Source organism: Rhopalosiphum padi, chromosome 2 (genome assembly GCF_020882245.1).
Source record: "Rhopalosiphum padi isolate XX-2018 chromosome 2, ASM2088224v1, whole genome shotgun sequence".
NCBI lineage: Eukaryota > Metazoa > Arthropoda > Insecta > Hemiptera > Aphididae > Rhopalosiphum > Rhopalosiphum padi.
Genome location: NC_083598.1, coordinates 77,091,813 through 77,163,901, shown reverse-complemented (window position 1 = coordinate 77,163,901; position 72,089 = coordinate 77,091,813). Strand labels below are relative to the sequence as shown.

At 30.2% G+C, this 72,089-nt stretch overlaps 1 long non-coding RNA gene across 1 annotated transcript; it reads right to left on the bottom strand.

The window, feature by feature from the left end:
* Window positions 1-35,939: 35,939 nt before the first annotated feature.
* On the bottom strand, window positions 35,940-71,292 carry LOC132923085 (uncharacterized). Its single transcript, XR_009661097.1, has 3 exons — window positions 71,122-71,292; window positions 39,857-40,162; window positions 35,940-38,875 (listed from the first exon to the last, which is right to left on the bottom strand). It is a non-coding gene; the product is annotated as an uncharacterized LOC132923085 (long non-coding RNA).
* Between the last annotated feature and the right edge of the window lie 797 nt (window positions 71,293-72,089).

Here is a 72,089-nt window from a genome sequence, read left to right as displayed (position 1 = left end):
AAAGCCAATTTTAATCCATTGAGAGCTACCCCTAAAAAGTAAAAAATATTTTTTCAAATTTCTATTATGAAAATCAACATTCTTGAATATAATATGTACTTATAATGACAAAATACAACAAAAAACGTTTTTATACAAAAGTTTAAATTTATCTACATCATATTAGACTATAATAATATATAACCTAACCTTATATATAAATGTATATCTATAATATATATTACATGACAGAACAAACAATATATTTTATTTAATTAATAATATATTACTGTTCACAATTTTTATGATTCTTTATATTTTGGGTCAATTATTACAATAAAAAATATTAAATAAAAGCTTTTAAAATCGTGTATAGTCTGAAGAAAAAAAAATTAATTATATAGTTAATGTATTCTACTATAATATATTGTAGTTATATATTTTGTTAATAATTTTAATTTACTGTGTTTGGCATCTCAACAAAAACATTAATAATGTACAAAAGAGCTAACCGTTACGGCCGCACGAATCTTCTAATTTATTTCGTAATAAATAATAACCGTATTAAATAGGCGTTTTTTACGATGCGAAACTCCTTCGAAAAAGTGACCAAGTGCAAAAAAAAATTTGTGTTTGTCACTTTGTAGTGGCATTGAACATTTTGCTGCAGGGCGGATGGACGCATACGCGTGTGTGATGTGCGTATACTTTGATTTATGATAATTTTCTAAATTTACTTGAAAGATATCATTCAAGTCTATCTTGCAGAGAAGTAATTAAAATGGAATCGTACATGCGTATAATATAGTATAATATTATATAGTAGAAAAAATGGTATGAAATCATAGCATTATTTTGTTTTCATATTGTACATAAATTATTTTTAAAGTTGAAAAAATTATCTGTAAAAATTACAGCAAAGGTTATTAAATATTTTAATATGTATTTTTGCTTACGTGTATACCTATAAATATATACTTGCATAATACAAATAATTTTTAGAAAAATAATGATTCTCATTAATACTAAATGTGTTATTTAATACTATTGTCTTCACATTAAAATTATATGTTGAATTTGACTACATGTGTGTGTGTGTGTGTGTGCGTGTAAGATGCGCCTACTTTATAAATTCTGCAAGATTTATGTTCGCACATTATAATAACTGTATTGTTATTACTAAACTATTTACATTAAACTTGTTGTCATGATATTAAATAATTTTAACAAAACTAAATTTCATAATAATCTAAGAATATTCACCATTTATCTGCACATTATAACCATAGAAAATATAAAGAAATTAAAATACATTTTTATATTAAACAGAGTGTAAATAATAAAAATCTAAGCGTTATCGTAATATCTTGCGCTGTTTTAACGTACCTTTATTTAATGTTATATAATAATAATTAACCAAAAGAAATGTGCTTATAATGTTCTAACTTTTCTAAGTCATAACGCGTTTTTAATAATGATCAAGACATCGTGTAATTATTATGTAAAAATAACAATATGTGTTTAAAAAACTGTCATCGTTGTATTGGTGCAAGTCCTGTTGTCATTGAATATAATAATATTATATTGATAACGAAAATTAAAAAAAAAACCTTATAAAAATTGTAACGTCTTTTTTCTTTCTCGAATATCTTAAAATCTAAAACGCCTTTATATTCATAAACACAATTTATATAATATTTATTACTGAATGTAGATATTCATATTATTTATATTTTCATGAATATATAATTATACTGGACTACAATATATTCGCGTAGGAAAATTTTACATGTGAATATGATGATGTTATATACATCCAATCTGAACCGTAAACCGAAGGGTAAATCATAATAATTGTACATCTATGTAATTCATCATCTATATAATATATGTATTTATTATATACAGTATCGTTATAATATCGATTGTCTTAAATATTTGAATTAGAAATGTTATTGAAATCACTGTAACTGGTGATAATATTAATTATAAATTATACCTAATATAGGAACTTATCGATAGGTACGTATAGGTACATCAGGGCATAGGCGTGCCACTGTACACAATAAATAATAATATATTACTTTTTGTATAATATATATTATACATTACAATTATAGCGATTCAATACGACATTCTATTTTTTCTCTTTTATTATTTTAACGACTTGTATGCGCTACATATATGTTACGTCTGACATAAAAATCCGGAAACGTAAAGGAAAAATATCGGAAAACGCCGTCAAAAGAATATGTATTTGTACTGTCGGAAACCATGATATATATATATATATACATATAAAACCTAAGACTTTAGCCCTCTTCTGTACACACGACACGGACGTTAGCTTTTGTCGGTCCGGAACTCGCATATGTGACGATCTCACACAAACGCGTGTCTGTCCTATATAAGTAGCCGTCCACGCACACACAAACACACACACACACACACACACACAGACACTACGGTCGGCGATCGTTCTTGGCTCCAGTCGGTCGGCATCTTATAATCGTCTCCGTCGCCACACACCACCACCTCATCTATTCGGCACACACACACACACTGCATCCACACCGGATTTCTAGTACACAATACACGTGCACACACACTCACACACACACACACACATAATATATTATATGGAATGCCGCTGCCGCCATGATGGCCGACGACTACGACGGGGATGGCGGCGACCGTATATAACACAATAATAATAATAACATGTGTATATATATACATATATATATATAAATGCGCATCGCAACAACGTGGTGAGCGACAGGACGAGAGGGAGTGGTGTGTGTGCGAGAGAGAGAGAGAGAGAGAGAGACAAAAAAACACACCCCGTTTCTGTACAATTATTATTATTATTATTATTATTATCCCTTGACGCGCGCACCATGATATCCTGTATAGTGTATATAACACAATAATATAATATGATGTCGGGAACGAATTTCTTATAGTGTCCGAAATTTGGTTGACCGCCGCGATTTCAGCTATATAATATAATAGCTTATCACATATAATAATAATAATATGTATACATTTATAACTACAATGTAAGTAAAATTCTTTACGCATATATCGCTGTTTAAAGTGTGAGCTTTTACTAATCCTTCATATATTTATTATTTAACATAATGTTTACGACGTCCTAGCTGCACCTATCTAATACCTATACTGCATACTATAATAACACATATATGCGTTAACACTGCATTTTTACACATATATTGGTAAATTTAAATATTTTTTAAGAATTTGAGAATAGGAATTTGTTTTTGATGGTTTCAATGTGTACACGATTATAATCAATGTTTAGTTATCTATAATCTATATAATATAATAGCCTATTCGTATGAGATTGACATGTCAAAACTTTATTGTAACAATGTGAAAATTATACTATTATAACTCGCGTATTTATAGGAAACTACCTATATTATTCAGATGAAACTAACTTACATAATATACTAACTGAGTAATATTTTTGTAATTCTGAGATGAATTTATATAGACATTTTATTTTGATGGTTTTAGTTAATCGTTTTTCGATTTAACGAAAAAAAATAAAATATATTAATTATTGTGATGTACTCGTATATCCTATACAATAGTTCCTTGTATACCGTTTGCTATTATTCATTATAGTTATTAAACTTGGCAGAACATTTATCGACGTTAATAGTTATATTCCCTGCAGTGCATTAATAAGATATATTTATATTAACATACAAAATATATTGTACGACCTATATATACATGCACGTAGTAATAATATATTATTTTAAATTTTTAAATAATTACTATGTATATTTACATATAGGTAGCTATTATGTGTAATATATAGATAGTATTTATAGATGCTTATTAACATAGATTGTTCATACTCGACAATAAAAAAGTCGTACTTGTACCTAAAAATATTTAAAAAAAAAAGTCGTATTTTTATCTATAAGAATAATATACGTCATACACTTTCGTGCTGGAGAACGTGTTTTCTAACGATTATAATTTAAAACCGTATAATACGATAGTAGCATGCATATATATACTGCAACTAATACATGCATATTAATATTATATTATGCGACAACAATTTTCACTCTGTCCGTACCGATTTTAATATATTTTTCCACGCCCGCAATACTGTCGTGCGTACCTATATCTACCTATATATTATAATATGATGGCGCGAAAGGTTACGCGACCATACACGTGCGATATTTTGAAGATCTTCCAGACACCTCGAGAAATATTGATATTTTATTATATTACGCATCTTCTGATAAAAATCATTTTCATTACGCAGACTTATTTATCGCACATAACGTAAATGCGTTCCCAGTGGCTTTATCGTATATAATCATTTGCATAACAGCGAAAAACTTCAGAATTTTAAATGAGCGAGAAGTTGTTTACGCCATCGATACCGGTATACGTTCAATATTTTATATATAGTCCGAAATCAATAAAAAAAAACAATTTGGCATATAATTATTATTATATTAAAATATACGTATATACAGGGAACAAAATTCAGTTGCACTCCACAAAAAACGGTTGCACAATAAATTAACATCATTTTTCATTTTCGAAGGAGATTCAGATGTACCGTTATTTCGTATACATAATACATATTGCATACTTATATATAGATACCTACTATACATATATTGTCATCACGGGCGGTCGGGTTGTCATTTAGAATTCGTTCGGACATTGGTATTTTATCATTTACGTCCTACGATTTCGAGTCTTGACGATTATCAAGATGTAGCGCTTAAGCACAGAAAACTTAATATAATACATTAAAGATATAAAACAAGCAATGTGTATGATATGGATTTAGTTATGTATTAAATGTAGAGTATATAGTATTGTACAATGTACCTATACATAATTTTGTCGTTAGAATTGATCGTTTAGAGGATATAGAAACGTTATTGTTCTATAAAATATTTTTACCCACAAATATTACAACGTACAAAGTACACGAAACAATCTTGAGCGTTTCCATAATATTATGTATACCTTAAATGGCTATACGAATCGAAAAGAGATTATATCGTCGGTGCAGGTAATCCGTGTGTATAATATATTATTATTTTATATACTCGTCCAATCGCGCATCGGGAAAACCGTGGCGATCGGGAATTTAAATTAAAAATTAAACTCCACCCAAACTGCACCGTGTTCGGAAATAATCAGTTTCGTGTCGTTCAGCATCACGATGGCTATTATTTTACAGATTAAGTGTATATAATTTTCGTCATTGACGTTTACAACTGAAGCGTCGCGTTGCTATCTGTCTGTCCATCGGATTACTCTATAATATATACACAGCGACAGCTATAGGTACGCGTTATGTTCGGGCTTTTGTTGTTTAATTTTTTTTTTTTTTTAATACGCGGGCTCGTATATATGCACTACACGTTTTTTTTTTAAACGTAGGAAGCACACGCTTAATTTATGATATATATATATATATATATATATACTATATATAGTCAGTATCGTTATTGATATAATTTATTGAACGAGATTTACACGCGAAACGTCCTGACAACTTTTTATCATTAATAATAGGTACATAATTCCAAATTCGGAATTTAATTCCTCAGTCGATTCGTGCATATTTTTATTCTCTTTTAATAATATATTATAATCGTTATAACATAATTACGCTAAACGCTTCTATGTTTTACGGATCGAGTGTATTATACATTATTATACGCCGACAATGTTTCATGTGAAGTTTTAATCAAAAAAAAAAAAAATCGTGAAACCACTCATAAATGATTGTAATATATATATATGACATATGTATATAGATATATATAGTTATAATCGTTAACTAAACATATATTATATTATACTATATATTAGTTAAAGACTACATTTTATTTACACGCAAATATAACCATTAAACACATTTTAAGTGTATTTATTTTTTATCGATGAAAATAAATAAATATATGTATTAATACATTTTAAATATCATATTTTATTATTTGAATTACACGCGTATATATTAATGCATTCAAAAATAAAAGAATGGGATAAAATATTATAATACAAATACAGTTAGCAACTTAACATAAGACTTTGAAATATAGGTATTTGTATATATTATATATAAATAAGTTCATATGACTAATAATAAAAAATAAATACAGACTTAACAATGTACCTATAAAAATGGATTTCAAGACACGTTTAAGATATTAAGACAATTTTAAATTCTGTTAAAATATTATTATTTATTATTCTATTAAATTAAACAAATAACTAAATCACCACTACTACGCTTGTGGTATACCGTCATAGGTATTCAATATTCAAATAATAATTATTATCATGATGAATATTTATTATTTTCCTTGACCCATTAGTTTATTTTATTGAAATGTCGAACATATTTTACAGTTTTTTTTTTCTTTTTTTGACAACTACGATTTTCTGTGTGTCCATCATTTGTAATTTATTTTTTAGTACTTTGTTCTTTCACCGTGTCCGTTTACAGTGTGAAACATTTTGTGATATGCACGATTATAATTTATATAATATGACGTGCCCACAATGGCCACAGTACGTCTTGCATATTGCATATATAGCCTTACAAGTTATATTATTTCTGCCGATAATTTAGCCGATGCGCGTTGCCAAGGCCGTGTTTCAAGGGAAGTCTAAAATAATGACAGTGATGAAAACCACGCAGAGTTAATAATTATTAAATTTGTTCTGTTGTTTTTTATTTTAATAAATATTTGATTGATTCTGCATGTTTTATTATATAAGTGTTGAAAATTATATTTGAGATGGATAGCTTCCTATCATCTACCACATTTAAAAAAAATAAAAACAGCATGACGTTACTTTTATAACATAATTATAAGTTAATAAGATTATAAATATATTAAATACATATCATACAAAGCATACTAACCCACGACCCGATGCTTTAATAATAAATCTAACTATATCCTTTAATAATGAATTTATTCAAATTTGTATTTTGTAATTTTTAATTAAATACCTAGTTATATAAGGGCTATATTTTCAAATTATTTTGTATAGGTATCATTTGTGATACAACGGTGATACACTAACTTCTTTTTTCAAATAAGAACTAACATTTTTACTGTAAATTGTTAATTAAATGATATTTTTAAAATTTGTTATGTATCTAAATCAAAATTTGAACGAGTAGTTAAAAAAAAATTATAGATATAAACTAAAGGCAATAGTCTTTATAAGTCATTAAAGCCGTTTTAATTTTAATTTTATTGTTTGATTTTTAAGTTCTGGTATCTTTAAACAAAATTATATTACCTACTTTAAATCTAATCAATCAGAAAACGATTTAGATACATAAAAATTGTTCAATATTCTTCTGATAAAAATATACTGAAAAAGATGCATGTTTGGGTGAAAAAAGAATAAATAGGTATCGCAATGACATGACATTCCTTCGATGATATTAATGTCTTAGTATTTAAAAATATGGTCCTTAAATATACTTGAAAATACCTAAGATCATTACTAAAAAGAAAAATTGATTGAACATGCTTGAGTAAATCATGTTATATAGCTGGTAGATAACAGAATTTTTTTGTTAATCAACAAGTATTAAGGACTAAGTAGTACGCATATAGGTTCCTCTAGCTATTTACTTATATGTACGAGTATACTTTCACTACAAATCACAGTGCACACTGTATTGCTACAATTTATAAGGCACTAATCGATAATTGTATACTGTATACTGTACCTACATACCATTGACGTTACATCGCATGGTATATACTTTATTTATATATAATATTATTAATATAACATAATATAAGCTTAAATTTTGAGTCGTTTATACACATATAAAACATACGATATATACGTATACTATATAGATATACTTGTAAGGAGCTTTAAAGACAAGGCATATGTGTCCTGGAAAAATCGGGTTTCCCAAAAATGCGATTAATATATACTTAAGGTTAGCTAAAATCCGGTAAACGTAAATGGTTCACATACATATATTATATATGTTATATACTCTTAAGTCATTGCAGTATTCAAAATCGTAATTTATTTTCTTCAAAAAACCAGCGGCACATTAGGCGTGTCTCCTTGTGACTTACAGCCGAATGGCCACATTTATATTATATCGCTGTGCACACGGTTGAATCGCTGCCGACGAATATTTGTACGCATACGCGTATAAACCTCGTGTTATATATCCACCACGAACCAGTTGTTGTAAACCACACACAATTGGTTTCCATGAACTATTATACATAATATAGTATATATATATTATTATTATTATTATTATATGTTATACATGCATGTATTATATATATATACATAACATTTAACATTATTTATATATGTATAATACGTATATATATATAATAGCCATCACGGCCCGACGGGCTTCCGACCGTATCGCCGCCGCAATTTTTCTTCTGATATTTTTTCATTTGAAATCGCGTCGAAAATCTCGTATATTGCAGCGGCGTATAGTATATCATTTTCTCTATAACATATTTATATATTACTAAATTATATAATAATATATTTTTTGTGTATGCTTATATTGTATATACACATAATATAACTATTTGCGTACAGTATGTTCAACGGAAACTATATAGGTACATAATGAGCGTAATTATATACGCGAGCTCATATATGTATAACAAATAAATATATTTATATAATACATGTGACTGACGTGCGTGGGCGGCTAGGCGATCATTATCGTCGTCGAGACATCCGTTATTTTTCTTAATTTTATTTATTATATGTATAAATGTAAAACTACAAAATCCTATAGATCTAATTAACGTTGTTTTTTCTACTTTTTTCTCATATATACGAATTCACTCGTATATGTCAAATATATTATACACATACACACATATATATATATTAAAACAATGTATATTTGAGAAAAGGTCGTATAATAATGAACGAACGCCGTCGCGCATGTGTATACTTAAAATACTATATAACCCGTAAATTTTGAACCCTTCATATATATTTATAAATATATATAATGTATATATATATATAGTTTCATGTTTTAAAACCCTTCTAATTGGGATATATAACCGTCGGCTTTCGTATATCGAAATTCTCACACTCGTCGCGGTGATTATATATATATATAGGTACTATAATATTATACGCATTTCATATCCTTCTAGAGACATTTTTTTTTCACTCGGAACGATATAGTATATGTATATATAGGTACGCCCCCTACGCAGCCGTCTACAATACACAATATACTATATAATTCGAATTCGAAACCACCATCATTACGCCGTAGTTCCCTTTTTTAATATTATTAATATACTATTTTTTTTGTTCTCTCTAAAACACAACCGTCGTTGTAAAAACCTACTCCCAAAATATTATATCTGTAGTAGTGTATAGCTTTAAATAATATACGGATCGTGTTTATAAATACCGCCGCTCCGCATCTCACGAATGACGAAGACGCGGGTTCGTTGTACACACACAAACAATATAACGCGATAAAATGTTGCGGCCTTCGAACTTTTATAATAAATAAATGACAAAAATCGATATAAAATACACGATATTATATATATATACATATAAAATGTGTATAGCGAATGAATGCATAATAACACACGAGCAAATAACTTGGCAAACATAAACATATATATATATATGTTATGACTACGACCGTGTATACACGGAGTGAAGACTTAAAATGTCGCGAGGACGGAACGTGTATATATAAATAATACGACAATATTTATGTCCAAAGTTGTCCCGGAGAATATTGTATACATCTCCGGAATTGATCGAATAAAAAATATAAGATGCCCGAACGCGTGCGAGCAGCGCATATAAAGTTGGAAACTATTCGACAAGATAATGAGCGTCCATATAAAATGGCGGAGGGCATGTGTGTGTGTGTGTGACAAATTATATAGCGGAGCGTCGTCGCTGCGTGTGGAAGTCGTTTGATTTGCTCGGAGCAAATATTATATGAACACTGTAGCATCATGTATATACGTATATACACATACATATCGGGTTAACGGACCAAAGTTTCTCGTTGGTATTTATTTATTTTTTTATTTTTTTGCTCTTTACCGCCATATACATTGTATGTACATAAAAACCATATATATACATATACATATATACGACCGAGTTTTGGAGAGTGGTTTTCATTAGCTATACTTCCGAAATTATATTATTCTATGGGTTTTTACAACGCATTGCGCTAGTGCAATAAATTCGGAATGTATCTGTCACTCCCCTCACGCACACACACACACACACACACACACACACACACACACACACATTTAACTGATACTACAAACATATACATCCTCGAATATTATACTATATAATATTATATTCACCTACCCCGTCATCAGTTATCTATCATCCTATCCAATACTGTCAGAGCTATGGGTATGAGTTACATTTAAAATCATAGAATATTTATCAATACAAGCATTTTATGTTACAGTATATACAGTATATATAAAGAATGTTCAATATATATAGGTATATGATAGATATCATATGTAACGTATTATGTACTTTCTGTATCTACAGTGTACATAAATAAAATATTTTACCGTCAACATAACTATTCCATTCGAAACTTCTACAGCTTATCGAAAAACTAGTAGGTACAGAGCAGTAACATTTTTTTATTTAAAAATATTAAAGTACGACAGTTGCATTAAGATAAATAAGTTAATATTTATTTATTAATAATTTTAATCAAGAATAATATTTGTTTATATAAGACATAAAATTGAGACTTGGAAATGTTCACGTCTTTGCCAAATTGTAATTAATAAATAATAAGTATTAGTTATTTATTTAACCTTTAACAGTTCCATAGACAATTTTAGCCTATAAATTGACAATTTGAAATCATTTTTTGACAATTTGAAATCATTTTTTGAAAAAATTAGTACCTGTATAATTCGTTTAATTTTGCACAAAATAAATTATTTTTTTCGTTTTATATTTATTATAACATTGTTATAATAATTTTTTGCTCAATTGTTTTATTTATTTATTTTTTTAAATTGTCAAAGATTTTGAATAAGTATATTTAAGTTAGATTTTGTACTCGGATATACCACATCTATTTCTATAACTTTTAGCCTATAAAAAAAACATCGTAAATTTTACTGTAATCGCGAGTTCAAAAGAGCTAATATAAAACCAAAAATATGACAATAACAATGGTATCGAAACAAAAAGGAAAACGTGCATTCACGTCGTAAAAATATTTTCCAATTACAAAAATGATTGCAACCGCGCGATATAAATTCTAAAAAAATAAAATAATAATAATATATTAAATATAATGATACGCATTTCCATCATCTAGTATATACGAAAATATATATCGTAGTGTATTGTAACTTGTTTTCGCGTAAAAAACTACACTCCACGCGAGATTGGAATAAATTATTGTTTTCGTATAAAATATTATTTGCTACATAATATGAATATATAAAATTTACTATAATATTTATATACTACTGTCATTGGTTTTATGCATCGAATCCTATACTATATGATGTGTGACCCAAATAATAGTAGGTACTCGTATTTTAAAAACCATATATTTTCCGTGCAATATAGTAAGATATAATATACTTACAGGTATTATTATAACTTATAAGTTTATTCAAAATTCAAACAATATTATATAATAAAAACCCCGTGAAATATAATAATATTTTTCGTCGAAATAAGACTCAAATAAATATATCAAAAATATTTTATATTTATATATTATATAGTGCTTGCAAGGTCGTTCTGTGTGACTTTCTGAAAGTTTGAAATGATTTAAAAAATTCTCAAAACAATTTTACTTTATTAAAACTTTATTTCTAATCTATAAATATTTTCTCGAACTAAGTAAAACAAATTTGAATCAGTTATGTTCTAGGTATGCTCTCCAACTTGGACAGGTAAATTACAAACATTTTAAACATTAAATTGAATAATTGCCTAATACGGAAGCTGATATACTGTGTGTTTCTTTTTAAAGGTAACACGAAATATTTCAGTCTATAGTCACCACAGATTGATATGGAATTTTCGAGAGGAGATAGAGAATATCTAAATACACATTTTTTTATGATTTTAAAATTATGTCTTTCAGTCCTCATATTCGCAATACAATTTGCATTTCTTGATAGCGACAGGTATTTTTGGTACCAAATTCGAATAGACCGAATTTTTTTTAAGTAATTTTGATGTCTTAATCACGACTTTAAAACCAAAATTGACAAAATGATAACGAGTAAATGTTTTAATTTAAATCATTGAATTTGTCGATGATTTTCCTGTGATTTTAAAAATTTCCGTACGAATCCGCGTATTTTTTTCACTCATAATAACATCGTATTATTATATTTTAATTAAATATCGTTAAAAATAAAAAATAAACTATTGAAATAATAACTAAATTACTTGCAATCTCTAAAAATTATTTTATTTTAGTTTTATTAAATTAAGAAAATTTTACTTATCAACTACCGTATGCTAAAAATAATATTTATGTGTTTATATGAATTACATCATTAATAAGTTATTTCAGAATAATTTAATTATAACAAGATATAAAATTCGATTAAATGATGTGGTTATTAAAGTTCATAACAAGTTATTAACTCGTATGTGATACATATGTCATTATAATTTCAATCAATTAAACAATTTTAAAATGCTGAGTAACAATGAAAATATTGACATGATTGTAGTTTATGGGTTGATTTAAATTAAGTGTGTGTACCGTGAATATAATAAGCTATTGTTAAGAAGTAAAGCATATACCGTCTGTATACTATGCAGCGAACGATCCATCTGAATTTTTTTTCGAGGGCCACATAAAATACATTAGAAAGTATACGTCATATTCGTAAATAGAACAAATTTATAAACATTATAATAACACAGAAAACGAAATAGTATTCTATTTTAGGTACTTATATCAATATTTATTATTTTTTATGACTGTACTTTTTTATTTGTTTTAACGACAGACATAAAATACTATTTTGTCTGATAAAAGAAATAAAATTCTTATTTTATAAGATGTCAGAATTAATTTTCAAAAGCTATCAATAATTGGATTGTTCTGCAAGACCCTACATTTAAAATTCTTAGTAAAATCGGCCTTGAGCTGGATTAATAATATTATAGGACCATAATCATGTATACACTAGAAAAACCTATATCTGTGGAGCTCATTCATACTTTTGAAAATACATTACATATTCACTCAAAATATCTTATAATATTATGGAATTATATAGTCTATAACTTTTATGTATTACATAATAATAATTATAAGTTATAACCAATAAAATGTATAACTTATTATTGGTAACAAATACATTTCAATATTTATTCTATACTTTACGTTATTATTTTTAAATGGTACATATATATTTGTCTTTGATAATGTAATTTAGTTAATTTATTTTATTTGACGTCTTCCTAACTTTTTTTTTTTTATGAACACTGCAATATTAAATAATAAAATTATAAAATTATCTGTGTAACCATAATAAAATGAAATAACTAAAAAAATATCTGCATAATAGTGACAACAATATATATATTAATTTATTTACTTTAAAAATGCGTTATCATATGAATTTTATTAAATTTTTGATAAATTGTTCTTGGACCATTGACAATCGCCTATATTATGTAGCCACCCCCTTTAATCCGGCCGTTTTGAAGTGAACGTTGGTGGTTCTGAAGTGGTTTTAATTTTTTTGTTTTTTTTTTTAAGGAAAAAAATGAGAGAAACGGGCCGAATGATCTTATATGATACACCTGACACCATACAGTCGGTCCATAGCCTATGTATATAAGTTTATGAATGTATGTATAAAAGTATAAAATATCTATATGTCATATAGTAACACGTTTGTATGACCGTACGACTGCCATATTCTCGTGTCGGTCTCACGATCTCTGTCGGGGCGGAAAAAAAGATAAAATTATACTTAATACATATTATACCGGTGTACGATGGTAATATAATATACGTAGTGTTGCATAAATATTAAACATCGTTTTTCGCGGGTATTCGCGGGGCGGGTAGATACATTTGTTGTTTGTCATCTCTTCGGATATTTACCTATACACACAATGTATATTCTGCGCAGAAGTCGCGTGGGTTTGTACAATGTAATATAATATAATATTATGCGCATTATATACGCGCGCGACAATGTACGAGAGTTATTTCACACATGTTTCGCGGTAATTCGATTGCGCTTTTCTGGTCGTTTGTGTATGCCGTTTTATTATCATTTTATTGTCGCGATGTATTCAATGTAATAAGCGACGATTTTATTCATTATAACTTATAGTATAATAATGTGTTCGCGACTCAGTAGCCCGTGCCGCGGGCGTATATGACACGCATTATATTATATCATATATACCTTAATCTTGCGCAAGTCGTACAAAACGTTGTATAGGCATGTGTATTATATATTTGTCATTTTTTTTTCTTCTCGTCCAGCAAAACCGACTATATATATATATACACGCGGCTTACACGACGCGCAAACCGTATTTGATACGTCTTCTATGCCTATGTATAATATTTTATTATCGTACGAAGTGTGATATTATTATTGTAGAACATGAGTGAATGAGCGTGCACTGTACGGGTACGCCTGCTCGTTTACGCGGCGGACAGACGCGAAAAACCGAACTACGGGCAAATCATTTTCGGCGACCGATTTCAAACAATTGTCCCCGTTATATAATATATATATATTGTTAAAATACCGACCGAGGTATTATATATTGTATGCCGTGCACGTTTTATTATAACGGTGTGTCAACGTATGGATGATGAATATATAGGTAAATTTTTATAATATGCACGTCGACCGATTAGTTCTGACAGAATAAACTCCGCAAAGGTTACAATATAATATTATACGCTATTATTAAAAAAAAAAAAAATTGCTTGTGGTTTAAAAATTTCCGAAGAGTCTACATAGTTTATATTCCTATGTATACCATTGAAATCTAAATTATTATTGGGGAGGGGAAGCGTAACAATTGTTACACTACACACTGATCGATATAATATGATGTAGCTATATCCATGTATATGTACGTTATAAATCCGTCGGAATTTGTGAGATTCGTTTCATCTTTATTCGTTATTGCTTTTTATTCCGTGTGCGAGCGAACGACAAAAATAATATTATCGTATATAATATATTAATGTAGGTATAATATGTTATCGATAAATCGGTGCTACCCGATGACGTTAATTTTTGCGAAAACAAATTGAGCGAGGCACCGGTTTTACGGCGAGAATAAGTTAAGTACGACGGTATATATAATAATTATTGTGGGTATGATGGGCATGTAGTATACATAAAATAATAACACGAATACGATCGGCGGCGGAGGTCGCACGATATTTTGACATTAAAATATTTGTTTTCACCGTATATTATATGGCCTGAAATAGGTAGCCGGTTGGTATATGTACAGTGTACACATGCCTCCTATTTGTATATTTTATATACACATAGGTACGCGCACTGCATGCGATAAACTAATATGTGGACAGCAGTGTAACGGTAAAAAGAAAAATAAATAATAATAACAAATATAAATTACTACCCGCGTTTGACTTTTGGCTTAGTTTATGAAACATGTAATTGATTTTCATTTTTCTGTTTAAAAAAAACTCTGAGTATATACATATATATATATATATATATATATATGGATTTTAAATTATATAGTATCGCGAATGGACTGGTACAGCTGCACATTCCCGTACTCGAAAAAATATAGAATAAAATATATTACATGGAAACGTAAATATATTTGCATCTAATAATACTTAATAATAGCTTTTTGGATTTTTATTCAACAGAATCTATTGCCAATAAACCATTATTGTTAGTCTTTGTGAAGTTATGATTCAAATGAGTAACTAAATTGTTTTAGCTTATTATACTAATATTGCATACAAATAGAGACGCTTATAGGTTGGGCCTAATAATTAGCACAATAAAAACATTATTGATTTATTTCAGAAAATAAAATAATTGTTACTTAATAATTTTTTTAGTGTTGTACTGTTAATATAATGTATTTAATATTTATATTTATATGCACATACATGTGTGTATAGCAGTCTCCATATTTTAAATACATTTCTTTTTTGTTTAATGTTTTCAAAATGCAAATTAATTACAGAAATTAATGGTAATTATTTTTATAATTTTTACTTCATTTATATGTACCTATTTAGTTTCGGAGTTACATGCAAAGTTCCAAATCACATAAATAGAAAACAGGAACACGACACGCTCTATAGATGATAGTGTTTTTTCTTTTACCTACTCGTTTTATATTTTAATAAAAAATAACCCCGAAAATACAAAACAGATATTAATGTTTTTATTTTTTACTGCAAATATGCATGTTTGTTTGTAATAATTCGTTTTGTGAATTTATGATCGAATAAGAACGTAACTAAAAATCGTATAATATTTTAATTGTTACCGGAAAGTTTAAAACATGCGGTGTGAATGAAAAATGGCGTTTTTTCGGGAACGCCATTGCACTTTACCTAAGTATATTATTATATCGTACAAAGTATAGCAGCTATTGGACAGAAAAAAAAATAATAATATAATATGAATACTACAGCTGTACAGTATATTATAATACATAGTATATATTCCTATTGCTTCGCAGAGTCGTGGAAACGACTGAAAAAAAAAAACAATAAATAACGCAATCGCATTAAAAGCGGGTGCGCCCTTTTTTATATTCCTATTTTTGTATTCAAATCCCTTGCGAGAAATCTTTTTTCCCTCGCTCGGAATTTACATAAAGCAGCAGTTTTTGGTATTCACCACAAACCTTCAATGATGCACACGTCAGTGCGCAGTACACACCGTAAATATATATATATGTGCGTACACCCCGGTTGCAGTGCTGAATACAGAATACTATAAGTATACGACCTCCCACGCAAAACTTTTGCCGCGCACGCATTATTTCCAGAGTTCCTTCCGGCAATTTCCCTCGGAGTTTCTCGTGTATTCCGGTCTTTCCATCCCGCCTCTTCTCATTTATATTATACTATCGCCGCAGTTTTATATATTTTAGTCGTTTCCAACCCCATTTCTATGCTAATCGCTCCGACAGAATACGCGACGGTGGATTTTCTGGTTTCCCCTTCCTCTACAACGACTACGACCAATACGACTAATGCTATTGGAGCTGCGGCGTTCATATATATATATAGAGATGTACCTGCCACAGCGTTACTCGGAGTCGATAAATTAGGAAATTCTTCGACCCGCCCTTCGCGTCCCGTCGTGTGGCCCCGTAGTTCGACGATTATTCTCATCCGTCCGGGATTAAAATCGGATATATTTTTATAAATCGTTTTAATATGTATATTATGTGCACGCCGCTCACATAATAATTTGAATATAAATGAGCGAATTATATACGGACCGCAGTAAATATACGCGCTAGAATTACAAATTATATTATATCATTGATTATAGTATATTTATAAATATACTAAAATAGTAAAATGACTGAAATACGACTGTATACACTATGCGTGGCAGTCCCGAGTACCGATGATCTCTTTCCAGCCGGCTAACGTAATTATTAAAAAAATAAACGAAACCAGAGTACACTAAAAATAATATGTAATACCCGTTGTTATATTATCGCGGTATGTGTATGCAATGGCTTATTTATTCTTTAGTATCTGTTTGTACGCTTCCGATTTGTTCGACTCGCGGCCAATATTTACCTAAGGCGGCATGAAAAACGCGGGCAAACAGAGCGTGTGCAAACACGAATAAATCATATGGTTTATGGTAACGTAATTCTTATAATAATAACTAATATTATATATACACTATGTCGTACCTGTGTGTGTCTACTACCGTGCTGGACGTCGGTCGTCTACATTATAATACACCGCACGTATATATTATACAAACACGCGTACCTACCTATACGGTAGTAACAGTCTCCCGATGCATTGATGCATATTATGTGTGTGTGTAACAAGTCTCTGCGTGTGCGTTAAAAGACATTATCACCTACGCCCGCTGCTACTTTACAGGATGAATCACCAAACATACTCATCCCGTTTTTTCTTTAATATCACTGTTGTTTAAATTAATTTTTGGAATTTTTGAATATACTGTAAGACCATATTTTCGAATTCTTGATATTGTTTGTACTACTAAGGATTTTTATGTAGAAATCAAACATTTATTTTTCTTTTGTAAATTATTTATCATATAATTTTTTTTAAGACTTTGACATATTAAAATCAGAAGTTTGATGAATAGTTTTGGTGTTATTCAACTTAAAAATAAAATGATAATTGGTTGGTTTGGAAGATATGAAAGCTGTAATGATGTGAACATTTTAGAAATTTATATTAATTTAACAACTTTTGCAATTTATCAAAATAGTTCAAATAAAATAAATCTAACATCATTGTATCTGTTTTATATTTTTTTTAAAAACTTCTATCCTTATTATATAAAAAAATATTTTCGAATTTTGACATTTTTAAAAAAATTTGATTTCTTATTTAAAAAACATAATTTTTTGTCACCACCAGATTTTTCTTAAATAGTACAAAAAGTCTCAAGAATTAAATATGGTATTTATTAACATTTTATTAAATTAAACATAAGGGTGAGCATGTTTGGAGAATATCCATGTATAATCACGGACTCCAATTCAAGTTCGAAATTAATTTGTTTTAAATATCTTTTTATATAATTGAATTAAAATGAAACGCGTTTGCTGACGGGACCGCGGAGTACGATAGTGATATACTACGAAGTTTAATATACCTGTTAGACTTATACGACGGAACATAAAATACATTTCCGCGAGTACCTATCACGCGATATAGACATACGTAAAGTTGACGAAACGACGAAAAAATATAATAATATTTTACTTACTCGCAGATCGCACTTGGTCCGTGTACTACCTATGTTGAGCGGCCGTGGACTGAAGACTGTCCATTTCAGACTCATATTCGGGATGACGACATTACAGTACATTTATACATGTGTATATTACCAAATATTCATATTTTTTGCTCATCCGATCGTCTTCAGATACCGTTATTGTATATATCCAGAAACGAGACACAGGAAAAAAAATTTTTTTTTCTTCTCCTGTCGGTTCTGTTGTCGAAAACAATTCAGTTTTTTTTCTCCCGAAAATGTATACATACCTAACGGGACCGTTCGGCGTGTTTGTGTATGGTTCATTTTATAGACTTGTTTTGAGCATAACATAGTTTTTTTTTTCATTTTTTTTTTTTGTTTTTCGTTTTCTGTCGATTTGTTTTGTACGATGTCCAGAAAAAACTCACGCACCCTTTTCGGCTGTGTATATGTTTTATTCGTTCGTTTATTATATAATAGGTACCGCTTAACCGCACTGAAATGGTAACACAACAACACCGTGGCTGAGTTTGTATTATGTGGAATGAAAATTATTGAAAAAATATAAATTGAATATGGGTCTTATTCTTTCTCGCTCTCTCTCTCTCTCTCTTGATTACTCTCGGTTAAAGTTATACAATATTTTTATACTATTTGGTTAGTGCGAGGGCGTTGTTCATGATGGGTGTCAAATCGTAGATTTAACTTTTACGACGTGTTCCTAAATAATAAGTTTCTCAAAATACTTACTGCATGTGTGACATTTATACATAATATTATTTAAGGAGACGGAGAAACGAGGAAGTTTGACTATGGTTTCTGTAAAAAAATATTATCGAAAATTCGTAAAGATTATATTTATATCCTTTATTATTCTTTTTTCTCCGGGTTGTAGTATAGGCAAGTATTTAATTTTTAAAAAATATTTTTTAAAAGGATTATTAATTTTTAATAAATATTAATTGAATTTATTTTTAACGTTTTTTTTTTTATTATTATACAGCTGATTCTAGGCGAAATTATATTGATTTGTATATTAATAATTGTAGTTGGAATGCCATAAAATATTTAGTGAATTTAATTTGTCTAAAAATTGTCTTATCTATAATTTTTATTAAAAATTAAGAACTGAAATTGATATTTACTCGAATAAAGATTTAATAAATTAATGTTTAAATCATAACATAGATGATATTAGTATTAGTATAATTTTAATCTGTAATTTTAGTATTTTTTAGTTTTTACTAGAAAATATTATTATTTGTACCTAGTAATATTCCAGTTCTCCGATGTGGCAACTAATTCGCGGGTATGTCATTGCAGTAGAAGGTTTGACTGCAGTTTTAATAACCTATTTGGCTGTTATATAATCAATAATCTATTTTTATAAAATATTTTATTTATTTCACGTGGTTGAGAGTTGAGAAGGACAACAAAACACACTGTGGCTACAAATAATACTTTATAAGTATACGAATAAAAATACGTGGGCCCCGCACTTATACGCATAAAATATGGGTCTTGTAAAGCCGGTGATTATTTTGGTCTCTGAGAGCATGCTTGAGTATATATATATATATATAGATTATAGATACATACCGTATATACATATTATATTATATAGCTGAAGTGTCCCTATACAATAAAAAAAGGATAGGTGTTGATTTCTAGGATTACGGCGTGGCGATGAAAAAAGCATATTCAAACGAGATCGATGGATCGATTGTGGCGATACATATTCCTCTTATTATTATTATTATTATTATACGATCAGATGATTCGTCCGGAGTCTGAGCTGAACGTTATTTATGGTAATACCTAACGCCCGTTTCAAACGTTTTCGTCGTCGTCATATTTCAACCGGCCGAGACACGCACACATGTATAACACTCACACGCCGTACATAAATCGTACACGCGTTCCCCTTGGCCAGAGTTTTGCGGTGGGGAGGTGGTTCGGTACGAAGACCGAAATTCCGTTCGGGCGGACGAGGGGAGGGTAGCGCGGCACTAAAAACACGTGTATCGTATTATATATGTTCAATATATTATAATATTATATAATATGTATAAATAATCGATTAGTTCTTCTAGGCGGCACGCGGAAACCTTGCCTTATGTCGTGTGCTTATGCATCGTCTATATTATACTATAATAAAAATATAATATTGATATGTGTACCTATAATATACAATGTACGTATGGTAATCTCACGCGAAGGCGTCCGGTGACGTACGTGCATATCATAATAAGCGTCCATATTATTCATTTAATAATAATAATAATAATATACACTCTCGAGTCTCGACGACCGCCGGCGGTGTGGATAATATGTGATTATACGAATACATATAGGTACGCAATAGGTACATTGTACAGACGAACAAAAAAATGCAATAAACACTCTATAGTGGGGGGGGGGGGGAGAGATTCAGGAAATCCTTTAACGAGAATGAAATCCATACGATCTTTTACAATAAATAAGTACTTATTATTGACTATTACAGTTTATATTTCACCAATAATTTTGAATTCTGCGTGTTATTAATGGTGTCTTTGCATAAAAAAGTCAAATGATTGATTTTTGATTAACTTACTATGATTGCACTAAAAGGTATCGTATGTGGCTTATGATATCTGAGTAATGTAGTTTTGACAATATAGGTACGAGTATTCGTGTGAGAAATATGCTGATTTTTCTTTCTACTGATCTATCTGTCTCGTGTTTATAAAAATGTTTTTCAAATAGTATTAGTCATCGGTTTAAGTTCTTTACTATTATTGCCTTTTAGATAAATAGCTCAGGGTTTATAATAGCCATAATACCACTGAGTGACTTTCCCTATCACACCTCTTGATTTTCCTCTCAAATTTGCTTATTGAACGCATTGTATATTGTACAGATTGTGAATTTTCATATTTTAAATAACAAAAAATAAACCAGTATTTAATTACTTATTGTTACCTCAATTTTTTTCACGTTTTGACTATAACCTCGTTTTTTAATTAAATTTATTATGTGTAATTTATTTGGTTGCGCCTTAAAATAGAGACATTTTCGATAAATGTGAGTGGGAAAATAATAATAATAAATATATATAAATAATTTGATGCGCGAGATTGCTATATTTTATTTTAAGTAAAGTCACGTTTTCAGGACTAATATTATAAAGATTTCATTCTACTTAAACTGTATTCTGTTAGTAAGATGAGTTTGAAGTGTTAGACATTGTTTGGGTTCTGTCGATATCTTTAACTGCCGTTTCTACGGTTATAATATTGTAACTATTTTTTTTTTTAAGTATACGCGATATCACTATAATATTATAAATATACTACACGTGTAGATATGTACCTACCTAAATATCTAAAATACATTTCTCGAATGTCTCGGACCTATCTCCGCGGCGTTGTTAGTTTCTCCGGTGACACAAATACGTCATAAAATCTTCCATATACAGACCTATATAATATCTACAGCTATCGCGCGTGCGACACAATACTATTATTATTATAATGCGGACGTGCTGGCGTGTGCGGCTGCATCATATTATTTTATCGTCGTATGTGCAGTTTGAGAGATTGGCACACTAACCACACGCATCGACACATACTGCTTATATACTATACAGTAGACTATAAGCTCCTATGCTCACGCCGATAATTATTACCTATACTGATTACTTTTGTGCGGTCACCACGAACCAAAGTTTCATAACCGCGCCCGGCGACCGCTACGACCTGCGTTCAACGCGATATAATATAGTCATTTCGCTGACACTGCAGCTGCAACAGCGATTACACACGAGTAGATAACCCGCGACAATACTTTTGCAAGCCACGGTGTAACGCAATATGTGTAAACCGTTATGTTATTATACATCATTATTATATTATGCTGCGTTTTAAATATAATTCAATTAATTTACACATAATATTTAATGTATATTTATGTAAAACTGTAAAAAAAAAGATTTTATTTTAACTAAGCAAACGTTTTATATGTAAATTTAGGTTTTAAAAAAAAAAAAACATTTTATTTTTTTACTTACCTAATCTAAATAAATCAATTCAAGAGTTAATAATTAAAACAATTATTATTGTGTTTCTTATCATTTGTTTCGCTATTATTTCTTGAGGGTTTATTTTGTAATTTCATAACCCTATACCAAACTACTTTGTTGAGAATTTCATACAAAAATTATTTTAATTTTTAAGTAAAAGAAACTCAAAATTATTACAAAAATTGTTTTCTTTCGAAATATCCATAGGTTATATTTCATTTGGAAATATTATGCTCTATGTAGTTACTACAAATTCATCGTGGACCATGTTTATACAACACGTATTTTAAATTTATATACAAATTAAATCGTTTTTATAACGACCCATATAATACTGACATACGCATACTATTTATTGCATTATTATTTATTACAAAAATTAAATATATAATATCTCCTCTTTCCTCTATATACATTTAAGAATGAATATACTTTGTGTGGGGCACGTGGAGATATAAGGAAAGTAGTTTGGACTACGTTTGAAAATAAATCATTTGATTGCATAGTAAGATAAATTAGTTCATAAAGCGAAATACACTGATGTACCTCTGTATTTTATAATTGTTCATTTTTTCTCAGCCAAAGTCGGGATGTACAGTTAATTGTAATATTTCAAAATAAAAATTTAATATAATTCAATGTTTTATAATATTGTGATAATAAAGATATAAAAGTTATAAACATTTGAATATATAAATATAATTTTACATTATATACACCAGAGGTGGTTAGTGAAATGTAAAGTGTAAAATATAATATATAATATATTGTATAGAAACATTTTTTTGAAAGGTATTAATAGATGATATAAATGTTTATGTTACAAGATGTTTTCTAATTTTTAATGTAATAATGTAAAATTAATTTGTTAATTTTTCATATTTTAGTATTGAATTTACTATAACTCAAAATATATAAAGTGCCTTTTTATTTTATACATTTTTGTTTCAAATAAATTATAATCAAAATAATGAATTGTACTGTAAAGTTTTAGCGTCTATTATTATTATTATTATTATTACTTCCAAGTTAAACCGTTATTTTAAAGGCTTATTAAAAATTTGAATTGATGCAGCAGTTGGCGCAGAATCAGCTTTCTAACTATATTAACTTCAAGTGCTATGCGTACATAATAATATATATAGTATAATATTTAGTAATAAAGAACCTCAAGCTGAGATCAATTTACCATCAAAGACGTGATTGTGGATAGATAGGTAGAAAGTATTATAATATTAATAACGTGCATTTTTTTTCTCTTCGACGTGCGCTTTACAATAAAATACAACCCGATGTTTAAAGACCTTCGAGGAGATGATTGCCCAACCATCATTAGACCTATGTAATCGACCTTAAATTATGAGTTGGCGATTTTCATTATTTCTAAACGGCGTTCCCAAACTCCCCTTTAGTCAAGAATCTAATAACTATTAACACATAACATTATATAAAATATAATAAATATTATACCTCCATGTATAAAAATAGGTCGGGTTTTTATATACGTATGAAACGATTGTGTTTTTTTCATAGATAATTATATACATGATGCGTTTATGTGTCTGTGTACCTCCAATAATATATAGGTAATACGATTGTGTGTAATAGCATAATATATAATATATGGTCGCAACAATATATCTATACTGCAACATAGACACTTTATATAATACATAATGTATACATGAAGTAAACATAAATATATGCATATGAAGTATACATATACGTTTATTAATAATTATAAATGTCAATATTGTGGCTTTTATTTTGTGATAAAGGGTTGACTTACGTATAACCTCAACAAATGGATTAAGTGAATTGGAATAGGAAATTTAAAAATCAGAAACGTGGGTTCCTGTAAACATTTTCAGATTAATTAATGAAGTTGATCATCGTTAGCGGAACAAATTATATTGAAAATCATTGCATCGTCTCGAAGAATATAATTTGTTGTTATTATTTTTTTTTTTCATTAAAAACCTATCCTTAGTATTTACATACAAAGATCAAATTATTTAAATATATACTTAGATTTTATTATATTTGATTTATGAGGTTTGTTTTTGATATGACGTCAAATTTATTCAAAGTAAAAAATATATCTATAAAGTACATCGTATATTTACGTTCATAAAATGATTTTGTACCTACATGATTAATCTCGTTTTCATAACTAAATTTTAAAATATCAGTACCTAATTAAGTAAATTTATTTTTTCTCGAGAAATGTTCAATGTTTTCTATTATGCATAGGACTTGTGCGCTTGTATACATATTATATATATATATATATATATATATATTTATAATAAAAAAAAAGTTTATACTTGATATCCCTACGAAAATGTTTTACGAGTTGGCTAGTATATAATATGCAATAAGGTTTTTATATTTTACGAGACGCGCGCATTACATATATATTCGATTGCGAATCAACTTCTTCAATGTTCTAAAGACCTTGTAACTGGTCTCACAATATATAAATAATAAATAAAAGATATTATTTATAGAACAAGTATTATAACACAATATTCTTTCTATTTACAAAACAAATTAAAAAAAATCAACTTACAATTTTTAAACCGGACACTAAATCATATTTCACAAGGTGCGTGAAATAATATTATAGCTGTTTAACACAATGTATTATATGCGTAACGGTTATACCCATCAAATGATAATAATCGATAATAATAATTAATAGGTATATCAATTATTACAATTGAAAATGCAATTTTTTTTTCTATTATTTTTACCGTATTGTCTATACCTATTATATACTCGATTTCGTCAAACTAAAAATCTATACGATAATTTATACATGTTTATAATTGGCTGTTTTTATAATATATACAAATAATATTGATATATATATTCATATATAGCATATTATTTATTATATAGGACATAATAAATGCATTCTATAATGATCGTAGTCTCAATCTTTTAAACGCACATTCATTTCTACTTTCTAGTACCTGCATTTTACCAGATAGTATTTATATTAATTATATTAATTATAATTATGCAACAATAGAATAGAAATAAAATGATGTTTGTCACTACAGATGTTCTTTGGTTGGCATTTTTTTATTCGTATCATTTAATTTACGTATTATGTTACTTAAAATAAAGGTTGTAAATATTCTACTAAATAAAAAACAAGATAAAATAAAAAATAAAGTATTTTAACCAACATAATTACTTTATTCCTAAATTATATTTGCAAGATATGCACTCTTCGACAAAAAGAAATTGAAATTCCTACTATATCTATACATGTATAATGCGTATATTATATAGCCTACAGGCTACAGAGTAGAACGATGCAGAAGGTGACTTATTATTAATTATGAATAGATACATATACGTTTATTCAATTTTCAAAAACAAGTATATTTACATATTATAAATATATAATATATATAGATATATATATCTAAAAAATAATATATAATATAGTCGTAAACACAGTCCGTTTATACACGTTATTAAATAACGCTAAAAGTTTAACGTGTTTTCGTTTTATTGGTTGTTAAATAGTCTAATAAATTAAAAATGACGGATGTAGGTACGCGCATTAATTTCAGTGAATTTTTTTGTTCTACCAAAATCGTAATTATTATTAAACACATAATTATTATTGTATGGTCACTTTTTACAAATGGTAGTCGATAAACCTTTTCTAGAAAGTTTATGCGTTCATAAACGTTCTGATTGTTTTTCACATTTCGTAATATACCATCCAGGCAATATAATGTGTAATTGACAACAGAGGCAAAAATAATTTTAAAACTTAAACAATATGCATTAATAACAGTTAATCACAATAAATAGCTCATATAGTTAAAGTGAAAAAAACACAATTTCCAACATTCGTATTGATGAACTCAATACACAGCCAGAATCCAACTAAGAACATTTTAGACCAGATGAGAATAATTTTATTAAACTCGTCAAATATATTATATATATATTCAACTAAAATTTTTCTTTCACATCATACTATTTTAATTTTTAATTTAGAATATAAATTTTTTTAATCTGTTATACCTAAAATTATTCTCATCATCAAATTTGTTATTCTTTTAACTTTTTTCCTTAATTTATGATAGGTATATATGTGCAATATATATAATATTTTAATCTCAATCTTCCTACTTTGAGCAAGTCTGTTTTATTAAGTGAATTTATACTTATTGATTAATAGGTTTTTCAATATTTAAATAGTATGACTATATATAATTAGTAATACGATTATAAACAAGTCGTTATGTTTTAAAATCGTCCCACGTATTCAATTTTGAATATATCTAAACATATTCACTTTTTACATAAACATTCCAGTTATTAATTTTGTATCATTTAAATGTTGTGTAAATATAAACTAAATTTATAATTTATTTCTATCAAAAAAATCTAGTGTACACTGTACAAGATTTTAACTGTATTATAAACGTTTTGATTTTGTTTTATTATATTTTTTCGGTAAAAATTAAAAATATGAAAAACGCCTTTGTCGCGTAGTTACAGGCAACTCAACGTACAGCTAAAATACTATTTCTTGTTCGATAGCCGCCGCCAAGTTCTCGTTGTCGTGCGCATCTTTTGACAGTTAATACTATTCGTTGAGAAATCATTTATTAAACTAAAAATAGGTAACCAATCGATCTAATAATATAATATTTTACTGTCAGAGGCACATTTTACGTCAAACGTTTTAACGAATAAAACAAAATATTAAAATTAATTTTACATTACAATGGGATGAGCCTTCGAATTCCCACGTTATAATATACCAGACGCCATCTAGTACAAACTTGTTAATGCGCGCCACTGGTGGTGATGGCCGTAACGAATTTCCAAGAACGATGCTGAAATATAATATTAATATTCTCCATACGACTGCGTACATATTTGAAACGAGATGGGTGATGCTGGCTGAGTGAGGATTTTTTTGCATAGTATTTCAACAGTTTTTATTTTTTTTATTTTTTTGTGTGTTCTCTTAAATAGTTGGCACACATTTGATATTTCGGTAATGACCAGTGTAGTAATCATGTTAACATACACGAGGAAGATCCCTGCAGGAAACATTATAAGCCTCCCAAGTATTGAACTTCCCAATCACACTTTTGTCAAGCAATGTGATTATTTTTAGTCAAGTTTATACTGATAGATAGTACTTCCAATAAGAGACTAATTTGAAAATCGAAGTATATATGAACCGCAACCTGTTTTCTCCAAAAATCAAGTCTATCAAATACATCACTAAGTAATATGCGTTCTCTAACAATGTATTTGTTAAAATAGCATTTAAGTTTTTTTGCGTCGTTATAGGTAGTCACAATGTCGACTACAGAACAAATAAATTTATACCCGAGTATCGGGGTCTCAAAATAATTAATTACAGTTTATAAACTATAGTTAAGGTAGCTATATGGTCTATACTCTACATTTTTGATACAAAAATATATTTAATATAAATTAAACAATCGATTTAAAGAAGGTTGAGTGAACGGTCGTAAAGTCCCTCGCGATCCATGCTTCAGGAATTGCATTCTCTCGAAAATTCTTCCGTATATTTATGTCACGTTGTTACGATATTGGTATAATTATAAGCTTTCTAATAAAAATATTTTATAAAAATAAACGCTTAAAATATTTTAACGCTAAACTATTCAAAAAACGTGAAAACAACATTTTGTTATTATCGGTACAATAATAATATCTGCAGGTTGTATTACGTCGATTTTTTTTAAGACTTTAATTACATTATTACTGCGATCGGTTGGCGTAGCTACATGTTTTTACACGCCTTCGATCGTTTATCGAATCTATACACATCGGAAACGAGTAGGTACATAATATACCATATTTGTTGTACCATAGCTACACTATAATCCATATGACGGATAAAAAAAAATAATAACAAAATATTTATGGATATAACATTGAACAATTTATGTGTAGGCAGTTTCGTTAAAAAAAAAATCATTTCTGTCCATACTTATGGTCGCTTATTTTAACCTCTGGCATCGCACCTATACATTTTCACCGACGTAAATAAATTATCCGGTCGCTACCCGCTACTTACCGGTTGCGCGATAATTTTGCATAAAACAATATTATGTTCGTCTTATGTGTCATATTATGTGTATGTTATTATCGATATATTAGTAATGTTATTCTAATAATATGTGGAAAAAATGAGCACCGTCAGCGACGCGCAAACCCGCGGTGCACGGGGCATGCATACGTGTAATAATTATTATGGTAATTCGGTTAAACGAATGATTTTCCTCCGAGAATTTAAATATAATAAATAAATGAGAGAAAAAAAAATAGACAGAAAGAAACTGGTTTTTATGCAAAACCGTTGGCCTGCGTGCCTCGCCAGTTGGGTGGCCATTACACGTAGCGCGTTGTTCGGACTATTATATACACGTACACTATATATTATCTCATTAAAGGTATAGACAGGTACGTATAGGTATATGGGCTGCACGCACACGGCGGTAAGAACACAATCGGTGCGTCGAATGGGCGGGACGGGAGCGGCGGTGAGGTGCAACGATGAGTGGTATGGCGGGGGGACAGTGGATAGGGACATTATTAAAATACGTAGGATTATGGAGAAAAAAAACTTTTGAAAATTCAGATATATCTCGATCAAAGATTTTGTGTTTAGATAATATGCGAGCTAGTCAAACGGTAGCCATTATAAGTGTGTACCAATCCAGTGTTTTTTTTTTTTTTTATATATTTAAATTCATTTATTATTTCGATTTTATTTTTTCTGTGAGCAACTTGACTATAGTAATATTGTATATCTCGTGCATGCATATGTGTATAATGTATATCAAGTCGTCGTGGCTAAACCCATAAATGTAGATATAGTCGACTTTCGGAATTGTACTACGTACTTATATAATATATATATATATATACACATTTAAATTAACAACGGGCACGAGTTCTAATATATATGTTTTTCTTAATTAAGTTGAAATACAAACCGGACAGAAAGCGTTCATTCGTCGGCGATGTTAATACGTTCTCACAAGAATTATTCGTTTTTGTCAATCACGCAGTAATAGAGGTCTAAAACGGTTCACACTTCACTGGAGAAATGTGATATATATAGTATACGCTTGTGTGTCTTTATTTAATATTATATTATATTGTTAGAAAGTGTAAACAGCTTAATGCAACGCAGCTCTATATAGGTACATGATATAATGTCAATCGCCGAGTTCCTATTGAATTCTCGATATCGACCCTATAGCGCGACGTATGTGTTATATAAAAGCACATACTAATTATAATATTATATTATTATACTCTTTTTTAAAAAAAGATTTAACATTTTTTATAAATAAATAAATACAACTATACGAATCGTTTATCACTATTTTAGAAAATTACAAGAGGTCAATGTACTAATACTCTACAGTCTATACACTATATATATAATTATAGTATTGTCCCGTATGATTTCAATAGTATATAGGTATAGAAGTACTTTTGTTTATGTTGTCGTTTAGTTATCACTTGTCAGTACGTGACACACATATAGGTACAGTTCAAACGTGTTGACGTCAAACAAATTATAAAATAAAATATAATATGAACTAAAAAAAATAAGGTTGTAGATACCTTACAAAATATTAATATCATATTTTTACAAAATTGTATCTAGTAATATTAATGCCGATGTGTTAGATGTGATGTATTAGAAATTATAATACCTCACACTCACACTATAGCAAAAATAATAATAACGACTTTATTATTATTATAAAATTGAAATAGGTAAAGATGCATGTAAATGATAACTAGAACTTACTACATTTTTATTAGCAATAACAAGATGTAAAATTACAAAATCAAATATAATATACTAATACATTCTAATTATAAAACTGAAAGTTAAAAACATGTTTTATGTACAACATGATATAATATGACCATTCTTACCATTCTCGTGTTTTGCTTTCAGCTTACAATATTTTAGAAATAGTAATTTTAAAACCAAAATGTTTTTAATCCTTTTTTGATTATGTTTATATAGTCGGTCATTAATCATTAATCATGCTCAATATACAGTACACCCACTACAAGTCAATAACGTTAAAATCGCACTTGTCACTGTTATTACCTAAAATCTAAAACTTTCAGCAGGTGTACCATAGTAATGAGCTTTATCATCTTAAAGTACCAATGTAAAGTATTAAGTTACTATAAAACGTGTAGCTTATCAATAGGTAACATACGCAATATTATATACTCCGCTTTTTAAAACTAAAATAACCATTGTATTTATAGTGTAGGTACTTTGCCACTCGTATAGGTAGGTAAATAAATACATATTTTTCTAGTTCCATTGTATTTTTTAACTAGACTTAAAACAACATTTTATACTATATTCTTATTTTCTATCATTTAATAATATACAATATAATAATATTTGCCCGCAAAACCAAATGCCTGAATTTTTTATAACATAATCACACGCAGATATACGTAACCATCTCGGTCCTCGTCAAAGAATTAGTCGTCACGAAGAATACATTACATTATAGTTTATGTAAAATCCAAAAATTATTATCACTGAAACTATATTTTGACTGATAAATTAATAAAAATTACAAATGATATTATAACGGTGTATAGCAGCGTATAGTCTAGATTTGGGGCGGATAACAGTTTTACGCGCATTTTATTATATCTACTGCAAACTAAAAACTACTGTGTATACCTATTATACTGGCTATTAGGCTATTATGACCTATATATACAAATTTATTACACCCATAATAGTATAATCCTATAATAATATGTTTTCTTGTCCGGTAAAAATGAAAATGTCGTTTTATAACTATTATCATGATCGACTATATATTATAAGATCGAATCGTTATTTATTAAAATATGAATAAAATATGAATGTTTCGATTAAGTATCGCTGTGAGTTGTACAATATGTACGGTACGGTATATAATATTGAAGATAATCGACGCTACTTTACATTTTAAACTTAAATAGAGGATAAACAAACAGACATTTCATTTTATTTTATTTTAAATGCATCACATATTTATGTGTCTTATTATAATGCGTTACGTGTTTTCTTTTAATTAACGGAGGAGAATACTGTCATCTACCCGAGGCTGCTCATTAAAAAAAATACGAAATACAAAAAGAAGTAACAAAAAATACCTTTAATTGTCATTTATAGGTTTTATTTTGATTTTCTATATGCAACGTACGACGGTGTAACTCGAGGCCATCGCCGCAGTGTATGTAATATATACACTACACAACACACACTATCGTATATATATATATATATATATATATATATATACTCATATACACATAATACTACATAGGTATAAATATATACACGACGCGTTGTTATATTGGGACACAGTTAACGATAAACGAGTAAGATTATATGAGAATTTATTCGGTGAGTCCGAAAATAGTGTTCGTTGGTAGTTTGGATTTAAGCTAGGTGGATTATTATTTTTTTTTTTTCATTTGGTGCGTATATATAATTACCATACATCAGTGTAAAGAGTCTTTGTCTGGTTAGACGTTGTATGTAACGAAAATTATAATTATATATCCGTTCAATTATCGCTAGTCGAGTCAAGAAAAATTATGATCCTTATTTAAATAGATGTACATTATTATGAATAAATGTGATTATTCAGTACATCAGTATTCAGTCATATAAATTATATATACATTTTTTTTTAAAATACCAAAAGATAATTAATAATTAAATTTAAACAAATAAAAAATGAGTGTTTGCTATCAATCGGTTTTAGAACCATAATGACTGCATTGCACAACGATTAAAAAAATCGAAAAAGTTAATATGAAATTATAGTTATTAGTTGTACGCCTATAATAAATTAGTAATAATTAAATGTAATAAGCAGAAAAAAATATGATCTCTGCAGCTAGGTATAACGGTAACCATAATATAATAATATGGCTATATTATATAAGTAATATTAGCATGAATAATATTCACACATTTCTTACTCGGGACCATTGTATATAATAATATATAATTACATAAGAATTGATATTTGAGTAAAATATGTATTAAATATATATATATATACATATATTGTAATTATTATATGTGCCCAACCGTATTAATATGAAAACTACATAGTACTATAAAAATCGATTATTTAGATAAATTCAATTTATTCTCCCATAGTCCATAATCTTAAGATATCTAAGCTGCAAATTTAAATAACTGATTATTTAATTTATGCATACCTGATTAATAATTAAATCAATATACTATAATATAATAAATAAAATATAATGATAAATGATAATAGAAATTATCTTTAAAAATATTTAAAATCAAACGAAAAATAAAAACTGATTTTTTTTTTTAGTTGTATAGTGACTAGTGAGATGTACTTCAACTAAGTTTAAAATGTTTAAATTATTAAGAAAAAAAAACCAATGTAACTGTTATGATTATAATATAAAACTAATTAATATAATAAATTATTAACGGTATATTCTATATAATAAAATGAAGACTAAAGAGAATATTTATTATTGTTATGAGTCTACAATTATAATAATCCGTATTATTATAATTTTTTTTTTTAATGATCTAAATAACATTGACATCCAAGGCCATTTAAACTAATTATATTTACATTTAATTACAATATATGAGTACGTTTAGCTAAATGAAGTTGTATAATTTAGTTTTTTTAGGAAGTTAAAAGGTATAATATTTAAATTTGATCGGAAGTCCGATTGTAATACTTCGCTCCTATATTATGTTGTAGTAATGTGATGTATTTCTTGTATCTTCTTATTTTTGACATTCCAATCTAGTATTTAATATGACGTATTACACAGCATTTTAATAAAATAAATGTTTGATTTCGTATTACTTGACGCAAAAATAAAGTAATTAAAATACAAAACGCATCTGAATATTGTTTTATAGGGTTTAAAGATATCTTTATATCTTTTCAAGATACAATATTAATCTGCAAATTACCTTTTGGCTACCGGATGTCGCACAATAATTTTGACATTATTCCACCATCGGATAACGTAATAAATACTAATAATTTTAGGTAGGTACTACAGTTTTTCTATACATGTTTTATAGTTCCGACGATCATTATATATTCTTATTATTCATCCTATACCTATGTGCGCGATAAAATGTGTATAACTAACGACTCGGATATACGTGAATCGTAGCGATGGCTAAGTATACACCACACATAGTCCGCTGTACTATTATGATAGGTACATATATCATCTGCAGTTATTAATATTTGCAGTGCCAATTCTGATGGCCACAGATAATTTTCGACGAGAAACTACGACGATGTTGTACTTCCATTTAAGCGGCCTTTGTACGACATTGTCGTCGCAGTTTCACGAAACGAATAAGACGACGCCATGCGATAGGTCAGACGCTACGCGCCGCCGCCTACGGAGAGTACCCGATCGCGCGAGCGGTATATCGCCGCCGGGTCGTATTGATTTTTCATCCCTCAGCGTGTGGGCGGAATATAATGATAATAACAATAATAATAATAATAACAATATTATACGTTTCCAAGTTGCGCGCATGCGCCGCTTTCAACTAAGCGCCCCCTTCGAGTATTTGGGTCAAGAATCCACACCTCGACGGATGTTTGCTGTCATACAGCTTCCGAGCCCCGCGAGATCTTCATATTCTATATGGTAGTTTCGTACATCTATGGCCTTTCGTTATATCGTTCCACGTATTGCCAATGTAGAATTGTATACGTGTACCTATGGGTACTATATATATTATGTACGCTGCAATGTCATTTTGATTTAGGCAAAAAGCAACAAAAAAGTTGTGTTAAGGAGTGTCGCGTGTCTGACGACATCGTCGAGGTCAAACAGCATTGATTAGATGTATAAAATACGCAACAAACGGGTGCGGAGTATAAGTTTCCTCGAATTTCAAACGCCGAACGTGATACGAGTATGATTTCATGACTGCGATCCGTCTACGCTCGTGTGTGCATATATTCCCCATCTAAGCTTTATACTCGTAACTTTTCAAATAGTTTACAAAAATCAATATTTCAACCCTGGAAAATTGATTCAACGCAAAAACTAAAATTTAATTTAAACAAATAATTTCTGTAGATTATATAATAATATATTATATTTCATTATAGGTATCTCTGCATACCTACTATATAACTGTATAATAAAGTAACATATTTTCAAACATATTAATCAGAAGAAAAAAGTTAATGACAATAGGAAAAACTACACTGTGCCCTCCCCCTCTACAACATATACGTTTAAATAATTATATATTATACAAATTATTATTTGTCTGCAGAGCATTATTGTAGAGCCTGCAAAGATAATTATATTATCATACGTAAGTAGGCCGGCCAAACCGAAGACAGCGTATATTAAATATACATCAAGTGTAGCAATAATATACACACTTTATCGAAAACGCCTTTCTGGTTTTCCGTGAACGTTACGCACTGCTGAAGGTTTCACGTATTATAATGTTTATTTCATATATTATTTGAATAAGCCTGCAGTCTCAGAAGTATTATTCTATCAGGAATTTTTTTTACAACACTGTTTGTTTTTCTAAAAAAAAAAAAAAAAAACAAATCTAGAGAATTTTCCACCATTGACCAAAACAACCATTATAATAACATTTAGCATTAATTTTTCATAATAATTTAGAAATATATAATATATTTAGTATAAAATATTATATACAAATAATTTTTAATAAAAGTTAGACATATTATGTAATTAATATATTATATAGGAGTTTTGATTCATTTTTTTGGTAATATTGCATCAGAACACACAAATTAAATACAATATTTTTCATACTTTACACAAATAAAATAAGCGATTTTAATATTAAAAAAAAAAAATACATAATAATAATTTTTTGGATTAAAATGGTCCCGTCCGTTGTGCATGGCATAATATTATTATTGTGATGGTAGTGGTCGAGTGCGTACAGTACATCTCACGGCGTCTGAGTTTCCAAGAAATTGTTCCAAATATCTTTACATGTCGGTAGTTGTACGTGTGGGCGCATGGCGTTTGTGTAATAATTATACACGGGAAACGTGTACGGACATTTTCCTCGCTAATTTTGATTCTTCTGACGAAATTCCACGCATCAGGTTTGTTTTCGACAAAATGTGTAGATGGTCGTCCTCCTCGGCTAACCGACGACTAGTCACGCGCGACCATCCTCGACTACCGACCGTATAAATACATAACATACATATATTATACAAATACGCATAGCAAAGGTCACCTCCGAATGAAATCTTGTTTGTGTTGCGATTGTTTGCAGTGGTCCTCGAACGTATTCTGGTATTCAATATTTAAGTATCTACGTCGTATATTGCGACTACCAGATTGAAAATGTCCTAATCAGATTCCACCGTGATGATAATATCGTGAAACGCCAATACAAATAATGACGTAGTAAATTTGATAGGAAAAGAGAAAAAAAAAATTAAAAAATGACGTTCTATATTATGGAGATTATGCACATTATAAGATTATAAAATACCACTGTATATATTTTCTTTTTATAATTTAGTCGTAAGATAATCGGGCAACCGAAAATTGAAAGAAATTAGTAACATTAAAGCGAATAGATTTTTTACCTTAAACCTGTTTACCTATATGTGTTTATTTTATCTAAAAGTCTTATACATAATATTTAATTTTCAAAAAACCTGTTTGTTATTTTTCAGCGATTCGCACTACAATGTTAACATCATTTTTTATATATATATATTATCGTTACAATAATGCATGTTAAATGTAAAATAATGTTTTAATGCTTAATATTTTAAGTTTGTATACATAATTATAATTATTATTTATACGACGTTTTGTCATTAGAAAAATTCCAAAATTATTGGCATGACGCATTTAACAAGTATACTTTATACAGTATATACTATAGAATCTATAGTATAGATAATAGAATATAGATGCTTTAGTAAAAAATATTATTTAGTTTTTATCAAACCCTGGTTGTATAGTTAAATTATTATTACTTTGTATGCATATTTATGAAATAAAAAATAATTAACAGTTACTATAGATTGTATGCAGAATGTTTGATACAAAAATTATTTGATTCGGGATTTGACTCTACACAATTCTTTTTGCTTGGACTTGTTTCCAGAAAAACACCTTCAGTTCATAATTGTTTTAAGACAAGTGAATATACTTTATATACCTATTATATCTAATTTGTGTGTACTCGTTAATTTATTTACTACACTTATCAAGTGTTCACTGAAAATAGAGTCTAATATATAAAAAATAGTGGTACCTACTCAATACGTACATTCGTAAAATTCAAGACCTATATTATACGAAAAAGCTACTTCCTAGGTTTTTTTGTTCGTGCAATTGTATAAGTATTTAAATATTGACAAACCAGCTAGATTGTAAATAGTTTTTCTGGCAGTGCCTAATGAGTTAACATTTAGGTACCTAATCACTTCACTTTCCCGGATCGTTTGACCAGTACTCATTAATCATCACGCCCATAGATGTCTTATTAAAAAAATAATATACAAAATGTCACATCTATATATAATACTTCATATTTTAACAGTTCTATAAACATTTATAATAAGGGATCCTACAGTATGTAATCGACTTTCTAAACTATAATATACTATAGATATCTATATCTATATTTTACCCAAAAAAATGTAGTTATATGTGGTTAAAATTATCCAAATGCGAACCACCCCTCACCAGTCGTCTTATCACACTCTATGGTACAAGACGTATGTATATCGTATGTATACAAATTTGAATTTCGCTTGTAATGTACATAATATACGACCGTCATATTATTATGAATGCTGTCGATTATTATTATACCATATTGTGCACTACGGTAGGTTACCCATTTCGTCGGTGATTTTTTCGGCATAGACGATTTTCGATATCACATGATGTATAATGTATAAATATATAATATATTATTATTTTTATGTTATGTAAATATATGCCGTATAGTATTATATTATACACTCGCTCTAACGTCGGGTGGTATACGGTTTTAATTTTTTTGTTCTGTTTCGAATTTGGAACGCAGCCAGACGAGATTTTTTTTTTATATTCGTCTCTCGTACTGCATCAGTACCTCATCCTGTACGCAGCCTTTGACACGACGCATATTATAGCACTGCACGCGGAACACGCCCCGCGCCCGCCGCGAGAGAGTTTATTGCGACGACGTCTGCAAGCATTTGGCGGACCGTCGGTCCCGCGAGCCAGAAAAAAATAGGATAATATATATCTATTATTCACACTGCACGAGTCGCGTTCAAAACGAGTGAACTGCACGAACGGTGCACATATAATATAATTATAATACATATACATATATATATATATATGTATATAATATATATATAGAGAGAGACGGAGAAACAAAAACTGTTATTTATCGCTCACGCCCGCTGTGCAGTTACACTTACGTTCGTATTTATTACGCGTGCAAGCGCTTATCGTATATATATATAAGCGTATATGTACGCACTTGGGAGCAATGCGATTAAGGTGCAGTATAATATTGTATATTACATAACGATGCGACTATTTTCGGTGTTCGAAGAATACTCATCGTAGCTCACGTGTGATTTGTATGTGCGCACATTAGAATAAAAAAAGAATACGTAGACTACAAATCCCTTTGATCCTCGCGCACCTGAAACAAATTAATAAATTATAAGAATACATAATATTATAATAGTTAACAGATTGATATAAAGCACAATATCACGAATTACATTTTATCGTGCATTTTTCCGGACAGTTTTAGAACTATATAAATATAATAATAACACACGCTGTGTTAACAGTTTTATCGTTTTAAGCCGTTTAAATAGGTACATACACACATGATGAATTATTATATGGTTACTGTACGGTAATTAATGTCCTAAAAGAAAGTGAAAAAATGCAACACAATAATTGACAAATAGTTTCGAAAAAATCCAAACGTGCGTTAGTATATTAACCAATGTTGCAATATTATTGAAATATATCTAACAGTTTAAAAAAAAATTAGACACAACATTTTAAATATAATTATTCTATAACCAGGAATTAATTTGTATGAACCCTACGTAACAACAACCTTGGAACCAATTCAAATATTTCAGAGCAATATTCGGTTTACCAGTGAATCGGTCGTTATTTTTGAATATTAATTATATCATATTTTTATTTGCTATAATGCAGTGAAATTGTTGAGGTTAAAAGGTATTAACTTTTAATTGACCTAAAAGGGACGTGAACAGTCGGTATAAAAAAAAAATAAATAAAAAAAAAGTGTAACCATTTAAAATATACGAGCACAGATCAAACGTAAATTATCTATGTATAGACGGATAGACGGATATCATTTCTATCAATTGAGTTATATAAAATATTACATTCCTCTGGAGTTCACTTACAGCAATTGCTGTTTATATATATATATGCATGTGTGTCATAATAACTATTTAGTTACGTATTGTTATATTATATTCAATAAATTATATACGAAATGTGTAAAAGAAAACAAATTATATACATTAAGTGCATACATTTTAAAACGCAAAAATCAACACACTGTAAACAATAACATGCGTATAATAACGACGAATAACATCATAATATATCAGTGTGAATGCAAATATTCTACCGTGAAATTTGTGTGCAGAACGAAAAAGACGTATTTAATTTCTCAGAATCTTTTAAGGAAATCTCGGGCGATATAGTCTTCGTAGATGTAAAGCATGAATTACAGCGCAAAAAGATGGCCATGCACCTAACCGAATTTTATTAAAATAATATTGAAAACATAATCTGCATGCGTCCGGTGAAATGGTTATATTATAATGGTGGCGAGACGACACATCGAAGTTGTCGCGGTAGTCGTGATGGTCGGCGGTGACGTGTATGGTGGTGGTGACGAGTCACAACGACGATGTCCACCCGAATTATAATTCTGAAACAAGAAAAGAAAATAATAAACAAACTGAAAAGGTTCGGGTCGAACAAATAAAATAAGTGACCGTGATTGGGGTGTGTGAGAGAGAAAGAGATTCGGAACCTTATATAGGGTGGGGAGAAACGTCTTAATCCAAAAAAATACCATGTATACAGTATATATATATATATATAATGTAATATGTATGTAATGTATACAGTGTCCTCAGATTTACGACTGGCTGGATTACTCGGCCGGAGCTTATATGCGGCTGTGGTATGTATATGTGCGTAGGACATCATTTGAATTGGTAATTCAGATGGTCGGACGGACGGTAATGAGTTTTGGTCTCCTCTGGAAGCATGCCATTTTCTTTTCACTCTTTCTTTGCCCCGTGCTTCCGACTCGTGTTTAAGGCCTTATATTCAATGTTTATTTATTATCATTTTTTTTTCATCTATTAGTATTTGGTCTTTTATTATTTTTTATTTTTTTTTTTTTCGTGTTTTTGTCGTATTACACACGTCGGACACGGTCTCGCCGATCGCCGACGCTCACGACAACGACGACTACGGCCATATATTTATCCATTGTTTTCGTCATATAGGCACAATATATATATATATATACACATAATATATGGACTTTATATTATATAATTTTAGATAGTCCGACCCCGACGCGCATTCCGTATAAACGTATTGATGGATCAGAGTATATGAGTATTTTACCACAATCGCTCAGAAAAAAAAAACTATACAATACAATCCGAACAATTCTTTGCACATACACGCACACACCATGAATGCATGCATGCATATATTATATCTTAAATGAATGTAAAAGCGATTCCTCAAACATGCACAGTGCACACCTCCATTTTTCATACAATAATAAAACTGTTCAAATTATGATTATTAAAATAATATTAAATATACCATATTTATGTATATTTTTTTAATTTAAGAAGTTAGTAGTGTCATTTCGTGGTTATACATATTTCTGTTGTTAAAATTTAACTATTCCACTATATCTTTATTACTGTAAATTATTTAGTGAATAATTTTTTTTTTTTTTGTTAATGTGCCCAATTCAATATAGGAAAGAGTAATTTTTTGGCTTTTCAAATGTTCAAAAAATAAATACTTTAAAAATGGTTGTACAAAAATAAAAAGTACCTAGATATGTAATATTAGATCTATTGTTTATTATTGTACTTGGACCATTTTTACAAATTGTAAATAGTTGATAAGTCAATATTAATAACTACAATGTTCAAGTCAACATAGCCCTCATAATATCATATCTTCAACATCTTCCGAAATGGTCATATATTAAACATAAATCTGTGAAAAATATAAATTAAATTGTTTTTAATTGTAAATCGACCAAAAATATTATCATCATTTGGTTAATTTCATAACGATATATTAATATAGACTTCAAAACAAAGATTACAATAATTGGTTTAAATTTTAACGATAGGTGCCTTTTATTATTAGTAACTCAATAATTTTGCAACGTAATCTATAAATTGTCATCAAAATATATTGAATAAATAAATGTACAAGCATTTGTATTAAATATTTATTAATAATTATGTTTTATATTTAAAAAGTGATTAAATTTTATTTTCACGCCTGCGGGAATACAAATATAATTATAGTAAATGTGGTGCTGACTATATTATACATACTTAATTAATATAATATAATACATCAAATAATTCTTGCATGAAATGTATCTCATAAATAGTGTTTTGATATGATATTTAATATATTTTATAGTAACTTATAAGGTAAAATAGTTTTAAATATCTGTTGCCGTATACATTATTATGAACAGAAAATATTTATGTTTTATTTTATACCATCAATCAATTATATATCTGTATATATATATATTAGATAGGTATACGTTATAAACACAATATTACCTATTGGTAAATACAATATACGAGCAGCCCGTGAAAACAATGAGCAAAAATATATTATACACATTGTTACATGCAGTTCTATAATGTTGGACTTTTAAAATCTCTCACTTTTTATTGGGTCGTATAACCGTTGCAATGCTGTATAGTGATGTTAAGTATTTTACAAATGACCATGTCTCCCAGTATATATATATATATATAATGCGTTTGTGTATAATTTACAGTTGAATGAATGGTTATATATAACATACACGTACCAATGACAAATCTCGGCGTATGCGCCATCAATTATTGCACTTTATTTAAATTACAGTTATTTAACATCAATTGACGCCGTTAAACCGTAGACACATATTATACATTAAACTGAATGAAACGTTCCGGTCAATTTATTAGCGCGATAAAATTATTTTAAAACAACGTCGTATAATATTTCCAATATGAATAATAATAATTAATTACGACCAAGAAAAACCACTCCTCTATTAGGTCTAGGTATATATACGTGGTTTTAATTCCGTGTACGCGTGCGCGGTTTAATAACATAATAAAAATTATATATACGTATTCGCATTTGACTAAAATCGTTTATTTTTTTTTTTTATCGACACATATAATATACGTATAAATGTGTATTTCACTCTTTAGAGTAATATAATTTTCAAGGAAACAATACAGCTCTATATTGGTGGCCGATTTTTTCCATAACAAAGCGCCAAGCACCAAAATCCAAACACTGCATAGTAGAATATAGGTTTTTTTTTACAAAATGTGTACGACATGGCAACAGAATAAATACATTTACTTCAAATATTTATTTTTATTTTTTTATATTTACGTATACCTACTATAGTCAAATTGACAGAAAGAAATAGTGAGCGTATAATAATCGCGTATAATATGTCCGTTGTCGATGTTCTCACGATTTCAATATATTTTATTATACTCAGTCACGATTCGCGAATAGTAATAATATTCAGTTTTACCCATCCACTACTATATTACATAATAACTAGGGAATAGTTATTTTGAGAGATAAATGAGTTTTATAGATAATCCATAGACGAGTGTTTGATATTTTTATTTTTCACGTCAGGCTGATTTCCTATTTCAGCGTGTACAACAATATTAACTCTTTTGTTGCAAACACGCGCGAGTTACACGCATTTATTGATTACGAGTATAATTTATAATACTCCAGATGCGTAATTATTTTTTAAAAATTTGTATTGCGCAGTCCTGGCACATTAAATGTATTGCACGGACTACATAAAGTGTTACATATCATTCCATAAAATACGGTTCACCGTCCATTGTTTTTGTTTAGGACGTTTAAGATATTATAATATGCCTACGGGACGCGGCCCGCTAATGCTGAATGAAACTCGTGTATACGGCACCGATATAATATTATATTGTATACAATATGATATTGCGCGATGAAAAATATTTTATGTATAAAAAAAAACTCATATATAAGCAGGTATTATAGGTGTATTCGATATTATTTTACTATCTCGAATCAAAGGATTGGGAATTTTATGTGCGCGTTTCGCTGTTTTGCGACAAAAACGATTATAATATAGCCATATATATATATATATGTATATGTGTGTATATACCGTGTAAATATAGGCTCAACCCTTTGCAGGGAGCGGGGCGGATTCGTGAGTTTCGATATCGCGCGAGAATCGTAAAATTGAATTACTGCAGCAGCAAAATCGTGTATTATATTATACGCAATATATAATACATCGCGTAATACGCGAGAAATCGGAAAACGCCATTTTACCTTATTCGTACGTATACTTTCCGTCTATCGTATATAAGTATATACGTCAGAAAAGAAACCAGCAAAAGTCGAGTTTATCCAATATAATATAATATAATATATATAAATAGTTCGGGGGCGAGTGGAACGCGCGATAATAAAAACAACACGGTTCGAATACTCAGGTGGGGGGAGGGGGGTAAAAACAAACGAACGCGCGTAACTGTAGCGGAGGTGGAAAGCAAAAAAAAAGAAAAACTGTAGGTATTGGTACGGCAGCCCCCGTTCACCCGTCGCTGACGCCTCCGTGGGACGATATATTTATCGTAAAATCGACACGAAAATCCGCTCTGCAATCGACGGCGTTGTATACGATAGTATATACGATCATAAGTACGCACAGGTGTATAAGGGTATGTACAAGACCGGACGCGGAAAGCGGAAATTTAATCCCGCGGCCATTCCCAAAGGGTTTCGCGAGCGAAACGCCGTGAAATAGAGAAAATGATTTCTCCGACACACAAACAAACACACACACACAAAGTCCCTGGCGTAAACCGTGATCCCGGACCCATTTATACGCGTGAGTGTGTGTGTGTGTGTGTGTGTGTGTGTGTGTGTGTGTGTGTGTGTGTGTGTATGTGTATACATTGTGGGTTAGGGTGGGGTGGAGGAGAAGAAGAAGTTTCTTCCAATCAACCGTATCCCCCGCGGGGCCGTGGACCGGACCGGGGGGAGTCAAAGTCAACGTTTACGGCAACTGCGTTTTATGATGTCACCTGCTACGCGTAGTGAGTGCAAAATCAATTTTCCTCGACCCAAACGCTTGTTGAGATATAAGTTGAACATACAATATATATATATATTTTACCTATCTATATAGGAAGCTATACGTGCGACAAACATATATATATATATATGCTCACCTTCGAGCGAACAAAATATTATGTCAGGTGGACTAAAAATAATTTCTTAGGACTGTATATATGATGGTGACATGGTGTATATAATATTATAATATTAAATTGAAACATTCGCTACTATGTGTTAATTAATCCTTAAGATTATGATGATAAACTATATATAAAACAATTTCTGTTTCAAATGTACGATTTGGCAAGAGTTATATATAAATTTAAAATTTAATTTCACTTTCATAAATAAAATTATAATATCTTTGAAAATTAGTCAAATAGTGGTTAAAATTACACATTTTTTGCATATATGTAGCAGTCTTCAGCCCTTATTATTCGCGATTGCGTTGTGGATTTAGAATTATGTATATATAGATATTTGGCTTTGACACGGCGCAACGTTAAAATTAAACCTAAACAACGTACTACATCGTAAATCTAAAAAAAATCTAGAATCACGCGTTACACACATTTTAGTATAAAATTATTACGATTACACGTCACGAAAAAATTAAGAATTATAATAATACTATAATATGGTTACGCTTAGCAAAATAATACATGGCATATAGCTATGGAAGAATATTATTACAATATGGTTGTTAACGCGTACGACTATTTAATATTTTACTTATATATTATAACAATTTAAACGCTATACGCTCAGAGTTATACATTAACACTATAATATTATATAGGTACATATGTTATATACATATATATATATGTGTGTGTGTCTGTGTGTGTGTGTGTGTGTGTGTGTGTGTATGTGTGTGTATATTTGGATGTGTCATGATAATAATATGACAATAAATATGTAACGTCAGTGTCACCCCACACTGCGAAATGTTATTTTAATATATATAATGCTATATGCACTACACTATTACGTTTATTTAGCCCAGCGCACTATAAATAGGCGTATGTTATAACTAACATATTTAGACGATTAATGAACTTATTATTATTTCTGTCATTGTACAGTCACTTTATTGCGTAGGTGCCATATTGTAAATTGTAATATGTTGTATTTTTGTGCCGAAACACGACTGCGACGGTGGTCCCTACAGCACAAGACGCGCATCCAAAAACGTAACGTGCCGAAGAAAACACAACGGCATAATGTCCGCGTAATTTTGTTAAATTTCAGCTGCGGCAGAAACTAAAAAATGTTTGGCTTCAATTTCTTTAACTACTCAGCAAGTAGGTATATATCAATAACACAACTATAAGACCACTCGAGATTACACATACAAACTATCATTTAATCATGAAGACCTTATTTTGTCGTTTTACCTGTAAGGTAGAGTGACTGTATAGATATATAGTACAAGTACATAGTATTATAATAGTTCATTTGATTATTTAAAATACAATTACCTAAATGAATTTAAAATGAAGAATAAAACTCTAGGCATTAACAAACCAGCTGACCACCGATGGTTAATTTACAGTAGTCGTATATGCGTTAGTTCATGTTGTAAATAAAGTTTACTAGGTATATATAGGTAGTTAAAACCGACAACTATACATTGAATAGCGCTTTATACGCGACGATACAAGAAATGCATATGATATATGGTAGTGTTTAAAAAATGTTAAAACAAAAATATTCTTTTCGTCGGACAATAAAATTAGATTGAAAATCTCGTCATCATAATTCGAACGCGGTGATTTATTCAGAGATGAGCGACGACTGGACAATCTGTTATATATAATAGTATATTAAAATAACACTTAAACGTGACACACACACACACACACACACACACACACACAACATTCAAAACGATGTCAACCATGTTTTTCTCACGCGCCATAATGCGTCCGCGTGCAGACGGATCGTCCCACCACTTGTTGTCCGCGTCGATTACTTTTTTTCCAACCATAGTAAAGTTATTATTATTATTTTTAATCTGATTTTTGATTATTGTTGCCGCATTTAAACGACGGCTGTACGAATTTTAAATGGTCAATATTCGTGTAGTGCTGATTTTACAAATACAAAATATTGTTGGTTTCTACTGAATGATCGTAGGTAGGTAGTAGGTGCGTCTCAGCTAATAGAACTGCGCATATTCATTTTTACATTGGGACGAATAATGTTTTAAAATATTTCTATTAAAAATCTTACAAACCCGACGGGATCGGTTATGTATATTGTATAATATACATTTCAATGATGGCAAATATAATTTAATATTATATCATATAAATAAATAAAATGAGAAAATATACATTTTAAAAAAATAATTGTAATTTCATACCAAAAGAATAATAATATAATATTTTGTAGGTGTTAGGTACGTGATATCTGCAACACTTATATACAATTTAATTAGGTGCAAAGTGTAGGTAACCATATACCGTAGTTTTAATTGATGGGTCATAGCACATAGGTGCTTTTATGATAATATTGCAGCTAATGTCGTTGCGATTTATATTGTAATAAGTACATAATATAATATTATGTATCAGCTGCTGTTTGCAAAATGGTTGCAAACCGTTGGCAATCATAAAACCGGTAATTAAGATTATTTTATAGGTACTGTTACTATAAATTTAAATACCTGTGTATAATAATTAATTATAATATCCAGTAGTTTGTACGATTAAAACTTTGCGTGTTTCTGCAAATCGATGGCGAAGTATATATAATTAGGGTATATATATTATAGTTTACTCGTGTAGATATACTTTTATCTCAAATTATTTTTACTTTTATTTATTTATATTGGATGCAGATTATTTTATAGGTGAAACATTGGAAATTTTTTAATATATATTTTAAGAATACTAATCAAAGGGTTAGGTTGTATGCGCGTTAAATATCGCAAATTAATAAGTAAATAAAATATATTCCTAGGTATTCTGTAAATCTCTTTTCACTATAATATAAAAATCAAGGTTACACTTCAGATTTCATGGTGTCTCGTGAAGATAACTATTTATATGTTCCTATGTTCCGTGATAACAATATGGAATCCATTTAAATTTGGTAAGCTCTCGTGGGAAATTACCCTATACATACACAATTTTATATTACAGTTGTTATCTGCTAACAAGTTAAAAAAAAGAACGTTAATACTTTTTAAAACCTAATTACGTTGATTAATTTATACTCGTGGCTCAGTTAGCTGTAATCATATGAAATTTGTTTCATGCGCAAGCGTGATGTTATGTTAAGTAAACGGATTCAATAGTCAACGAGAATCATTTTTATTCGTTTCTGACATGGTAACTATACACCACATTTTTACAAAATTAATATTTGAGAATTATATAGAATATTGCAGATTAGAATTGTTCCTGTTACATTTATTTCTCAGAAAATTGTAAAATGTAGTTATGTATAATAGTTATGTTAAGATTTTTTTTTGCATTTATTAAGTTTTCTTGACTCGATAATAAAAATTTCCAGTTACATAATAATTACTGTTCGAACATTATTTATGAACACTTTTATTCTTGCTAGTAATTAATTATAAAACATTAATTCAGATAATATACCTATAGGCTATAATATCATTAATATCTATTTACAATTATTAAATAAAATATTGTATGATTAAACAAAATGTTACCAAAGACTTATGATTATTATAAGTAATTATTTTCGCGTTATTTAACATTATATATTTGTAAAATTTAATGGATACATTAATGGCTACTATATTGTGTAATAGATTAATCTAAATATATTAGAATCAGCAGTCAAAAGTTGATATTTATTTTATTCTTCAATAACTATTATATTGTCGATATATTTAGGATAAATTACATTATCGGTAATACTTTTTCGTGTGCAAAAATACACACCGTTGCTATTTACATTATATTGTATACGCATAGTGTATATTATTATGTATCAGTGAAAAGTCGCGGAAACAAAAACTTCTGTAGCGACTCGCGGCTTTCGAATTTTCAACTCATTAATTCCAAGCGTTACCCGCGTGACATGCGCGTTTTCTTATCGCGTGCCTAACGTCTGCAACCGTGAAACGAGTTACTGAGCAAATAAAAAAAATAAAAATAAATTAAGGGCGAAAAACATAACCCCCAAAATACGAGCGAACTGCACGACGTCGAGCGTGAGGTCTAGTCGTTACAATACATTGTACTGCGCGCGTACTACACGAATTCACAGATATCATATTAGATTATAGTGCATGCGGCATAGGTATTATAATAGTTATATATTATTATTATGATTAAATATCATATTATTATCGTCGTGATATTTTATTTGGCCGAGAGGCAGAGACCTACACAAAAGGGGAGTCGTTCGGCCGTTAATTAATAAAAAAAAAAAAAAACGGAAAATATAAAAAAACATTATAATAATAATATATTATATTATACATATTTTAATCGAGGTTCCGTGATATTATTATAATATCTACAAATCATATTAAATTATTAACTATATACGCATAATATTACATAATAATAATATATAGTGTTATATCGTACAAACGGGTATCCGCCGCACTGCCGCGCATAATATAATATATGTATATAATTAAGACGCGGCGTATGCTCTCTGGCTGCAATGGCTTCGCGTCGGACCAATAGTGCGGGTCGTCCTGCAAAGCACGCGTAGCCGTCTACGCGTTATTATCATAATGTGAGGACTTCGATGCCTATATTATGCGTATAAACTGTGTATCATAGTGATGTAACGATAACAATTATATACGTCAAATGCGATGTCGTCGCCCAAAAAACCGGAATCTTCTCGTGTACCAGAAGGTATGCGTGATGCGTATACGTCCAGCGCGTCCGTCGAATTTGAATAAAAATCCGTCTCGGGTTCACCCGTTTCCCGCCTCCCGTCCCCCACGAAACCCGCCGGAAACCTCACACGCGCGCGCGTCCTCCCTCCCCTCACCGCCTTCTACGGCATACAGCCCATTTATTGTGATATACATATACAGCATAATAATGTGATACGGCCATATATGTATGCATCGTATACCTATATATATATATATATATACACATTACTATGCGCGTCTAATGTATAACGGACGCGCGCGATTGGAAATCGTATACACCGTAAACGCGCGACGCCGTATAGTGTGATGGGCTGTGTATTATTATGTTATAATCAGCATCGCCTCTGTGAGATTTCGAAAATATCTTAATTAGACGGAAAAAACACCACTGCAGCACGCACGCTCCTCGCACTTCTATATATCGACGAGATGACACTTCGTACACGATAAGGCGTATAATATTGTAATATAATAGTATACGTGATGTCGGGCGGCGGCGGTGGCGGCGGCGGCAGCAGCGACGTCGTACCTATAACCGATACATGAATAATACATATTATTACTTTATATTTATATCATCGTCGTGACAGTTAAAATCGGATTCAAAATATTTATGTGTATAATAATAATGCATATTATATGTAAATTCCGACGGTTTTGTTTCTCATCGTCTATATATCCCGCCGAACTTGCCCTGTACGTCGTACATTATATAATGTCTCACGCGAGCGGCAAAAAACGAGATGGAATAATATGTTTAGGCACGCACTATTATCGGGGCACCATCACGCGCCTGTTCGTCGGTCGTGGAAATGTTTGATTTCTTCATGAACTATACGCTACCGCCGTCTAAATTAACGGGGTGGCTTAACCGGTATACCTAGTATTTTGTACCATCTTTTTACACTTTTGAACTGCGCGTTATAAAAATTTAAATATGTGAACATTAGCGGCACAGCACGCATGTACCTACGCCGCTTAAAAGTTAAAAAATAAACCTATTGAAACCATTCAACGTCCTAGGTCAAACGACGTTAAACGTAAAAAATTTAAAATAAAACATCATTTTGTAAACGTTTTTCAATATACGCTTTGATAGGTAAACTAATGTAAAGGCTTGAAATGTAATGGGTGTAATTAAATATATAGTATATATATCAATTCGGGTGTTATTTTCAGCAATAACACGTTAAATGTACTAAATTTTATGTTCTTCAGGTAAAAATTGTTGAAGACGTTTGTACGCTAACATTTGATAAAATTAACCTAATGAAAAGTACAAATACTGAAAATAACCACCACCCTTCTAAATGTTTAAGAATTTCTGCGAACGAGACTATAAATAGATACACCATTTAAAACGTATAGTTGGTCGTCCGCCTGTACGTACAGCGTATACATCACGGACACATATAATTACATAAATTATTCTTAAAAAAATTACGCATACGTTAATAAAACCGAGAATGCGAGATCTGCATCACAATTCTGCAAGTATTCGCATAGAAAATAAAAAAATTAATTATTATCGTTTCCGTGTCGATAAGCGCAGTTATACCATTGTTCGCGAAGCAATCGACGTGAAAGGTTTATTTTCTTAACCTGGTCGATTCTGTGAACCCAAGTAGATTAACTCGAATCGATACACTTATATAGAGTAAGTATATTATCCTTTCGCGTAAATTTAATGCATATATCATAATATTATTATTATAATAGTAGGTACCTATCTATTATATTATAGCGACGTTTACGTCACCACGCCGTGTGGGCGTTTCTATCATAATATGATGCAATTTTTTTTGTTTCTAGTCTAATTCTATCGTAGACATGCACAACCCGATTGCACAGCATACTCATTACCTACATATATTATTAACATTATACAATAATAATAAATCATAATACATCGTAGTCATATTACTCATCATACCATCATATATAAAGCATTGTACTTTTAATAAAATGTTTTTGACAATAGTTTCCACGGTGGCTTATACGGAATAGACCTTATATACGATACAACGAGAGGATGCGGCGGTCCACCTTGTATACACACCTACGTAAAGTGTCGAATCGTAAAGTGCGCTCAAAGTATATAAAGCGCGTATGCTTTGAGCTCGTGTCTTATATACACATGTACTTTCGCTAAAAGCGTTTTAGGGTTTTATGTACGCGCACTACACATGGTGCAACTCATATGTATATATAATATACAACATCATACTCGTAAGATATTTTATTAAATTAGAGATTGCGAATAAAAAACATGAAAAATACTTACAGTAAAACGTTAGAAGTCTATATTCACGCGCATAAACTTTTTTATTTTATATACCTGTACTATACAAACTATAATATCACTTACGAAGTAAGTATAATCGACACGAGTGCCAAAGATTCTCTAAAAATCTCAAAAGTATCTATATAAACTTAACGGAGAGACCTCAAAAGTCGTACATAGTCGGTTATTTCGAATAAAAGCATTACAGTTGTTGAAAGTGTAACGGCGCGTGTGCGGTTAGTGCATAGGTTACATGACATTTTTGAAGTATCGAAACAATAGCCTATATCACACACTGAACTAAACGTCTACACTACACGAGAGTATTGTATTCGGTAAAACATAATTCCAATAGTGTACGAACAAAATCCATTGATATTTCATTACGTTATTCCAATAATTTCGATTTAGTGTATATTTATAATTCCAAACATTTGTAATCGTGTGATGTTGTTAGATATCACGTCTCTGTATAGGTTTATCCGAAACGTGTGCTTTTTCGTCCAGTAGCTATTATAAAATATCTAAAATTAGTTGTAAATATTTCATCAAGAATACGATATAGGTATATAGTAGATATAGGTATACAAATAAATAAATAATATAATATAAGCTTACTTGCGGCGCATACGTACAACGCAGTCGTGCATCCGGGACGTATCATAATATAACAATATAACACGCTGACCAAGAATCCATATTTTTTCGGTATTTAAATTTTTTTTTTCGCTTTCTTTCTTTCTCTGTATAATATTATACTGAACACAACGACGCGTCGACCTTTAGCGGATTTTCAATACCACGGATCGAAAAAAAAACGACTAACGACGCCCGGCAATATACGCAGCCGGTGCACCAGTCTCGTGAACAACATGCCTAACTCTCGCACACACGCACAATTTTACACGTGTACGTGTGCGAGCATCGAACAATACGCGAGACGAATTCCCGAAATGGCCGACGAACACAGTGGCGTGGGGTGGGCGGGAGACCGAAAAAAATACACTCCTATACGCGCGACATAATGTTCGTATATAATACATATATACACATTGTCTCCGTCGTATACACATCCCTTTTTTTCTTCTTTTTTTTCTTTTTTTTGCTGTGCACATGACGGCGGCCCAACTGCCTAGAGTCTGCGAGAAAAAAAAAGAAACACGCACACACATATGCCGCGACCCTCTCTCATTTATTTCCATTTTTTGTGACGGACATTTCGTATTATTCGATTTTTTGCTGGAATATACGCGTACAACAATATATCGTATAGGAATTCTGGAACGGATATTTGAAAATTGAGAAAAAAAAATCGTCTTCGCAGACGGTCGCGTATTGTATAGTTTTATATATATATATTATAGTGTGTACGATACAATATGCTGTACACGTAAACCTAACCATTATGTGGAGTCGCCATAAACATTATACATACACACATATATATATATATATGCATATACAAACCACATATCGTAAATTGTTCACATATACGTATCTATATATATATATGTATACGAACGGTTCTATATATTAATATAAATTAACCCCTTCCCGGCGTACTCTGTGTGCGTGCAGTAGCGCGTGGAAGTAATTTTTACGAAATAACGATGGATATTATACGGTACCTATATATATATGATTTTATATATACTTTGGACGGTCTGTTCGGATGATAATGTGTCCTATAAGCATAACGCATACGGTATGGTATATAGTAATACTATCGTCGTCGTCGCCACAACGATAAACAGGTGGGACCGTCTCCAGACATTACATATTATTAGTATAATATATATATATATATATATATATAATATTACGTACGGTGACCGAATTTTAATGGGTGCTGGTCGAAGGGAATTGGGCTGCGCTGTCGAAAACAGACCGGAGGCGGCGATATATATATATTATAATATATAATATATATCCAGTATATACCTACCTTAAGGTCCGCGTTATAAAATTTTCAAAATATTTTTCGGACGTTCATACCGTCCGGCTGTCGTCGCCCCGCTGCAGTGCATAAGTGTACCGCAGACGATCGTATCGTAGATGGTCCGACCGATTTCGAAATACGCAACGGCATAACGCGTGTGCTCTTAAATCGCCGCGTATACTTGTATATAAGTGCTATAATTTTGTGGTGTTATCGTGAAATGTATAATATATAAGAGATGGTCACAACGATTTCTTATTTTCCCAATGAGAAAACGGAAAACTCGACGTACCCCCAGCATGTATCATCTTTATATACGCCGACTTTTCTATAATATGTCATGTTCTCTATAGGTATAAACGTATAATGCGTGCAAATGAACAATATTATTCACCACAGTACACACACACAATATTATAAACCAATGTTATGACGATATTTGGGTACGTATATAAATGTATAATATGCGCATATATATATATTGGTGTATATCGAAGGTATATTATTGGGGTGTTACCGCCCTCTCGATTTTTTTATTATTTAGCGTACGTTTACAAAGACTTCGTGACTTATAATACCAGTTACAGCTAGCCAACGCATGTTCTGTTCTCGTAGTTTTCAAATTGTTTTGAACAATTAATGTACAATTTTAATAGTGTTACTTTCGAAGTAATTTTCAATATACTATCCTACACTAATAGTTTACACCGCATTTATATATATCTGCATTAATATTGTTTATTACATTATAATACATTTTATGTAAATAATCAACAATAATGCTGATTAAATAATAGCAATAATATATTTTCAGTGTACAGAAGTGAATGATATAATCAACTATAGTCATGTTAGTCATTTGAGTTTTAATAAATATTATAATATAAATATCATAATGAAAGACAGTATGTTATAGTATATAATTGAAAAATTATGGTGCTCTTATGTTACTGTTGAACTACATAATATTATAGGCTCTTTTATTTATTATAAATATATTTCACAATTCATAAGTTAGAGTTATACAATAAACGAAAGTAATGCGCGTTGAGTAGGTGCGTGGGTAAATAGTCTTTAGTGAAAAATTCAACTATTGATGAAACTTCTTTTTAAGAATTAAGTTGAAAAACATTTAATTCGCGTAACCCCTCCCCCTCTCACGTACAACTCTATTATAATATACCTACCTATGCTTGGGCCAAATGGGCGTAAGTATAGTTTTCAACGTTTTCGTGCACAATCCGATAATGTTGTCCGGTATTTATTTATCTCATAATATACATACATATTATATTCGTTATAATAATAATATAGTCGTCTCTCGTCGTCTATTTACATATAAATATGGCTTGTATACACGTATATATATATATGTGTGTGTGTGTGTAGTGTGTTGTGTACAAGTGTGTCCGATCGGAAAGACACTAATCAATGCCGCCGCCGCCATTGGTTTCCCACGTGTTTATCGTACATGATATAGAGATGTTTCGCGCGATAAAGCACCGCAGCAGAGGTGTATGAACGCATCATCGGACGACATTACAATAATAATAATAATAATAATCATAATCTAATAATGGTCTACGTCCTCGTGTGATCCATCGGATTTCGCTCGTTATCATACGGGCGCGACATAAATCCGTTCGGACTCTCGTTTTACGACGACGGTGGTGTGTATAATATATTATATCGCATGATTCATCGCACATATTTACATATACACTGTATGTTGTATACGCACCTATAGGTAGGTAGGTAAGTAGGAGCCGAATTTCGCTGTTGTTTTATGTCGTGAAAGACAAACACTCGACGTCCGCGCGTTTTGCCACCGAATGATAATGTGTATAGGACTATAGATGTATAATCAATGGTATGGTGATGGGTATTGTAGATTTCGTGTATATTTCGCGTGATATAAACGATCCAATCAACCGCGGGCGCAGTGTCATCGTTAATAAGGCGCCGTGTGAAATACGTCGTCAATATATATTATAAAGTATCATAATATAGATGTTCGTGAGAAACACTACATGGGAAAAGTAGCTATGGGAAAACGTTAGATCTATTATTATTTGCAAAATCATTTATACAAATACAAACACTACTCGAGTAGGTACTGGGTATAGGTAAAAACGTTAAAAGTTTTTAACAATTTTGGATGTCGCGGATTTTTGTGCCGAGCCTGAATCTCAATAAGTATACAGACTGCAGTAGATGTCTTATAGAAGTGTACCTACCGGACAGAACATGGGCATAGACTATTACAAACAATATGTTATTGATTATAATTTATAATAATTTATACTATCTTTGGAGAATATACAATAGTAGAAATTAAGATTTAAAGTATCGCTTAAATAAAGCCTCCGATTGGAGCCGTATTAGGTTTTCATAAATAATTTAATTTAATCAAAATTACTTTATCTAAGTGATGACAACGGCGGAGGTGGCAAAAGTTCATGGATCAAAAATATTAAATTGTTTTTCTTTACGCACAATATCAAATGTTCCGTGTTGAGTTAATTAAATCTGAAGAATTATACGTATATTACATAAAATACATGCTCGTTCGATGATTTTAGACACCACCGCCATTGCGGGATGGGGATTCATCACGAATTTACGATCTCTCAAGTCCGAATCTTCTCTAAACGCATATACCTACCTATATACGAGTATATATATATTAATGTATCGTATTTTTTATATATATTTTCGCTTTATCTGGCACTTTGCTTCAGTGTATGCCTTTTTACAGCATGATGTTTGTCTCTTTATCTCTCTCTATATATATCCGTATCGTTCTGGTGCTATTTAGCTAATGAACTAATCTTGTTATTTTTCTTTCGGCCATTTGGAGTGACGACCCTTTGGAAAAAACATATATATATATATAAGAGGCGTTCGATACGTGCACATAATACACACACACACACACAAATGCCGTTTAATACGAATACCTATATACGCGCTTGTTGTACCGATGCTATACTGTTGTAGGCGAATCGGCAGCATTTTGGCCTGCTCGCGATCGCATCATTTCGGAAATAAAAACACCGGGCACGAAGAGTGTATCATATACGGCCGATCGTATAATATTTTTATGCCACCGAGCTATATAGAACTGTATAAATTTATATATACGGATCTGCAGGGCTCACACACACACACGTACACACGGGTATTTCGTGTGTATATAGTTTACGGACGAAAGTTGAACACACGCGCACTGGGAAAAGTGCTCGGATTCGGGTGGACTCGGTGGTAGTAAAATCACTACTATTTCGGGTCCCCGTTTGCGCGGATTAAGATTTCTGTATACAGCGTCTCTTAGCTCTCTACGTGTCATGTGTGTGCGTGTGTAATCTTCTTCTATCTATCTCTCTCTCTTAGTCTTACTATATAATTTTGGATTTTTGGGAAATTGCGCTGCACAAAACCTTCGGTCGATTTTATATTTATTATAACACGCGCTCGGATAAGACGACTTATATATATTATTATAAACGTGTACGACGCGCAGAGGCTGAGTGCTCGTTGAGCTTCCCTATATATGTACGACATAATATAATATATATATAGATATAGATATATTTATCTGCGCGGGGAGGGTTTTCGAGACGGGCGACAATCGCATTAGCAAGCGAATGGTGCGCTTTTTCCACGAAAAAATTAAAAGGGTCGTAAAAGTTTCACAAAATTTTATCCAAAACAATATTCTCGATCATTTATCTATATATGTATATATATACCAGTTATATACTGATGCATTCGCTTCGTTTTATTATTGTTATATAGCAATATTAATAATTACATTAATATAAGTGCTCGAAAGTATATATTATAGTCGATCCGCATAGTAGCAATATATATTATACGCGTCTGCAGTTAATAACCGATACTGTTCTTTATTGTCGTGCTACTATGACGAAATTATATTTAAAAGTTATTGATTCACTTTGTTCGCGCTGCAAAAGTGCAAATTTATATCCACGAAATATATATGTATGAGCGCGTTCGTCATTCACAAAATTATTATGACATAATATAATATACATTTTAAGATACAACTGCTTTATGAGCACAGAAAGACCTAAATAATTGTTTAGAGCAAGCGTTATAACGGTACCTGTTTTATAATAGCAATTACTTTTAATTACTTCTAACAAAAATTATTATGAAAACACAGTAAATATGATCGGAAAAATAATATATTTTATTATTTAAAACACGTTTATCCGCTTTGGGTTTCTTTACACTTTCTAAAAATATATTTACATTTTAAATACTTTAATCCTGCTGTTTCGTAGAACCGTTTTCTCATCAACTGTTTACCTAAATTGTTATTATTATTACATTTCTGTTGAAATTATATTTTCACAATATCTTGATGACAAAAGTATATTTTTATAAATTTGTATCATAATTTATTTACAAGTAAAAGAAAGACATAAATTATAATCTAACGAATACACATTTTATGATTCAAATTTGAAAAAGTCTTAAAAGAAAACTTTTAGTTGTGAAACATCAAGATGAGGTGGTTACGTTATTCATAAATGTATGAAATTACGTCACGGCTTTGCAATGAACTGGCGCAGCTGAAAAAGCTCATAAACAAAATGACCAAGACGCCTTCAATGTTTTTGCATTTTGACATTCGTTAGAATTTACGAGGCCACTCAGAAACGAAAAAGCTTCGAGTTCATTATTAAAGTATAAACAGAGTTCTCCGTGACAAAGCAGAATGATGTGTTACACTTTACGAGAGAACTATATAATATAACTAATAAACAGAGAGTTCATAAACAACACATAAATTATACAAACAAAAAAAATAAGTTTTTACATTGGCATAGTAATTTAATTTAAATTTTTAAACCATACTAATCATACGAGTATAACGTAATAATTCTAATAAAGAAGATTTCTATGAAAAAATATATAGTCTCGACAAGGGTGAAATTAATAAAATAGGTAATTTAAAAATGTTTCTATAATATGGTCTATGAATCTCGATTATTAAAATGTAATTTTTATTTATATTATTATGTATCTAATACATATTATTATTTTTATTATAATTTGGCTATTTCATTAACGAATTTCTTCTATTATATTTACATCTTTTTTTTTATTATGGCTTAATTATTTCCGTAATTCAGACATTTATTTCATTCATAAATTAATCAAGTTCTAAATTACTAATAAAATTCTGAGTAAGATATAATTAAATTAAATTTAATATCATAAATATATATATAATTTAAATATGGTTCTAAAAAAAAATAAATAAATAATATAATTATTTTATTTTTAGATTACTTATATCTATATTCTATATATTAGTTATTGTGATTTGATTAATATTTTTAGTTTTTTAGGTTTTTTTATTTTCATGTTAGCCATTTGATGTTTTGTTGATAGTTGTAAATAGAATAGGTACATATTATTTGTATAAATAATAAAATAACATCAAAATAATTATCGGAATTTTAACGTTAGGTATTTGCATTCATTATTTTAATTTAAACCATAAGATGCGTTATAATACAATTGATTAAAAATTGACTTATCTGAATTATTTCTTTCGACTTAAGTATCAAGTACATACATTTTTTTAACCCGTAGTTTTAGGTTTCCTTTATTCTACAAGTAATCGAAAAAATGAGAAAAATGTATATTTTCCATACTGCCGCTGTCTTATTTTATATTTGTACCTATACCTCATGCCAAGACGAATAATATGTACATATATATTTTTCCTTGGCTTATAGAAATTTAATATTGATCAAAAATATAAAAAGAAGTACATAAAAGCAAGAGGAATTCAAATTTAGACGAAAGCAATTCAGCCGTAGAAATGTGCGCACATGTGAACAACATTCGCTTGTCTCCGTATATACGCTGCAGACACTAATATAATTGATAGGTATTGCAAAGTCAAGAGTGCCAATTTATATTTTTCGAACCATTCCTCCGCGATTGGTTCTGAATTTTCTAGGAAATAATAATGTACATGTGTGTGTGGGTATCTTACGGAGTTTTTTAAAAGCGTATCCGCGTGTGTTATTTTAAGAACACATGAATGGCGCGATGCATTATACCTATAAAGAGAAGTCAAATAATATATTTTCCTCGTTCTATTATGAAATGCGCATAATACTGTGTCTTAAATATTGTTCCGATAACGTGTGGTGCGCTAAAACTTATGTTAAAAATACCTACTGAGATTCGTATTTTAAACTAGCTAGTCGTTTGCTCAAAAGGTACCTATCACCGCAGCTACACAATGCTGTATAGTAACTCTCATATTGTAACGCACCAAACGAGCATCAAAATACAGCGGCCGAAACAAACAGTTACATCGTTTACAATAATATTGTAATCCTAAGCGTAATATGCGCGTATCGAGTATATATGAGTTAATATGATATTATTAAAATTAATAACGAAACCACCGAGGTCGACAAATCGAAGACGAAATTTTGACCACATAACATTTTATTGTAATATTATGTATATAACTCGTGCATGTGCTAGTCATAAATCGGAAAAGAGTCGAACGCCATGCTATACACACATCATCGTTTCATAATAAAAAAAAATAATAATATAAATTCTGTATAATATACTAATAATATTATTGTACACGGAAATATATAAATAAAAATGTATGAACGCTGTTGACCGTTGCCGGGGTAAGTGATCCGAAACCATATTGTAGCCGTGCGTGATGATGTTATACGCGAAAAGGTCAACGTAGGAAAACCATATAACAATATTATATATGTACCGCGCGGGGATTTTTTTTTTTCGGAGAGGCGAATCGCGTGTAGCTGCAGTGCGGTACACGAGCCGATTCGTATGTTGTGTATACTCCCGCCCAGTGACGGGGTGCCCATATTGATTTACCCCGGACGTTTCCTTTCCTCTGAACAGCCACCCAGCGCTGTATACATCCCGTCGAGATTTCAATCCCGTACAATATAATATACATCACATCTCACCCGTTTTGTACAATATGTGTGTACTAGTACACGCCGTAAGCATTTGCGGTCATTGTACCTAGGTATTATCTTTATTTATTAAAAAAAAAAGTTAGAATAAAATTAATTTATTTTCAAATTAAATAAAACTGCAAACGTTTAAAATCATATGGCTTTTTTTTTAATGTTTTTAAAACTCATTTGAAATTGTTAAAAATGCTTTGATTAAAACATTGATAACTATAAAAATGAAATTTCTTAAAAATACAATATTATGATACATAGATGATAGGTGTTTATCAGGATTAAATTCAAACTAATAAGTAATATATTTTTGTTCAAATCGAAATAAATTATTTTAAACGTAGATTATAACGTTTATAATGCATCATAATATAATGTTTGAGTACATGTTAATAATGTACATGTACAAAATATATTATTTAAAATACTTTCCAACCCTGATTATTATTATTACGTTAATATTTATTAAAATTTGCGTTAATATTAAATATTTTAGATGTAAGTATAGAATATAACAGAGTATTTACTCGTATTATATAATAATATGAGAAATTATATTCCCACTTCAAATAATATTTGTAGTGCCAACATGAGATTTTTTAGTCATTTCGGTGCGTTTAGATAAAAACAGCTTTAAACCTACTCGCGTTGTGATTTCGGTGAAAAGATACCTTATCCCAAAGTTTACTTTATATAAAAAAATTTTTATAAGTTTCGTTGGGCAATTTATCTCAATGGACTATTTAAAAGGTTTACATTCAAACGAAAATTTCGTTGAATTTACAAATAATATAATATACGTATAGATGAGCAGTTGTAATTAAACACTTTTGGACTTTAGTACCTTTCAGTTATTCTTATTACTTCATTAATATTCCAAAAATACTTTAAAAGAAAATGCTTATTTGTATTATACTATTACACAGTGTGCCTAACTTATCTAGAGCAACAATACTAGAAACACTACTAAAATATAATATAATAGTTGTGGGGTGGGCTAAATATCTTCTACCCCATAGGGTGACTACACTTCAGGCGAATCAATTGCGAACCCCGATCCCGCCGCAATAAGTATACACTCAGTAACGAATGAACAGGTAGTGTCCTCTATCGACACACTGAATGCGTTGAACGATGTGTGGGCACCCAGGCCCAGATGGCGTCGTGGTCGGCCCAGGACAGGTTTTTTTCAGTCGACACCGGACGTTTTGGGACGGGATATTATTCTTTTTTCTCTCTCTCATTCTTTCCATATTCATCGAAGAATATCTTTTCGTTTTATATTTTTTTCACATCCACTGGAACCTATACGGCTGCGGCATCTATCGGTCGACGAAATAGTTATAAGTTCCGGAATGAATTAATGACAAATTAAGACGCTAGGCATTACTTCTGTTTTATGATTTTTAAATATTTTATTTAAATAAGCAAGAAAGTATCAGCTATTTAACATTACACCACGACACATTTCACTTTTAGCGATGCTAAAGGCGTTGTTTCACGTCGGTCCTTAATCCCTCTGAACTTCACACATTTTCCGCGTTTGACAAATGAATACTAAAATGCATTGAAAATACCGAGACACAAAAAGATTTCCTGCTAACTCCTGTTTTTTTTCCAGCCATTTACATGTAAATTCAAAATATTATTCTCGCAACACGATTTTCTTTCGTTTAGCCCTTTTTGAAGGAAATTATATTCTATATTTTCTAATCGAGAAAAATAATAAATGATTTTACACACGTAAGTACCTATATTGATTCACTATTAGTCATTTAAGTATGTGAATACTATTAAGTTGTTGGATTATGAATTTTTATAACATTCGTCGTTCGTTCATTATAAAAAAAAATTGTTTATTATTTGTACGAAATGTTGTTAGTCTAAAAAGTTTTTAATTTTTTTGATTTTATAAACTAATTTATATAATCAAAACTATATTGATAAGTCACGATCGTTTAAACCGTCCGTAATCAACTCAAACCATGTGTTTATCTACACAAAGTAACCTATGAGTATACGTCTAACCTACGTACGAACTATAACCTGATTGAAAACGTCTCTATATCCACAACAACACTATTGATTTATTAATAATTGTCTAATTTACTGAAATAAGTATAGGAACAAATACTGAAAAAATAGTTTAGTCAATACACAATTAATAGACAGTTGTATATATTAGGTAAATGTTTATGAGAGAGAAAACAAAAAACCTAACGGGACGAAATTCGAATATTATCTCCAGCTTCTAGACACTTTGAAATATTGATGCGCGTTTGCGCTTTTTGTCGTCGCTTTTTCACACAGCTATAGTCTATAATACTACACTGTATATATTGATTATAATTCGTAGTCTCGCGAACACGACAACAACAGACCGTCACGCCGTACTGCATATTATTATAATATGTTGAGTGTAGACATATCATATACCTATATATACTATGTGACTGCGGTATAGCACACAAACACTCGTCTACACAATAATAATATTGTCGTTCTAACGCAGTAAATATACTTTTGGCGGCGCGTTTTTCGGACTCGTGTTTTGGACGAGCTTGCCGCACGCAAGCACACATTGTTATTACTCATTATATATTTAGGACCGACTCACCGATACACACACACACACACACATCGTTTATATTTAATAACGCACATACGTGTTATACCTATATAGATATCCGTACGTTTAATATTATAAAATATAATATTATTAATAATCTCGTGCGGCACGGCACCACATACCGCGGATCGTCGGCTTATAATATTATAATAATATAATATAATCGCCGACTACATGTGCAGCTAACTACCTACGCATAATCCGCTGCTGTGTGTATTACACGGCGGCTGCGACGATGGCGGTGGTATGTTCGCTGGCTTTTAAAATAATATTTCGCGTTTCACGCGGTGGGTCTATCGTCATAACATCATCGCGGTCGTTGCCGAGCGGTCGATTTTTAGGGGTTTCGAAATGTTTTCTTTTTAATTGGCACAAACGTTAATTGGGACGATGGCTGCGAGTTGTCGCGGTGATTTACGGCTATGTATACATATATATATATATTATATTATACGATTCTAGAAATGAAACTTTTTGAACGTCAACCGCGGTGGCAACGACTCTCGTATACGACTATAATATACACCGTATATATATTCTATCGTTAATGTACATGTATTAATAACTACACACACGCGCACACATGCGCGAGTCAAATATTTTACCGCCTTGTGATGCGCACGAAACCTCCGAAATGGTTGCCAGTTATAATATACGCATGCAGAGAGCTAGCGCGGGATGACGGCGAAACTAAATCATTAAAAAGCGGAACAACACATGTCGTCGTGTTCGGTCACCGACACACACACACACACGCGCAGAGCTGTTGCGGTACAATATTTTAATACCTATGAACAGTTGAAAACAGAAAAATAAACGTCTATATATCTTCATCGTTTACTGCAGAAAACGAATATTTCACACGAAAGTTTGACGAAAGTAAAAGCCGTTCCCATATATGATTCGATAACGGCGGCGGTCATAATTTTTCATCTAAATATCCTTTAAAGGATTTTTTACGCGTTGCAATGGCATTTTCAGGGTGTTGGCCAGACGAAAAAGTTATATAAAAAATATCACTTTAATACCGAGCCATTACCTACAGTTTATACTGATATTTGTATATATAATATAAAGGGTGAATTGCGATTCACAATCATGCTCAGTCCGTTTTTCTTCAATAATGCAGTTATTCAATATCTGATTTTTTAAATTTTTAATATAAGTAGATACTTAAAAGACCATTATACTTTCAAATTCTTAAGATTTTTTTGTGATTTAAAAAAAGGTCCATGGTATAATAGGTTTAGATGGTTTGGAGTTTATGGTGATTTGAAATTGTTTTAAATTAATATTCATCTATTAATGTTTTATAATTTGTAAAAATGGCCCATGTATAATATATACTGCATCAAATATTATATACTTTTATTTATTTTTTGATATAATAATGTTTTTTAAAATATTTTTGTTACATTATTTCTAGTAAAAATAAAACAAAGTTATTTAAAAAAAATTATATATCTTTTTATTAAATTTTTACTTTTTTGAATGACAACATACATTTTCAATTTAATACTCTGTAATAAAATATTTTTCGGAGTATTTCGATACATAAAAATCGAAATTCGGGCGAGTAGTTTTTGAGTTATAAACATTTAAAGTTTAAATGAGTATAGAGTTAGTAGCAGTATAGACCAAAATTTTAGCCTGTATTCCCGTACAATTATACATTCCGCTCACAAAAACTTTAAATACTGTGGTATGAAATTAAAAATTAATGTTTGTTTCGATTTCAAAAATAGAAAACTTAAAAAATATAATATGACGATAAAAATAATAAAAAATATTATTTTATTATACGACTGTATATTATGAAATAATAATGATAGTGTTGTTCGATTAAGGATAATCACCTTATCACCTTGCATAAGTATATATATTTTTTACATAATAAACTTACGACAATTTGATAGGAAACACTCAACAGATTTATGGCCGGTTGTTGAAGAAAATGGGGGATTGAGAGGCATTACAATGTGTCAATGTATAATAATAAGGCACCGCGAGCTGCAAATGTCTGTCAGTCGTCCGAAACGGCCGCGGGAAAAAAAAAATTGGCGACTCGCGCTTAATAATAATGTAATGTGATAGGTATATAATATATATATATATATTGTACGATATTAAACATATATAATATTGTCATGTACGGAAGGTTCTTGTTTAATAATACATAGGTATATTATATATATATATATATGTGTACGTATTATATAAATGTGGTATTATTATTTTATTATTACCTTTATTATGGTGCATACGCGTACGGCGCGGGACACGCTGCAGCAGACTTCGCGGCGACACGGAAGTTTATGGTCGCATAAACAGACATAACATACATATAAATTATGTACATCATAGTCGTATAAAACGACGATACAATAATACATTGCCACGACGCGTTATTTTTACGCGATGGTCGGCCCACGTGGTTAACGGTTTCAGCCGTACCTAAACAGCCTGCACTGGTGGAAGAATGCGCCTGATATCCTATGTCTATATAGACGAATAATACCTATATATATATACATATAAATACAAATATAATGTACCTATATATATATATATGTTATAATGTTTTGTACGCGTCTTTATATATTATGGTTTTTCGATTTTTCTTTACGACATATTTATTTCGTATTATACGAGTTTAATATAATGTATAATAATGATATGTTTATAATGACGTATAACGTACATAATATATTATGCATTATATAAACGTATATATCGTTGCTATTTATCATTTTATGGTATTAAACCGACGAAAATATTATGAACAGTTCTGCGACCACACGCGTGTGACGTCTCTTTTCACTTGCAAACCGTAAGTCGATACTACCTACCTATATATTTTCAGAGGGTCTTTTTTGGCGAACCGGTGGCGTATGTTAGGCAGTACTATCCACCGCGACCGGGGTGCAACCACCGTGAATAAGTCCTTTAATGTGCATACATAATAATAATATACTCTCAAACTTAGAAGGTATGACTACATTATTTTTAGTACTTTGTGTCGTTCTCCCGAGTTTTCACGTGCGAGCGTTATGAATACAAATAACAATAACGTGCGTTGCGTATGTCGTCGTTATACTTATTACTCATTGATAATATTATGGTGTGTTTCTATAAACTGTAAGAAATATAATCGTATAACTTTTAACGACCACAATAGATAGGCTTAAAAAAATAGTACTTAAACAAAATGTGTTGACACCTGTACATCATAACACTATATACGATAATAATTAGAATACGTATAATATCTTATAAATTATTAGAATTCGATTGGTATGCATAACATACTGTACAGGCTACAGCACGATACGATAAAACAAGTCATCAAGAATTTATTATTAATTGAAAAATTATCACTTAATATCTGTATCGACTGTTCTCACTGCAATTATTATTATAAAAAAATATTTGATCATACCTCATCAGACGGTAATATAAATAATATAATTCTATATATATATTGGTAATGAAGTAGTATCATTGGACGTTTCTTTTCAACACGTCATAATCCAGTAATTGTGATTCACACACACACACTGATTTACTCATTTTTATTATTATTATTGTTATTACAGATTGTAAATTTTCTTTTTTAATTATTACTTTTTAAATAAAAAACAAAAAAACAAAATAATCAGCTAGTTTGGAATAATAATTTCTGCTTTTAATTTGGTTTCAACAAAATTTGAATTTAATACGTTTCAATGGTTTGGTTTTCTCGTTGCCTTCTTTAAAGTGATATTTTTTATGGATAATCACCTACTTAGAAAGAGGCCTTTGTATCAAGTTCAAAAAGGATTCTGCGTGCTTCGATACTGATGCTGTATTATTTCTCCAGCTATTCAATTCCCTTACTAGAACTAGCGTGCCCAAAATTATTTCTGCATAAATATTGTATGAATAAAGGTACGAATAATTATGTTTAATATTTTTGTAAGTACCCAATTGCAAATAGGTCAAAATAAACACATTAATAGTTTATTCGTTATTATTAATTGGGTGTAACAGAGTCGCGTGAAAGTTGTATAAAACCACAGATAGTGAACGCTAAAAAGTTCTACATGCACTTTTAGGATTAAAAAATTAAGGACTGTCGGCATTATTAATTATTTACGAGGACAAATGCGTTTAAATTTCGTCAATAACGATCGTATAGACTGTATAGATGAAGAAAAATATGCCAGTAAGATCAGGCAGATTAGCCACTTTTGCAATATATAATATGTTATAATGATTTATTAATACAAAATTATATCAATGTCATTTGATGGGTTAAACTGATAAATTAAATCGTTTGCAACTTTGAAGTATTGAAATATATGATTTTAACGATTTACGGAAAAAATTACATTGGTTTGACATTATAGATTCAAATTTAATACCTTTGTACCTATAAGATAAAATCGACATGCAACGGATGGAAGGGATATGTTGAAGGATAAGTCGTGCTTGCATAGGTGTTACTTAATGTGCACTCAAAAGTGCTATACTGTGAGGGTACTGGATTGGTGGGAGCCATAGCACTTAGCGTTTAAGAGACGACACAAACAGGTTTTACCGATCGCTCGAGATGAAACCAACTGACAATAATTAATGTAAGTACGACCGTCATCATTAGGTGGAGCCAATGAGACGAGCGGTTGACGACGCACGACGTCTATCAAATCAAAGATTATGAAAATATCTTAATTACATTAATTGTTAGCCAACGAGGTCTCATCGTCGTAATGAGATAATAAAAAAAATCTTGCACAACATCAATATTTCATAAGTCACACTAAGTCACTAAATACAATTATTGTAACGAATTGCACCTTTTTTCATATTTAAAAATTTCAATACAAATATTCATGTTTAAATCTTTAATGAACCTACACTTTTTAAACGTATATACATTCATTAAGATTGAAACATATACATTGTATATAATTGTATAATATATAACAAATTATAATCGATATATATATATATTATAATTCATAAATATCGGTTAACATTATTGAAATATATATGGAGGTTAGAAATAATTTAAATATGTAAAAAAAAGTACCGACATCATACACTTTGATAGAATTTTAATAATTAATGGAAAGGGGTTCTGCACAAGAAATGATCACCATATTTATAATGGATCTTATAGTATTTAAATACAATTGTTATTACATATCAAATGATACAATTTAAAACAATTTTAGTTTATTTATTTTTATAGTATTCGTAAAAATAAAAATGGCACGTTGGTACGATTCTGTAGGTCCTAAGATGCTATAATACCATTTCAATGTATACAAAGATAATTGCTGTAATAGAACATCTTTTATAGATTATGTTGAAAAATATTAAATAAATAGTAAATACAAATATAATTTATATTATGATATAACTATAATAATATAAACTTTATTCTAATGATGTACTTAATAAAGAAATATCTTTTTATTAAAATATAATTACTCTTATCTTTATATTAAACAATACCTATTTACCTATTATTACGAGTATTTTATATTATTCAGTATTTAATTACGTATTTATTTCAATGCTATATATAAATTACTATCGTAACATTTACTTAATTATATCCGTATTCCATTATATTATTGAATAATAATATACCAATAACATTATATAGACACATGATAACGGAAATAATTTCTGGAAATATACTATCAATATTATAATATTATATATTATAATGTGTTTTATAGAGCCGTAATCACTTTGAATTAAAAGAAAAAACAATGACCTCTCTAAATAAATGATAAGCCAAAAAAAAATTAAAGTATACTGAATAAATTACTTTGTAAATTATTAGTGGATTCGTCTGTATAATATTTTCCCTATATTAGTCCTACGTATATATAATTTAGGTATTTTTGTATATTTTATGGAATTAAATGTCAAAATACGGGGTGTGTTATTATCGTCATTATACTTATTAGTTATAATTTAATTGTGCTCGGGGACGTGAGTGAACCATATAATAATATGTACATGTATGGAATCGCACGGGGGTAAAATGTCAACGACAGGGATTTTTCTAAAATGTGAAAGTAGTTTTTTTCTTGTCAAAACAAACGCACGTTTTTTAATTTATAGTTTATATATCTACCAGATATATTGTAATTTATTGTCTTAAGTTGATTAAATCGTCAGATGACATTTTAGGAAACGGTGGAATACAAAAACGTCGTATCGCTATAAGTTATTCTTTTATTAATCACATACATATTATAACTCGTCATTTATATGCAACCCGCAATAGGTTTGTTAATTAAGCGGGTAAAACTTATACGAAAAACCCACGCCACTGAAATTCTATGCGCGCGTGCATATAGTTAACTTACGGTGAATAAATTATCCGTGGTTACCTACTGGAAAACCTAGGCACAACATACATTATATTATATATACTTGAACGAAATAATTATATAATATATAAAACTGAACACATGCAGCTGCAGTTTCACCGATACGATTTTGAGCGTAGGTACAACGAGTTTTCTGATATCATTTTTTTTTCTTTTTTTTTATGATGTCTATATTTCTGTCATCATTGTCGTATTAACTAGTCATTACGTTATATATATATATTATTATAATAAGTGCTGAACAAACCGGAGACGGTAATTATTTCATCCATATAGCAATCGTCTGAGTCCCGCTCGAGTAAACATTCTAATCCGGCGGCCCGCGTGTGGTCATCTTCACGCACACGCCTACCTTATAAGCAGCTCATGCGCGTTCGCGTTACACAGAACAATATATTATTATAATAATATTACGTGTTTATTCGAAAAGACTAAAACTCAAATGCAAATGCATCGAAATGGATGCGCGTATGGGAATATAACATTCCGACGAGTGAAACTAGTTTAAAGAAAAAAAAAACAAGATTATATTCAAAACTAATGACGTTACAGCTCATATACAATAGAACCTAACCGAATCTACCTATGAGGATTATAAAATATATATTATATTATGTGCACGTCGTTCACGGACAAGGGCCATATCCGAATAGATGACAATCAAGAAATAATAAAGTCATAGGATTTCTATTTCCACTTGATATATAATTATAATAACTCGTATTACTTTATTTCCGTTTATACATAATATTATCTACCGAGACGATAAGGCTGTTTCGAAAAGTATAATTTAGGTGACCATTAGACGGTTGAGGGCCGAGGAATAATATATCTGACTAAGTAAAACAAAAAGTTGTATTTCTCGAGCTTTGACGCACACCTCTATATTTAAGAATAAAATGGGCGTTTTAATATATTATTATTTGTTACATTGTATATTTATTGAATGAAATTTACGATTTTTACGTTAAAATAACTAATACCGTGATTGCAGAGTTTTATATTTTGTTTCATGTATAAAACATTTCATGTGTTTAATAACACATTTATTATAATACAACTGAATTGAAAATCAAACAAAATATCTAAGAACATTTAAATGACCAATTCAGTTTTTAACTTTTCAAATATCCATATACCTTTCCTACTAAATTTAAAAACTTTAATGCAAATGCGTATTATAAAATATCTGACAAAACTTATTTGTCCCTCTCGCTGAAAATTATAATATATGAAGTGATCATCTGGACCCACCCACCAAAGTATCACCTAAACGCCTGCAATTTTTATTATAGCATTAACAATATAGTACACGACTTACTCGGTATGTTCAATATTTGAACACGTGATCGAGGCACATTGATGACAATATATACACGGATGTATCCTGCAGGAATGCACCCTCGTCCTCGACCTTCACTGGACACGGTACGAGCAGCGAGGTCGACGAATGTCCTTCTACGTGTATACGAAATCACTGCATCATGCTGCGGACTAACGAACGACTGACCATTACCCTTTTGCCAAGACCGAAAAGGGTATTTACACTTTTACTCTTATTTCGGACCGGGGGTGGGGAAATGAATATAATGACAAACAAAAATGTTTTTTTTTATCTTCTCGTTTTTTAAGGCATTTTATTTTTTACAAACTGTCAGTTTTTTCTTAGACGTCGATCGCGGTAGTGCACAATGTATTGTATTGTTGCAGTGTCGACCGTTGCGTGTATTTTTTTTTTTTTTTGGACCAGTGAAGTGTTTTTACTCCTTTCCACCCGGAACAAACCGACGCCCGTGAGTGAGTGATATGTACGCCATTACGTCGGCATTTAATAATTAGTAATTCTCATCGAAAATAATATTATTATCTCTTAACGAACCTTGTAAATATATACGTACACGCATTTCCCACGGAATGGATATACGCCAGGACACGAACGTCGTTGTTAACCGTCGTCCTTAACAATAAGGAAACTCCGTATTGTTTATCGCGGCCGCAGAGCAATATACTCACAAATATTATAGGTATATTATTTAAATATATAGGTGAGTGTTAGTGGCGGCGTTATTATTAATCTAGTGGAACGAATCACACGTATTGCGAGGTATATGCCTCATCTATAATGCCTTATGCCTATTAGAATAACGCTCGTGCACGTACTCGACTATATTATATAGGTATATCATTATAATTGTATATAATATGTGGCTTCTGCTGTTGAGTGTAAACAAACGATAATAATAATTTATATAATTGGCATTAAAAGACCTCGGTGTATGATAATAATAT